This window comes from Watersipora subatra, chromosome 1 (genome assembly GCF_963576615.1).
Source record: "Watersipora subatra chromosome 1, tzWatSuba1.1, whole genome shotgun sequence".
Lineage (NCBI taxonomy): Eukaryota > Metazoa > Bryozoa > Gymnolaemata > Cheilostomatida > Watersiporidae > Watersipora > Watersipora subatra.
In genome coordinates, this window is record NC_088708.1 from 23,890,822 (window position 1) to 23,960,589 (window position 69,768).

The following is a 69,768-nucleotide window of genomic DNA, read 5'->3' on the forward strand; positions in this document are numbered from 1 at the left end:
TACCCTGTATCACCCTGTATCACCTGTAATCACCCTGTATCACCTGTAATCACCCTGTATCACCTTTAATCACCCTGTATCACCCTGTATCACCTGTAATCACCCTGTATCACCTGTAACCACCCTGTATCACCTTTAATCACCCTGTATCACCCTGTATCACCCTGTATCACCTGTAATCACCCTATATCACCTGTAACCACCCTGTATCACCCTGTATCACTCTGTATCACCTGTAATCACTCTGTATCACCTGTAATCACCCTGTACCACCCTGTATCACTCAATATTGAATAAAAAGAAGAAAAACGCTCAACAAGTTAAAGGAGCTTGTAATAAAGTATAATAAGTCAATATTTAAAATTTATCTACTTATACATAATTATATATATAATTATATATATAATTATATATAATTAAATATATAATTATATTTATAACTATATATATAATTATACAATAATTATCATATATAAGCTATAATTATATTATAAATATACTACATACATGTATATTAAAATTATAATATAATTTAATTATAATATAATAAATATGTAATAATTATTATATATATAATAATTATAATAATATATATAATTATATGATATAATTACGTGTATATATATACATGTATATTGATATATATAAATATATATACCAGTATATATTTATATATACTGGTATATACAATTATATATATATGTATATTGGTATAGCGAAGTGAGAGTTGACTAAAAAAGCTTTATTACTATTAGTTTCATATACATAGTAAAATGTACAATCCTCAGATAAAACTCGTTTACTAGTTTTATCTGAGGATTGTACTGATACATACTCGTTTACTTCGCTATATTTTAGCTCTTGCTTTTAGTAATTGAGCTCTATGTTAGAAAAGTTTTGAACTGACATTCTATTCTATGTATATTGGTATATATAAATATATATATATCGGTATATATAAATATATATATCCGGTATATATAAATATATCACATTTCATGGGATTATACATCTTATCACTGTGCCAGTTCTCCCGTAAAATAGCCAAGGGATAATGGGCGTCAACAAAACAGCTTGAAATAAAAGCCAAGTTACATTGAAATAGCCGAAGACAGATACTGCGAAAAGTCTATGAAAACAACATGCCAGCTATATGAGTTGGTGAAAAAGCTATTGACACTGTCAGAGACATGGTTTGTAATTAATCAAGGAAGTGGTCGGGTATAATGAAGTTATATTTCATAAAAGCAAAGCTTTTACTGTTGTTTATAAATGCTGAATAGAATAACTGTTTCCATCAATTAATTGTAAGCAAATTGTTTTGTATTAATGTTTTACATATATGTGTCTTGCTGTTTTGTTTCACATTTTGTATTAATGTTTTACATATATGTGTCTTGCTGTTTTGTTTCACATTTTGTATTAATTGAACAGGTTATAAAATCTTCATAACAACCACGCAGTACACGGACTTAAAGCTCACTCTATTCTAGCACAACTATACTACTCCTTGTGTTAGCAGGCTATGGAGACCCCACGCTCTATCACTTTTCTTCATAGATTTACTTACAAAAGATAGCTTTTGTAATTTTTATTCGAAACTAGTAGGTTATATATTAGTAATGTAAAGTATTCAATAAGTTGAATACGACTAGTCTAGTATAACATAATGAAAATTAAAGTAAGCTTAGACTGTGTACCATGAGTTGTATAACTAAATTGTGGTGCACATCTTACAGGTGACATGATAGTCCGCTACTAGACTTTAATCTATGAGCTTACAATGCTGAAACACCACGCGTAGTTGATCATTACATTGACCAACCATTTCTCCCGCTAGAGCTCTTTCAGTCTCCAAAAAATGAAGCATGAATACAGAATAAATAATTAACCTGAGAGAAGTAGCCTGAGCTGAGGCTGCTACGAAAAAAGTTATTCATCAACTCAAGTGCATTAAATGAGGCCCTAATTTTTCTTGTTGAAGGAGAGAGCAGTTTTGCAACCACCAGTTGCTTTTTGGAAATCTGATGCTGATGTGTAAAGTCAGGCATTCCGGATCACTAGGCTACCTGCCTAAAAGTCTATCCTTGTACAAGAGCTAGTCCTATTGTGTAGTCTTGGCAACCAAATTCGTATAAATGATGTTGATTTGAAATTGTTATATGAAGTATTAATTGTTTCTTATTTACATCTGAGTTTGAGCCTGTTTTAAGAAGTTTACTAGGTTTAGAACTATCTTTAGTGTATCTGTCACATTAAGCGATGTATAGAGTATATCTACTTTACAAAAGCTGATTCCTTGACTTTCACCAAATTTATATCGCTTTAGGTTGATAAACCAATCTCTATAAAATGTGGTTGGTAAGTTTAAATTTAAAAGCAGTGAATGTGCCATATTATGATACATGCAAACATAGCATTGTGACACTGAGCATAACAAAACCTTTGGTTCTCAACAAATTTTTTAATATGACAGAAATGATGGGCTTATGTAGGATATCGCCATAATACATAGGTATATCGTTTTCTGAAGTATAACTGGCTAATTTACACTGCGTAACTCGGTGGGCGATAACATGGCATGGGATGAAGTTATGTACTCTTGGTCTGGTCATGATCCGTATTTTAAAAGCAACATTTTTAGTTAAATATTTATTTTTATTTTATTAAAAAATACTTTTGTTAAAATTAACGTTTTGTCACAAATAAACGCACTATTTTGAAATAGTTATTTGGTGCATTTGTAGTAATATCTTTTATGGCGAAGACAGTTTCCGCTTGCTAGTAAAACTAAAAATAACTTTGTTTGGCTTGGGTATAGTATATGACGTGCTTTAAGGAAGCGACTGGGAAGGTTATTTCGACAACATCTTTATTTGTACATGGGAGGTAAGTATTTTTGCTTGCATTATTTTATAGAAATGCGAAAATATGGCGCTGCTATTTCGTCACGGCTTTCGCTTAGCTCATAAATTTCTCTTAGCTATCATATAACACACGTTGGTGTAGAAGCTAGAATATTGTGCCGCACTTTTAGTAACACGCATACTCTGTTTAACTACAATAATGATATTCATAAAAAAGTATTCGCTGTTGTAAATGATCTGAACGATAAACAATAAACACCGAAACACTAAAACGACGTATTATTGCTTAATAATAATGATTTCACACAATCATTACGATATTTTAGGGACGCCTGTCCAAGAGTATTTGATTGCTGGTGCTTACCTTAATTTCACCGTTTTTCTATTAGCATGCGAATATGGTTAATAAGTGTAATAGTAATAACAGTAGAATCAGCTAACATCCTTAGGAAGGTCTTGTGCATCCCAGCCTAGTAGAGCTAGTTTGATGACAGAAAACGACTCTAGCGTAAACGGTGATAAAACCAATAATAATAATAAAATAATAGTACGTGTGTGAAGTCGCTCTATCTTGTATTTTTAAGCTGAGGCATCATGAGAACACATGAGCAATCGCGAGATTACAAAACCATTTGTCATCAACTATGAATTTATTCTTTTTTATGACGTAGTTGCTTGCTATAGCAAACTAGATTTGCTTTGGAATTGCAAAATATCAGTTCAGTATTTTCAATTTTAGGAGCTCGTACGATTTTGTGTTTTCTTGTTTTAGGATGTCATAGTAATAAAGTATAAAAACTAGCAGCTTGTGATATTCTGAACATGAAATTTAAGGTTTGCATAAAATTCTGAACAAACACATGTCAAACTGAATAAGCGTGTTAGGTAGTTTTGTTAAATTTTGGCATGAAAATGATTTCCTTGAACAGTCATACATGTATGATACAAGGACCAATACTTTAACCAATCATGCAATTGCTCTGTTTGTAAGCATACCAAATATTGGTTGTAATTAAATCCTTAATAGCGACCCATTCAGTAAGTCAATTCTTATGAAGTATATAAGCAACTGGTCTGGATGCTTGCTTTTTAGGCACCCAACTAGCACACAGTGTTAGCCCAATGTGAGCGTCAGCGTGAACGTCAGCGTGAACTCTGTGTGTTGACGGGATTGGCATAAATCACTGTTGTTTTTGGCAATCTTCATAGAGTTCATTGTTACTACGTTGGTACATGATTTTTATGTAAGGAAGACAAGATATTTGTATTTGCCAAGCCAGAATCCGTAATACTTGTAAAGCTCAATTAAAATGTGGCTAACCAATATCGTATAGTCATTGTTAATTTGCTAGGTTGTGTTTTCACCATCTCATAACTCTAGACAATTGGTATACTTCAAACCACTTTTTTTCTATTTGAATGAAACCAAATAGATGTAGACTGTCAGTGAAACTATCATAGCAATAGGAGTAAGTTACAACAACCTTGTAACATAGATTTATGGCAAGGTTGTTACTGGGAGGTCTGCATCCAAATTTCATTAATTACTAAGCATTACACGGCATATTTTTAACATTTCTTTTGGCTTTACACTATCCCTTGTTAATTTACTAGATTCAAGTTATGATTATGTAGGGGGTCACAGTATTTTCTCCTTGATGATATTTTGTTTAGAAGTTAGATTAGATATATATGTTGATTTTGTGATCTATGTAGTAGTTCTGGGATTTACTTACAGCTAAAGGCTATGGCCTCACATGAGGTCTTCAATTTATCGAGCGTTTGCTCGGGGTCAGACATGAATGAAAGTGTGGAGGATTTGGAATTGACACATAATTCGAGTGATGTCACGGACGACACATTGTCACAGGTACTTGCAACACCTGCTCTCTCTCTCTCTCTCTCTCTCTCTCTATGTTAGTAGACATGTTTTGTAGACAAAGCTGACAACATTCGCGGCACATTCTTGTATCTACAACGAGTTACTATTTAATGGAAATCTATTTTAGAACGCTGAAACTGAGAATTCCAGGTCAGAATTAGCTAACAATCAAAATAACAGAAAATCAAAAACTCGAAAAGAGAATCGAAAGTGCACCGTGTGTGGTGATCGAGCTCTTGGATACAATTTTGATGCCATTACCTGCGAGTCATGCAAGGCCTTCTTTCGACGGAATGCCAACAAGCCCAAGGTTAGTGAATACCTTATTCGCATTTGATTAATTTCATACAGTGTGCTAATAACAATGCAATAACATATATTTCACCTGCTGTTAAACATTGGCTATATATAACATTTCATATGTGTAACTGTATGGGTTATGAGGTGATTTGGCATTATTCATCTTGCAGAATCCAAGATGCATGTTCCAGAATAATTGCATGATTGATTCAAACACTCGGAGGTTCTGTTCGGCTTGTCGACTTGCCAAATGTTTTGCAGTTGGCATGAAAAAAGAGATGATTCTAGGTGAGCTACCTTTTTCTTTGTCGTTTCCTCACTTTGTAGCCTTGTGTATGACAAGTTTCCTTTTAATTTATTAATATTACGACAACTGCTATACTTCTAAACATGTACAACACTTTTTGTTTGAGTAAGTTTGCTAGAATGGATACTTGATAACAGTGATCCAGGTTCTACTAAGTTTTTCTTAAAGTTACTCGCATGTCTGCTATAAATAGAAATTAGAGCTCTTTATTCTAATCATGTCTCAAAGTATGGTGTATTTATGGTGACATCAAAATGCAGTCACAATGCTTTGAATGTTTATGTTCTCAAAAAAGATGGTCGCTTTTGTCAGTCACAATATAAAAAATGTATCAAATTGTCTGTATTTTTGCAATGAAAACAGTCTTTACATTTTCATTTACCTACTGACATATAATTAATTGATTATTGATTATCACCAGTCAATTGATTTTTCAGTCAAGTCGGGCAATAGCAATGTTTATAGCCAGGTTAAGTTGTAGCTATATGGTGTGAGGACTATATCTCTGATTGGTTGGTTCCTGTGGTGAGTCACATATAGTGTTTTGCAGAGACTTACTATAGATATTGTTGTTCCATTTATAGATGTAATACTAGCAAATCCAAATATGCTAAATATATTTTAAATATACCAAAATTAACACCACTTAAAAATAGTAGTTTCTATAACCAGTTGGGTTACATGCGAAGAAAATTAAGAATGTTTTATTTTGGTTAGTTAAATACACATCTACCAATTTTTGTGTTTGTATTTTAAACAATCGCATATAAAGATAAAATGAAAAAAATCTATATTCGATTGCTTTTCATCTCTTTTCATGAGAAACCAGTAAACATGCAGTGTAGGATTTATCACATTTTTATATTAAACTATAAAGTTTAGCAGTCATTTGTAATTGTATAGCTGAGGTAGGGTTCCCTTGTTTAATTATTGTACCATTTGTCACACATTACCCATATTAAAGTTTGGCCCACTGATCTGTGGGTAATAGAAAGTATTTTATATAAAAATATGTTCCTGAGCACCGGCCGAAGTATTCATACTGAACTGACTCATGATATTTTCATGGTATATAATAATAGCAATTTTTAGAATTATTATTTCAGTGGCGTCCACTACAACAATTAGTGATGTGTCTGGTGTATTTCAGTGGCGTCCACTACAACAATTAGTGATGTGTCTGATGTATTTCAGTGGCGTCCACTACAACAATTAGTGATGTGTCTGATGTATTTCAGTGGCGTCCACTACAACAATTAGTGATGTGTCTGATGTATTTTTTGCAAAGTTAAAAGCATCTCTAACTTAAAAACTTTTACTTTGCAAAGTTAAAGGCAAAGTTTAACATCTAAAACATAGAACATACAATGTAGTTTCATGATAGGTGATAGTAATTCATATAAACAACCATATGGTTTGCTCTGGGTTTTCTCGACTGCTGCAGTAAGGTAAGCAAAGTGTTCCATAACATTCGAATCTTGGTGGTCTATATTACATTTACACTGGTATTAGTAGACACATGAGTAGTTCGACTTCTGAACTAGTCATGCTAATAGAGTGTGAACACATAGTATGTGTATTGCTGCCTTTTCTGGTCATTTCTACCCGGGAGAGGGGGGTTTAAAAAGTGGTGCTTGTTGCCAACCCCGTTTTCCAAAATTTCTGAACAGCCAGGCGAGTGAATATGAAACACATAAACCAATAGAGTGACCTGAAGTTTCTTGCAGGGGATGATGAGAGACAGAAACGGATAGAGAAGGTTTTAGAGAATCGAGCCAAAAAACAGATTCAGAAGCCAGCCAGTGTAGAGACAAGCGACTTTGGTTCTACATACTCGATACTGGATAGTCCTGCTACTGTAGATAAACTCGGCTCTATTAAGGCAAGTTGGTAACCACCTCTAAATATAGTAGAATATGCTTGGTCCATGCTCAAGCCAGTGCAGATATTAAATGTAACCATTTTAAACCTATAAATTAGCTAAATAAATAAGTTTTCAGAGATTTAAAAAACACTTGTTTGTTCGGTTACATGTATATGGTTAAATGCATCATTCTTATTTTTTTTGCTCAAAAATCTGTTGCTGGTGATTTAATGAGAGATATTTGAGCGTGATCTCTGATAAGTTACACACAGCTCACTCGTGTAGAGATTCAGTTAGCACGAACAGTTGTGATTGGTTTCACATTGCTTATATTTTCAGAAATGGTCCTTTACTAAACTTCGACCACAAATTTTGAGGTCAGATATTTTTAGTTTTGTTTAAATACATTGAACGAATCATTTTTTTGTAGAGTGAGTGCAATGGAGAGCTGTCTCCTGGCTTCTCTCATGACAGAACTGCCTGGCCGCCGATTAATGTAGGTCCTTTCACATTTCTGCGTATGTCCATGTCCTGTTTGTATGCATCACTCACAGACCATTCTCTTTCAACCTTATATACCCTATATCCCGACATAAGCTGATTGTAGAATGCAAAAATTTTTTACAAATTTTAGGGGCAGGCTTATACACGCTTAACTTTAACATTATGCGAACTTAATTTTAACAACTACAACTCGAACCTTTATTAACTCAACTTTACTAATTAAAGTAAAACATAACAATAATAGTTATCACTTTAATTAATTCTTTCGCTACCAAATAAATTTTTATGGAAACAAATATTCGGAAAACTAAATATTTGACATCGGTGCATATAAGTTGTCATAACATTTGACCAAATTAATTAGCATAAAATCGTACATCATCTGATGCCATAAAAAGGCCACAAACGTGTTGCAGAATCAGTTTAGACACTTTTTTGTCCTTTTCATACTCTCGTGGTAGACAAGTTAGGCATGTACCGAGTCAGACGAGTTACCACTATTACTATAGATTATAGCATTCTTACTACTGTTAAAGTGAAATATTCACTGTTACTACTACTATTGCCCAATGAATAATCCTCAGAAGTCCATTGATCTACAATTTGTGAAAGCTACGTAGCTATAGTGCTTCTAATCATCATGTAGAATGAATAACTCTAAAAATGTGCTTTTGAAAAGCGAACTAAGGTCAGCGTGAAATGCAAACATGTTTTCCTTTGGCTCAATGCAAACGGATTATTTCCTTTTGATTAAGCTGCGACACGATACGCTAATTATACAACTACTCACCAATCAGAAGAGTTCTGTACTAAGCTTGCAGGTGCTACTCCGTCGTCGCAACCTTTTGCTCTGATCGATACCTACGGCAGGTTACAATTTATAGGGTCGGCGTATGTGCGATTTCTTATAAATTACTTGATTTCACGGTTATTTGCTAGGGTCGCTTATATGCGTGATAGGTTTCTATGTGGGGGGAATAAACGGTAGGTATTTTTTCCAATGCGTATTATTATCTACTCGATGTATGTATTTCCGTCCTACCAGTTATAAATTGAATGAAATGGATGTGTTGTAGCACCCCCAGTACTCCTTCAATATGGGTGACACACCTGCTGAATCTGCCAATTCTTCACGTAGACTTCTAGGTAAAGGAGAGACGGACCTCATAAGCCTAATTTCAAGTGCTTATTGCTCCAGTTTTGGTAAGATGTGCTGTCTATGTCATGATTTGCATTCTACTATAATTTCTACTACTGTCTACTATAATGTCTGCTACTGTCTACTATAACTTCTACTACTACTGTACTATAATTTCTACTACTGTCTGCTATAATTTCTACTACTGTCTACTATAATTTCTACTACTGTCTACTATAATTTCTACTACTGTCTACTATAATTTCTACTGTCTACTATAATTTCTACTACTGTTCTACTATAATTTCTACTGCTGTCTACTATAATTTCTACTGCTGTCTACTATAATTTCTACTGCTGTCTACTATAATTTCTACTGCTGTCTACTATAATTTCTACTGCTGTCTTCTATAATTTCTACTACTGTCTACTATAATTTCTACTACTGTCTACTATAATTTCTGCTACTGTCTACTATAACTTCTACTACTACTGTCTACTATAATTACTACTACTGTCTACTATAATTTCTACTACTGTCTGCTATAATTTCTACTACTGTCTCCTATAATTTCTACTACTGTCTACTATAATTTCTATTACTGTCTACTATAATTTCTACTACTGTACTATAATTTCTACTACTGTCTACTATAATTTCTACTACTATCTACTATAATTTCTACTACTGTCTACTATAATTTCTACTACTCTTTACTATAATTTCTACTACTGTCCACTATAATTTCTACTACTGTCAACTATAATTTCTACTACTGTCTACTATAATTTCTACTACTGTCTACTATAATTTCTACTGTCTACTATAATTTCTACTACTGTTCTACTATAATTTCTACTGCTGTCTACTATAATTTCTACTGCTGTCTACTATAATTTCTACTGCTGTCTACTATAATTTCTACTGCTGTCTTCTATAATTTCTACTACTGTCTACTATAATTTCTACTACTGTCTACTATAATTTCTACTGCTGTCTACTATAATTTCTACTGCTGTCTACTATAATTTCTACTACTGTTTACTATAATTTCTGGCATGCAAGTTGACGCGGCGTATAAGTCAAGATCTATGTTTGGTTTAAAAATCCTGATTTTGGCATGTAGCTGCCGTATAAGTCACTCCGACTTATACGGCAGCTACATGCCCTTCTCTGGCTCAAATTGCGTGGTTGGAGTATTTCAGTCGAGCAAGGTGTGGCTAAGGAAATGGCATTCAATATCAACTGTGACATTAGCAAAAATGCCAATGTTTATTGTATCGTCGACAATACTACAATTAGCAAAAAAAAATTAGAGAAGATGATTCTGGTGAAGATCGCTGAGCACGAAAGCAACATTTCACCGTCGTGTTGGCTAGCCTCGCCAATAAATTCAACAACCCTATGATAAGATTTGAAAGAAAAGCAGTGCCGCAAGACAGGTTTCCGCCAGGAATCGGGATTCATGTACAAAAGGATGGATGATAGTGGGTGGATGATAGTGGGTGGATGATAGCGGATGGATGATAGTGGATGGATGATAGTGGATGTGTCAAATGAATTATCAAATCGTGGACTCGTCGGCAGATACTATGAAAAAAACATTAAATTCAAAAACATTACATTATTCCAGAATAAAATTATTATGATGACAATTGGAATGATGAAAAATGGGACCTGTATTTGATCCATCTCATGTTGAGTAGGATTACTAGTATTTTACTATTTTATAAATAAATCCCTATATGCCAGGTCATGTAATTTTGATTTGTGATGGTTTTCTTGAATCTGAGTTTATTAAGAATTTGTGTCATGAAAATCGTCGCTGCTGTATCAGTCGAGGATGGAGTTTTAAACTGGGAATTTGGTGTCAAATTCTTGACTTTCACGCCACAATCTACAGTGTATCCTGAGGCTCATTCATGACTTCATTGACATTTTATATGTATTTATGATATTCATTTTCTCTGCCTACAGGATCAACTGAAGACGAGACACCAATGCGAGTCGAGTCGGCGAGTCTGGAAGACATGGCGAATCACATCGGAGTGCTCGTTAAGCTGCTGATAAGGTTTGCCAAGAAGTTGGTTGACTTCATCGCGTTGCCTCAAACTGCACAAGTCTCTCTCCTCAAAGGTTGGCATGTCTTGCCCTGCTTACCTTTCTACCACTCATGCATTCATTATTCACATTCCTTATGTCGCCACGTACTGTCATTATTGGACTTGAAGCAGTATCTTCACCCAAATATGCCAATTTTTTGCATCATTTTTTCATTAAATTTTTGAATGTAATCCAGAAAGATATTTAGGACTATCTGCAAGGGAGTTGATTATCAGTCTGAAAATTTAATATTTGTGTAACTTTGCTCCTTATTGGAATTAAAAGTAAACTTTTGTTTCTAAAAGTAAAATTTTGTTTTTAAAAGTAAACTTTTGTTTTTAAAAGTAAACTTTTGTTTCTAAAAGTAAAATTTTGTTTTTAAAAGTAAACTTTTGTTTTTAAAAGTAAACTTTTGTTTCTAAAAGTAAAATTTTGTTTCTAAAAATAAAATTTCGTTGTTGGTTATACTAAGTGTGACGGCAAAACCTCTGCTTTAAGTAAAGCAAAGATTTTTTATGGATCAGAAAGTCAATGGAAGCAAGATTTTTTCTTGGAGTAGATCTGATTTTCAAAAATTTTTTTTAAATATTTTAAACTAAACAATTTTATCATGCTAGTTTCAGAACCTTTTACCTGCATTTATCAGCATAACTTGTCCATTTCCCTCTTCAATTTTTTGTTTGCTGCATTTCTGGTGGCTATAGATAGATTGAGATGTAGTATTAGTTCTGGTGGCTATAGATAGATTGAGATGTAGTATTAGTTCTGGTGGCTATAGATAGATTGAGATGTAGTATTAGTTCTGGTGGTTATAGATAGTTTGAGATGTAGTATTAGTTCTGGTGGCTATAGATAGATTGAGATGTAGTATTAGTCACTTGGACAACTTTAAATAAAATGTAGCAGTTGAAAGCTTGGAAATTATGCTGTAATTCTACTATCCGAGTGACCTCTTCGGTTGTTTAGCCAATTTTTATATATAGTTTTAGGGGGGCAGAAGTTGATAGTAATTAGTTGAATGCTCGGCTGTTGCAAGATGTGGTACATTTATGATAGTTGGGCTATCTTTTACTTGTCCTCACTCTAGTTTAAAGAAGATAATTCTGCTCAAACTACTCATATGATAAAAAGAGAAGGGGTCTAGAACCTAGAAAAGGTCTAATATGACATGGTCTGTAGGTACTCTTCCTTTGCTCGTAAAGTCTACTGAATTTCTTGTTGCTCTCAGGTGCTCTCCTTGACTGCATTACATGGCGCTCCGCACAGATGTTCGACATTGAGAAGGGCAAGTGGATATTTGATGACGGTACAGAGATATCTGTTCAACTAATGGGTGTGGCATTTGAAGGGGTGGACAACAGTATTCAGGAAGAGCATGTGGCGCTCATTAGCACTATAAAGAAGATTGTAGGCAGTGATTTGACACTTATCTCTATTGTACAGTGCATAGTGCTCCTAACACCAGAATATTCAGTGCCTGGTGCGCGGGCGCTGACCGCAGCAGCTCAGGACAAACATATTACTCTCTTAAAACACTACCTCGAAGCTCGCGATGGCTGGAAGGAGGCATTTGATATCTATGCCCAGTTACTGAGCTGCATCACCGCAACCAAAGTCTATGCTGTCAAACACGGCAAGGCTTTTACTCGCTGCGACATTTCGCGGCTCGATCCACTGCTTATCGAGGTGCTTGATATATCTCGTACTTTCAAGTGAACACACAATTTCATATGCTATTGATACTCTCGGGTTTAACTCTTATCATCAGCTTTTCTATGATTCAAATCAACAGTAACCACTGTTGATCTAGCCTATGTTCTATAATGACAGATAGCTCTATTGTGGGACGTACTCCCATATGCCATAACTATCAAAAATATGTCCTTTTCTACTATGAAAGTATATTTTTACAGCTCTTTGATGCATATTTTGTTTAGTAGTTTTTAAAGCTTCCACTTTCATTCCAAACCTTTCGCAGACGTTTGTACGGTTCTTAGCTACATGTTTTGGATAAGTGTGAACTTTGCTCATCGCGAACTGTTGTGTTGCTTGACACATTATTTTCATACATATGAGTTAGTTATATAACTTTATTGTAAGGCAATCACATCAGATACGTCTTCATACACATGTATGAATAAAAAACACGGGCTCCATTACATAAACACGAACCAAACCACTTCTGCATCGACAGGCGATATACATGCGTGGTAAAATATGTTTAATAAATTATTATATAAATTTTTGGTCGATCTCCGTGATAAATGCTCGATAAATATTTTTATGCATATGATTGTTAGATTCATGGAATCTCGACTATAGAATACTGTCTGCAATTAGTCTGTTCTCTATCTTTCAACTTGAACAAGGGCAGGGAAGGTTCTCATGCGCAGTCTCTCTACTTCAGCTCTGAGAACTGCGACTTCATTCGCCTGCGCCTTGGCTAGATCAACCAGCTTCCTTCTCTGTACAATTTCTTGGTATCTCTTTTCTCGCGCTACCTCCATGTTCTTGTCAGCTGAAATAAGCAACATTTTAGTGTCATACATACTTTGCGGATGCCGTAAACAGATGCTGAATGGTTGTTGCAGTGGCTCACTGACGTATTAGCAATATATTGCTTATTTAATATCACCTTGGATGAAAGTTTTCTATTTCAAGGTGGAAACCATTGTATACACAGGTTTTAGCCATTATGAAACTACAGCATTGTATCAAAAGTTTCATACTAGATCAAACTGGTGAAAGAGGCTTTTGATGAAGTAACAGTTCAAACTCGGAAAGGTACTGCTGAGGCAGCACTACAGGCAGATAACGATGCAAACTTCATAGATTACAAGCAGGATTGTCTGATGCAATCTATTGACTAACCAGGAAACCGACTACTGTTACTACATTGCCAGGCCTCCTAAGGAGTGTAAACAGAAATGGGAGTGTTATATATTTGAGTGACAGGAAACAGGCAATATACATGTACATACACAGACCATAGGATTGGACGAGACAATAATTTTATACTTACGCATGTTATTCACTATGCAATGAAATTAACAGTATTATAATTTTATACCTGTCTTACATCCAACAACAGTTTGATAAACCGCAGACAGGTGTCGGACATTTACAGTGATCATGGCTAAATACTCACATTTACACAACAGTTTTATATAAGACAAACTGCAATATGACTCAAGGCTAGAAGTGAGCAAATTGATATGATGCCATGTTATAAACACCAAATTTCCTTAATATGATATCAATGACAATTGACAGCAAGTCTCTGTCGCCTAGACAAGATAATGAGCCATGGCTATTGATAAGCTATACGTACTGCTGGCCTCGTGTATGTGCTGCCTTTCATTCACTGACACATTAAGCTCTTCGATCTCGTTGAGGAGAATCTTGTTTTCTAGCGACTTATCTTTAGAAGTGTGCTTCAGATCCAACAGAACTTTCTTTTTTGCCTCTACATTGGCCTCGTGGTGCTACAATAGTGAACTTCTATCGAACATGACCACAACTATGACAACTAGAAAATGACTGTCAACAAACTATTTGTTGTGCTGAATTTATGTATTGAGCCTGAAAAGTCTGGAAGAGATTTTGTCTGGTTAAATGCGCTTATAAACTCTACCACCTGACCATCTATAAGACATGTCATTTTTTTAGACATCTAAATTGAGCTAGGGCTTTGTTTTCGATAGTCGGAATAGTTTTGCCAACTTATGACTAAGTCAAATTATTGTTACTCCTTGATTGCACCCAATAAATTTTGACTATGCCCTAGCCTTCTTATCATAAGACATTACGGAGTAAATAACTCGTGCATAAAATCAACTCGCTTACCCGTTTCTGCATAGCAATTGTTTGTTCAAGAATGCTGACTTCTTGGCTAATCTTGGCATCATGGTCTTCCTCACTGAGGTAAGACTGAATCTCCCTCGTAACTTTCATCATGTTGATCACTCTCATCTTGCTCTTCAGGTCTTCTATCTTCATCAGGTTCTTCTTATGCTCCCACTCGAGCTGCACGATTCCTTTCCGGAAGTCTTTGCTCTCCATCATGCTAGCGATCTTGCTCTCCCCGAGTGTCTGGAAGTATTTGTCATGCATTAACTCATGCAAAACACCATCACCCGCTATAACTTTGTTGTAGTGGGTGATGGGTGTTTTAGTTCTTTTTGTAGTGATGGGTTACTACAATTTTGTTGTTGTGACTAAACATGCGCCTTGGCTAATATATAACAACAGCCTAGCGACACACCCCCATATGACACTATGATGATATCATGGAAGCAGCCGCGTCGCTCTCATTCGGTCATCATTCAGTGTCGCTGTTTGGAAACGAAAAACTCATGCAACCTGCCATCTTGGTGTCATAAAAATAGCCTTAGCGGCCAACAGCCTTGTTTCGTATGCAGACATATGCTTTGACATAAGGCATCGCGCAACCATCACTCTACTATATCGCCCTATGGAAGCATAATCTGCTTGTTTACCCAATGTACCTTCTCGGCACTGGTGTACCCAGGTGTCTCAACAATATCGCTATGTGGTAACTTAGTAATTAAAGGAAGGGATGGATTTGTCTTATCTTAGCAGTTTGCTCACTTTGATCTTTCCATTCAAGTCCTCTACAACACCTCTGTGTATGAGTACACTGTCCTTGTAGTTGTGGATGTAGGAGCCTGCATCAAGCTCTACCTGGCCCTGCTTCATCAATAACTGCACTTGTAAGTTTAGATGCTGCCTTTGTTTCAACTCACGCAGTCTATAATAAAATAAATAAATTGTTGCAATAACATAGCGAGCCTCATGTAATGACATATATAATGATGTACATGTATATAAGACAAATTATTAGATGATATAAAATACACAACAAATAGATATAAAATACTAAAGACCCTTATATGAGCATAGTTGCTTACTCATGGTCATCACATGCCTTTAAATGTTGCAACAGTTGTTATCATATGACAAACCAAGCAAACTTTGAACTCTCTTAGCGCAATGTTAAAACTATTTGGTACACCAGTACAATGTGGTTGAAGAGCATTTTAAACAGCAAAGTTCTAGCCGATATATAATTGTTTTGCAAGCTCTCTGTGTAATAAGCCTGGAGAGTTGAGCCTTTCCTGCTGCTCAAATTCTGAATATCATGGTGAATTTTGGATAGCAATAGTGGCCATATATGAGTGGAATAGCCATGCACTAGTGGAGTTATGTGCTAATGATCAAATACTAGCAACCATGTACTAGTGATCGTATACTAGTCGCAATGTACTCGTAACCTTGTAATAACAAACAGAAAACTAATATGTATATATTTAGTTAATCCTAAATGTTGTTTTTGATTAAATTTTCATACTTGATTAATTCTTGACCTAAATCTTCTATTTCTTCGGCAATTTTATAATCTTCGTCTTGTCTCTTCTGTTGGAAGGACATCATCTCAGCCATTATCAAAGCCTTCTGTCTTACCTGATAAACAGACCAGCCACTGAATCACCGTGACTAGGGCAACACAAGGATAGAAAAATTTTGAAAGGCGGGGTTTTCTTAATATATTTTAATCTAAAAATAAAATATAATTAAATGGTTCATTTCTTAAAATCATCCATAAGAATTTAAACTAATATCCCAAGAAGATGTAAAAAGCTGACTGAAGATTTAAATTTAACAGACTTCAGTGTTCTTGTGAAAATTCAGTTCATTCATTTTTCAAAAAGTAAAAAGTTTGAATAGCTACTATACAAAAAAGCCAACTCGTATGACAATCGCTTTCTAACTTATCGATGCCTTGTCTATTGGCTGAAGTAAGTATTTTTTAATGGAGAAGTCACAGATTGTTAAGTTTAAATTCAGATCATACGACTATCTTGAGTTCATATTTTAGAAATCTCTATTATCTCTGTTAGTTTGTGCTGCTCTAAAAGGTTGTTAGGACAGCATATACTAAAAGTTACATACAGCCATACATTTTAAAGAATGGATGCTGCTGGCAGTTCTTTTAGCTCGTATGATAGCAGCAACTCTTTAAACAATACAACACATATGTGCTCATCGGGTTTGATTATAGTCTTTGACATTTGATGCACACAAACAAATTTTTTTTTGAAACTAACAACATATTTTCAAAAAGAATGCAAAAGCTTCCTTTTTTAACCTGCTGTGTTTTATATTGTACATAGACATAGATTTAGCATTACTAATTGAAACCAATATGTAATCCAAACTATATGAAATAAATAGGAGGCACAAATCATTTTAAGTTGGCTGAAAATCTCACCAGCATCTCGCTGTCAATCTTAGATCGTCTGTAGTTGCAAAGTCGCTGCCACGCTGCATGGTCGACCCCTTCGGGAATGTTGATTGGCTTGTCAAGGTCAGTTAACGCAGACTCTAACACGTGTTTCTGCATCATACTCTGTCGGGCTGTGGATGGCCTTTCGGCGAAGGGATTGCCGCTGTTGGCGTCTAATATGGGAGTTTCACCCCTTGTGTGCAGCAACTTTGTAGCTCTGAAATACCGAGAGTAGGTAAGCAAGCACTAGTAATCCATGGGTGTAAATAAGAAAAAAGACTGATTAATTCAAAGCGGTGGACCTGAAGAACAAGACTTCTCAAGTTTTCTATCAAATGACAAATTTGCTATTAACAACGCAAAATTTCACATGTACAAATCAGCAACGATGAAGATATAACGAAACAGAGTTTATTATGAATGTTGCTGTGATGACGGCATACCTAGGACGTTTCCTAAAAAGTTTATATAGAAGCTCATTTTGCAAGGCAGGGAGATCACCGAATTCTCTTTTGAAGCCCTTGTCCATCACTTTATCTTCAGCTACGAGAATGTCGTAACCCTCCTTAAAGTTATCCACATTCTTCCTGGCCACTATGTATGCCTCGGCAGCGAGTTGCTAAAATATTTACACGTTGTTAAGAGGTGATCCTATGACAGGATCACTTGTAATACCAGTAGTTACTACAGGTGATCTGCACCAGTAACCTGAGCAGGACAGTGTAGTAACCAGCTGCACTTGCCCCGAGTTGTTTTACAAATGACCAGCAATTCCAGCCACGTAACTAACTGTAACTTATATATAATGACATTATAACATATAACTGTATTCTACAAAACATTTTTAGCAGAAAACTGGTAAGTTAAAATAAAGCTTTTACATGTACATGGTGTAAAAAAATACTAATCGTGTTAGTCATCCATTGATGCACAAACCGATGCCTACTGACAAATTTTGAAAACAAGGACCTCTTCATCACTAATCAAATGGTTATTAATGAGATTTTAATTTGAGGCTAAATTTGGCATCATCTAAGCCAACGATAATAATACAAATTGGCACTAGAAGAACACCTACACAAACTGGTGTTATAGGCTTACCTTGAGTTGCTTCTTGTGCTCGATTGAGGCGACTAGTTGTCTCTCGGTTGTCTCTAGTGACTCCTCGAACATGAGGCCCCATTGAAGGCGCAGGATCTTCAACTCCTCCTGACAGATGACCATCTCAACTTTGAGTTTCTTTGTGAAGAGGCTTTTAAGGACTTCATTAAATCCTTGCTCAGCATCACTTAAGAACTGCTGCAGCTTCTTCAGCTCAGCTTCCAGTTGCTACGGTTGGCGAAAAAATATAACACAATGCATAGACACGGGGCTTGTATCAGAAATTTAAGGTCAAATATATGATAACCGTCTAGGGACTGTCAAACAGATCAGACACAAACTTTCACTAGGAAGTCCTCAAAATAGACTTAATTTTGCAGGTGATGGTATTGGCCTCTTTCTGTTCAATAATTTTATTAAAATTTGCGGGTTTTTGCTTAAGAGCTTATCTGAACCACAATAACTCAACTAATTGACAAACATCTTTACACCGTCCAGCAAAATGGCTCATAACAAACCAAATTACTGCTACAAAAATTGTTCTCATAACACGGGTGGCTACCACAGGTGCTCGCACTTATATATAAATATTTGAGCACGCAGAGTGATTGGATCACTCCATTTAAGAGCTTGACGTTCAACTAATAAGCATGATGTAGAGTCGCTAGCCAAAAAAAAGAGCGCAACGCCTCACAACCCATTTTATTTTGTCAAACCAGACGCCGGTTAAAACTCATCCATCTGATGGGTGTATTATATTGTTATATTATTATATTGTATTATTTGTTACTAAATACTCCGCCATAATTTATTTACTTCTGTGAAACAAACATACAAAACTGAGTACAAAGATGTGATATCGATTATTGCACTAAAAAGGTTCCAATAGTTCCGGTCAAGGGTTGTCTCACCTTGCGATACTTTTCTCTTTCCTCTTGCAATTCTTTGACCTTTCTCTCATACTCTTTGTGCTGTTTGTTCTCCTCCTCTCCCCAGTCATCCTGCTCTTTACTGATCATAAAGTTGGGTATCGGCACGTCTTTCTTTAACTCGTCTTCCTTCTTTATCTCCAAGACTCCTCCCATCATTTGATCAAGAGCTCGCTCACGGGCGTTGTCACCCTGTTCACGTCGACGTCGTTCTTCCTCCGCCTTCTCAAACTCTTCTTTAGCTTTCTTTTGCTCCGGAGTGAGATACTTTTCCACTGTCACCTAGCAAAGTATTATATTACTCATGTGTAACGCATTGTGTACACTCACTCTTGCATCTTCACTAACAAACCCAGATTGTGCCTGACACTCCACTAGATACAAACCAGTGCGTTACTATTTTATGTTCGAAAAAAAATTGTTGTGACATTAGCAAGTCAGCAGCTAAATTTTTTAATTTCTCCCAAAACATGTAATAAAAACAAGATGACAAATTCTTCTGGAATTCTAAGCCGTAATATTTTCTAAACTCCTTTTAAAAAGCTGGCTGATGCTGTCAGCAAAGGAGAAAATGATCTTAAAATTTATAATTTTTTTATGTATCATATTAAAAATTAGTCTAGTTGAAAATAATATTGCTTTTTTAATGAGACACGCCATGATTGTACTAAAGAAAAGGAATTCTCTGTGATCTGATTAGATCAATATATCAGCAATGTTTAACCAGCATCTCTGTTGATATCCAATCAACAGCAAATATCTTTGGTGAAACCTTTATATTGCATATTGGTTATTGTTGCACGATAGACATAGATATTCAAACTTGAAATAAATATCTGTATGTCAATTTTAGAAATCTAATCTTTAAAAATTACCATTTACCACGAATAGTCTAGCAGTCCTGCAACTGGCCGTATCTATTCATATTTAAACCACTAATCAGAAAGCCGGTTTGTGAGTCAGAGGGGGCGGGTCAGTGTACAGCCTACCTCACTGTCATCAACGGTGAGCAGAAGCTCTGGCTTCTCTTTGGTACTGGTTGGATAGACCTTCACACTTTCCATCATGTTCAAGTCAGCATAGATCTTTGCTATTCTCTTGTTCTTATCCTTAATCTGCGAAAGAAATAATGATTTCAAATGACAAACATTAAATAGATTCTCAGCAGAAATCTTTTAAAAATGATAATAATAACAGCTAAGAATGTTCTGATTGACTAGCTGTAAAATAGCTCAATTACCTTTAAAAGCTTTGTCAGCTTACTAGACCCCCCTCTTAGGTACCAAAGTGTCTTACAAAAGTGTCATAAAACTCATGCTTAAATACACTGATCATACCTGAGAAACAAAACTGATCAGAGAAGCACTACTATTAGAGAAAACTACGAGATGCAACACAAAGAACTGGAGCTAATAAATTCTAGGAACAGCAAAGCTAGATCACGGTACAAAGCTGCCAGGTTGAACATTGTTTTTGTTTTAAACCGACAAGAGTAGCTTCTAGCAGCAGTCTCTTCAAATAAAGAATAGTGGATCACATTTACTGTAATGTCTTGAATTTTTACGAAAAAGGCTTTAGCTACCTTAGAGAGTTCCATTTCCTTCTTCTTGAGCACCTCATCAAACTCCTTGTTGAAAGTTGCCTTGATACGATAGATAGCATCATTCAGCAGAATGATCTGTGTGACCTTCTGCTCCCTGCTGTACAGCTCAAACTGGTTATAGAACAAGTCACTTTTCCCTCCAAAGACTGAGCCCATTGAGCCAGTTACAGACGGCGCTTCTACCTCTCCATCTTCTTCATCCCCGTCATCATCTGCCGCCAGCTATAATGCATGCAATACAACTACACTGTAGAAATTTCAATATAAAAACACCACAAAATAAAGGCTTTTCATTTATTGCCTGCTAACAGGATGGTAATAGGTTGTTTAATTCTTTGAAAGCCCTAGAATAAGCGAGTACGAAGAAGATAAACGTGGAAGGACATACTATAGCCTGAGAGGGTTTGGGAATAGGAATCTCAACCATGTCCGCTCTAGCCTTAGCTTCCGCCATTTCTATTCTCCGTGTAGCCATAGCCCGAGAAAGCTCATCTAGGGTGGCTTGGGTTCTTTTCTGGGTCGGATAGTTCTGTACCTCCAGAGGGATGTCAAACCCCTGAAATACAATTTTCACAGTTCAACTTTAAGATTAACATCGCAGAAAATGTGAACTGGAAAATTTGGTTTTCAGAATCATCAATGTGGTGGAATCATTTCTTTTAGTTAACTTGGAAGAAATTGACTAAAATCATTACCTCGATACTACGACCTTTGACCTCCATTGAGTCCCAACACTCTTGTTTGATAAGGTAAGTAAGGTACTGTTTAGCGAGGTTTTCAAACTCCATAGCATCTCGGATCTACAATCGAACAAAGACAACGCTTATTATTTTCACGCACACTCACATGTTCACAGGTACATGGTCACACAGTCACACGCACGCACACACACACTCACATAATCGAGGTTCTCTACATCAATATGTTTTTCTTTAACAAAATACAAGTGTGAAGCCTACCCATGGACTTTTTTGCTCTTGAACTCTGAGAGCCTGACCTCTTTTAAGGCCGTATTCAGCATATTCAACCATGCATGTACATTGTGTGTCACAATGTTGACAACCGCCGAGTTTTAATAAAGAAAATTGATGCAGTTCTGAGTCACTGCATGAGTTCATATATTGTGTTCTACTAGTCTTGCAACTACTACTAACTGGTACTACTAACTGGTACTACTAGCCGGTGCTACTAAATGGTACTACTAAATGGTACTACTAACAGGTACTACTAACTGGTACTACTAACTGGTACTACTAACTGGCACTACTAACTGGCACTACTAACTGGTACTACTAATTGGTACTACTAAATAACACTACTAACTGGTACTACTAACTGGTGCTACTAAATAATACTACTAACTGGTACTACTAACTGATACTACTAACTGGGACTTACCAATTGGTAACTATTAACTAGTAGCCTCTAATTAGTACTTACTACGGTACTACCTAGTATCTACCAACTAGTATATACTCCTAACTAGCACTCCTGATTAGTACTACTAACAAACACATACTAACTATAGCACTAACTAACTAACTAGTAAATGCCAACTAGCACCTACTAAGGCGTATTACTAACCAGTACCTACTAACTAGTTATAACTAATACGCATGTAACAGATATTTTTGCGTCTATTTTTACAGGTAGATGGCGCTAGTATGCAAAACCTACTCTGTTGACTTCAGCATCTCCAACCGTCTGCAATCTCTGCTGCTCATCGATGTCGAGATCAAAGTCATGATGTTGTAGACGCTCTATCTCTGGAACTGACTTATTTTTTTCCATCAAATCCAGCAGCTGTAGGAAACGATAATTACTTCCTATCATCATGTGTACTTAAAAGTTATAGCGAACTTTACAAACAGTGATAAAATGCTACCATAGTGACAAATGAAGCAAGTATGTGTACTACTGGTACAAAGTCAACTGTAACATTTTAAATAGAGGATGACTACATTAAAAGGCGACTAGAGATTTAGGTCGCTAAAGATCTAGGTCACTAGAGATATAAGTCACTAGAGATATAGGTCATTAGAGATAAAGGTCATTAGAAATAAAGGTCATTAGAGACATAGGTCACTAAAGATATAGGTCACTAGAAGTAGAGGTTACTAGATATATAGGTGACTACAGATATAGTTCACTAGAGATATAGGTCAGCAGATATAAATGTCCTGAGCATAAGTAAACATAAGATATTAGAAAACCTTTTCAATGCGTGTGTAAAAGTAAACTATTATAATGTATGTTTTTAACCCATTTATGGGTAGTTTGCAGTGATTTATTTTCTGAACAGATACACACAGAAGGTGCAATATTAGGGTTCACTTCCTGTGCAATTGTAAAACTAAGACTATATGGTTAGAGGGCTTATGGTTGACAGTTGTTAAATGTTAGACTGAAGTTCAATTACCTTTAACTGATCTTTATAAGTGATAGCCATCGACCAGCTTTTAGGCTGAATAAAGTTTATCTTACCCTAAGCAGTAGTCTGAATAAATTTATTCACTAAAATAAGCCCTCAGAAAAACTCCTGCAGGTAGAATACTTTGAAGTAATACATATTTAATTTGTCCCAGCATTTGAGAAATGTGAATAATCTTACTTTCCTCACACAAAAGGATTGAATTATAGTGTCTAGTGTTTTCTCACAATGAGATTTAATGCATAGTAAGGTATTCATAGTATGGGTACAGCGAGGGCCGAATGAATGCACAGACAATATTTAATTTATAGTGGTTCACATTAATCAGATTTTTTTCTAGTGTTTTCTATTGGTTAAACTGCCTTATAGTTTTTCCCATTGGTCAACTTTCTTTATAGTGGTTCTATTGGTTGAACTTCCTTCAAGTGTCTCTTATTCTTTATGTCTTTATAGAGTTTTCTATCGGCCATAATTTTCTCTTAGTATTTTTATTGGCTGTATATTCATCTTACCTTTCTACGAACGACTCTGATCTCATATCTAAGATCTTTCTTTGTCTCAGCATACTGCTTATCCTCTTCAGTGTGAGCGAGGAGCTCTCGTGCCTCCAACCAAGTTGTGTCAGCTTTAGGCAATGGAGTCGGTGTGCTATATATCTCATCATTATTAATTGCCTTCTCAATACTGGACATCTTTGACTAAAGAATACCCATAATCCAACTAGTTAAAGCTGTATATGTACGAACAAGACTGTTAGTAAAGCTGCTTGCAACTGTAGCTGATAAGAAATTACGCTAAAGGCTAAATCATAGATGAAATTTTTTCATGGTGTGTTCACCTATAGGTGGAAACAGGGGTAAGTGATCTAAAAGTTAGGTAAACTTTTTGGATCGCCTATTTGCCAAAAAATCTAATGAAGACGGTAGAGGTATTCTGTGTAGCTTTATTACCTACAAATCTGAGGCAAGCCCAAATTTGGTGCCATGCTAAACTGAAAGTCTGTGCACCAAAAAGAAAAAAATTGTGACAGTATTGTCTAGCAATTTGAAAAAGAATTAAATGGAAGCGAGTGAGAAGAGATAGCGTCTAAAGACATATACGTAACAAAGTAACCATCAGATGCTATCAGCATGCATAAAATAGATAAAATGTGTGAGAGAAGAAAATTAGGCGTGACAACAGAAAGTGATCAAGATATCTGATTCTTGAAAACCTTCAAATGATGAATAATAGGTCTATAAATAGTGTTGATTATAACTACCTGTTCATCAGGCTCAGGGGAAGGCGACTCCTTAAGCATAAACAAATATTTAGTTGTAGCGTAGCGAGTTGAACAATATGAGAAGTCAAATTGTTCTCATAGGAGAAACTATTTGACTAATTATGAAAAATTGAACTGTAGATTATTGACAATGCATGTTAAGTGAGTACATGTGAGTCTACACCTGCCGGTTATCATCTAAGTTGGTTAAATTTCAACAAGGTTAGTTTAATCACAGCAAAGCCAGCAGTTACAAATACTGTAACACTCTTTGCTAAATGGTAACAGAAAGTTGACTGTACACTACCTAATACGAAGTGGCTTCCAGTAAACTATCCGAGTACCATTGAGCAACAAAGATAGGATAACTCACATGTTTAAGCTCTAAGCTACTTTTGCTAGGCTCAGGTCCCCATTCTGACATAGCCTTGACCGCATCCCTTTCTTGAAGAATAATCTGTCCCAAAGAGCTCTGGTAGTGCTTAGCTACCGCAAGAGCATTTTGTCCCTTGGATTCACCATTGGAAGTGAAGCTGCAAAACAGATTGCATAAAAATATAACACTAATAATATAATAATAATAATATAATAATAATGCAATGAAATGAAAACATTGTGAATGTGCTGATTATAATCTGTCTTGCTGAAAGCATGAACAACTCAAAGCATACAAAACACACATACACGCGCATACACGCGCATACGCATACACGCGCATACACGCGCATACGCATACACGCGCATACGCATACACGCGCATACGCATACACGCGCATGCGCACGCATGGGCACACGAATGCTTGCACACATATACATGGACGCACACATGCATGCATGCACACATGCACACATGCACACACATGAGCCTTTTAATAATATTCAGATATTTTCAAATTTTTTTTATAAATTAGGTATGGTGATGTTAATGCATTAAAATCTATTGAACACTACATTCAGGCTTTTAAAAATAACTAACATAATGCTGCCACAATAACTCATGAAATAGTTTCCAAGTTTTAAAATGCTCTGCACAAACACCGATATGTTTACTTACTTCCATGAGTAACAGGTGAGGATTCCATCATCCCTGCCCGTAGTGAGGATATGCTGCGAACCTGCAGACCAGCAGAGAGTCTTCACTCCTCCGTGTCTGTAGTCATGTGGGTGGGATTCAACAAATTGTCCCTATGAAGGGTAAAACAGACACAGTTTTATCTTGTGACCCAAAAGCATTAAAAAACTGATATATTAATAAATAGAAACTCTGTAAGCCATTAAAATACAACTAAGCATGAACATTTCTTTTTCTAATTTTTTAACTAATAATTGCGATTGATAAAACTATGTTATTAGTCAGGGTCAGGGTTAACTAAACAATACGAAGTATCGTATGCTGACATTTACTCTGACAATACGCTGACATCTCGTAAGTCAGCATCACAGGGATACATCATTTGAAACCTTACAAAGTTGTCTTCTCAATGCTGAACCAAAATTCTTGAAACAAAGTTTGCTAGCGATAAACAAATGATGTAAGCAAACACACAATTATGGTGGTTCTAGGCATAAAATGCTGTAACACCTAGCCAAAGAATAACTCACTCCACGCCTTAGCCTCACGATAACTGTTATATGACATGAAACAAAAATTACGAAGTTGTGAAGTTAAGAAGCAATGTTACGGCACAAGTTGATGGCTTTTACCTGCTCCTGGAACAAAACAAACAAATAATCATTATCAATGTTGCGCCTATCAATAGTATTATAGAAGCACAAGGAATTGTGTCCTCTTGTGAAATTGAGAAAATCTGCTATTTACATTGCATGCATGATGTGTGGCAAACATTTTAAAACTGGAATCATCTGATGATGAGAGGGTGATGCATAAGCCAATATAAACTTAATCAAACTAGCTTGACCGTTCAATTAGTAATAAAAGGAAGTGGCAGCAACTACAAACTTGGCTGCCAGACAACAACAATATTGGATGACAAACGGCTAAAACAAAATACATTTCCTTGTAGTCATGCATTACTATCTCAGCCTATAAAGTGTAATGCTAACTCTCTTACAAATGCCTTATCAAAAATCAGATACGAACAGCTTTCAAATTTGATATACATGTCCAACTAATGTATATTTTAATAGTCATCTATGAACTCATTAAGGATTTTACAAACTGCTTCCAAATACTTTTTGTCTTTTCAATTTTTTAACCAACATTCTGTGCAACTTCACTGAGAGAACCACTTACTTACCCCTACTGCTAGTGTCCTGACTTGGAGTTTACCGTCATTAGCAATAGAAGCCAGCCATTTACCATGAGGTGAAACCAGCAACTTTCCACCTGGCAGCTGATGAGCCTCAGCCTCCATCTCTGGCAGCAGAAAAGAATCCTTGCTGTTTGCCTGCAGCACAACAGCGTATAATAACAGAAAGGCAGACAAAACTTGACACTTAACTAAGTTAAAAACTTGTTGCCACTTAAGCACATCAGTATTTCTTTTAACTTTCACATTTTAATCGAGCAGCCACTTCTCTTAAAAAACAGTACTTTCTTTGTCGTTAACTTTTCAAACAAACGGTGACGCCTTCAACTACTCAAACAAACATTACCTTCTTTGGCTTTTCTTTAGGCACAAGAATCTTTTGAAGTTTCTTGCTGTCTTGTGCGAGAGAGTAGAGAGTGTTTGTGTCAGTGAGGCAAGCTCCGTAGGAAGGCGATGCGTAATTAAATACTATTTTGTTTATAGCCTCATCTTCAATATCAGCTTTAAGGGACGAGTAGTAGGACTCCACAGCTACATCATAGCAAGCAATCAACCAATAAGGCTAATTTATGCATGTAACATATACGTGTTCCAGCTTTAGTAATATATGTACTGATTAATCAACAGAGTTTGGCTCGCAGCAACAAAAAGAAAAAAATATAATTAAAAGATAAAAGCAATAAAAACATGACATTCATTTCGTGTTAAACCTTATTAAGTACAAGAGTTATCTTCTCATGCATTCGTCTTGAGGGATTACATTCTTTTCATTTATAACAGTATGAAAGTTGTCTTCTCTATAAATATATAGAGGGGAGACAAATGCTATATTAGAACTCACAAGAGATGACTTCTGGGGTCAGTTGGAAGGTAGTACATTTGTTAGCACCGTGGGTGACGTCTCCTGTGTTGTTAGATGAGACAACCACATGTATTACCTTTGTCTCCTCTACTTGGTGTGTTGTTATCGTTTCTACAGCTCCTTCAACTTCTACAGATCGTAAGAGACAGGTAAGAAAAATCACATAAAAATTTCTCTTTATTAATAACCTTAAGAAATGATTCACAGGAGTTTTGTCTTACCAAGTTTCAGTCAGCAGTTTAACTTGATCAGTATTGAGATGTCGTACTATGGTTTATTAGCCTTGGAACTGCCTTGAATTAGAGGTTGAGGTATCTTTTGTTTGTTTGTTTTATTTATGTCCAATATTATCCTCTGAGAACGGAAGTAGTAGTTTTACTAGTGCATTTTGACTAGAAGCTACGTATCTGTTAAAAACTTACTAGTGTAACAGAGCATCTTAAATTCCTGGCTTGCATATCCAGACATGATGATGACATCACCGTCAGCAGAACCCATCAGAACGAGAGAGCCATCATAAGTGTAACTGCAAAAGTTGACAATCAACACATGTTAGAGCCCAACCACTGATACATTAGATTCTATGTGCAACTATTAGACATGACAGTGTTTGTATTATACAATATTTAGCAATTTAACTAATAGGCTTTAGTCACTATGAGTAGCTAAGCGATCCAAGATGCTGCACACATACATGTATGTCCAACCGTATTCACTCAAATGTAATACTTGTTCGCAATAGTTTAAACTACCTTTGTCAATTTTACAACCAGCTCTCATATAGGACGTGATATACATGACAACAGAATACACAGAGCAGTTCTCCATATCCAAGAATGAAATAAAAATTATTTGTCATATTCATAACAGACACGCTAAGATGACTTACGCAAGCCTTGTGACCCAAGAGTTGTATGCCCTTGTTTGATGAATTATCCTCCCTTGTTCAGGGTCAGAAAGGTCAATGACTAAGAGGAAGCCTGAAACGGTGCCTGCGATGATGATCGGCGCAACAGGACTGGCTGCCAGCGCGGTTGCTTCGATGCCGAGGCTCATGGATCCGACAAGCTTACCATCTGAGAGTGACCAGATTTGAACCTCTCCGTTTTCTCGCACCGTCTGTAACAGATTGAGTAGTGACCTCTTCAATGACATTGAGCTCAAAATTCAAATAACATCTGACAATATTTAAGTCAATCATCATTATAAACATTAAATACTCTACATTCTGAATAAAACTTCTTGAAATACAACAAAAACAAGAAAGGAATAACTAAATCATTTCAAATTCCAGTACTAGTATATATGCATATTCGGCGGTATATATGCATATTCGGCAGTAATTGAATGCGCCACACAAAAGACAAGGGAAATTAAGCTAATCTATCTGTCTTTGCACGATTCAGAATATAAAAAGTTTCTTCACAATTTTGCAACATTCTTAAGTTCAGTTTTCTTTGTGTTATTTATTTAGCTAGATTTGCAGTTTGAATTGCTGTTTATAACATATTTATGATCAAATACTAAAATAAATATAAAATACACATGGTGAGGACTGGTATTTTGCTGAAGCAAATTTATGGAGAACAGCGTAATTAGATATTACATGTAATAACTGCAACAAGATACTTTAATACTTTGTTATAGATATGTTATAATTACATACAAATAACTGCAGTGACCTTAACAGCGACCTTAGCATTGTCCTTAGTAGTGAATTTTAGGTTCACATCGCAACCAGCTAGCATACCATCCACTTATGGTGCTGTCTATCAAACCCTCTACATGTGATGCGCTAGACAGTACCACCTACACATGATACGCTATACAGTATCATCCACATATCTGAATGGACTATTCTAAAGAAATAAACTCTTCCATGGAGGTCTTTCAAATACCATATACCATACCAGATACCATACACCATACCATACACCATACCAGGTACCATACACCTTACCAGGTACCATACCAGATACCATACCACATACCATACCAGATACCATATCAAATACCATATACCATACACCATACCATACACCATACCAGATACCATACCAGATACCATATACCTTACCAGATACCATACCACATACTATACCAGACACCATATACCACACCAGATACCATACCATATACCATATCATAACAAATTTACTGATCCAATCAGCAGATTAAATATGCAATTATTTAGCGCTCACTCACCACAGCAAGTTCTAGCCCAGGAGCCAGGCTCTGCACACCCACGAAATTGCCGCTATGCTCGTTCATAACAAGATGGGCAGCCCCTGGAGCGTTAATATCATAGGTGTACATGCAGCCTTTATCACTACCGATGTTCAAATGTGACCAGTTTGTAGAGAAATCAAGTGAAGTTATGCTGACTCCAATATCATAGGAGTCGAGTAACTTGATGCTGTCATTGGTAATGTCAACACATCTCAGTTGCCCGTCCTACAGAAATAAAGATATGCAAAGTCACAGTATCTGACATTATAAATTTTGAAGGGCGCAATGTTTACGGATTGTGATATGAAAAACTGTATCTTTGAGCAAATCTTTACTATAATAAGAGCTGTGTCCATCCGTCTGTTCGCAGACATTATAAGAGAGTTATGAAAAAAGATCACCTCACGTGAAAATCGAACTCGGGTATTTGGATTTGAAGCCAAGCAATCTACCACTGCACTGCACTACTTGATCATCTTTCCACATCTATGAATATTTGTGCACATACTTACTACACTTGATAATTTCTCATGGCAGACGGACTGCCAGCGTACTAGCCTTTACTATACTAAGGGCCGTGTTCGTCTGTCTGAAGCCACGCTTGGAGGTTAGAAAAAAATGCATTGCATGGGAATCAAACTCTGATACTCAGTTTTGTAGCCGGGCACACTATCATCTGCACCACTCCCCCCACCTTGCTGCGCTTCGCAATCATTGTGCACCTACTTATTACACGTGATGATCCTCATGGCACATGGACTGCCAGCGTACTAGTGTACACGAAAACCAACATTTGCACTCCCAAAAGCTTATGCAAAAAGTCAACAAGAGATAAACACACTTACGTTTCCTCCTATATATAGGCCATGCTTATGCAAGGCCATGCAGTTGATGGCACCCTGACCTAAAGGAGAAGTTGAATTGGGAGGCATAGCCTCAGCTTCCTCCTCCATAATAGACATTTCTTTGGACAGCAAAGATGTGCCCCTAAGAAGGGTTGCGTCTCTGGCCAGTTGGGTTACATTATGCGTAGTCGGAGCAAATATGAGCTTCAGAAGTCCAGACTCAGCGTCATACTGCAACATGCAATCCCCAAATAGTGTCTCTACCATTTTACTTTACCTCAGATCATTATCATTCAAACAAATACTTGTAAACTTTCAGGTTTTGTCAGTCTTCACTCAATCTCACCCTCAAAAGCTGTCCATGTTCGCAGCCAATAAGCAGGTCTCCTGCTGGAGTCCAGGCTTGAGAAATTGGAGAACACTTCATGCGAGAATCATAATAATCTTCAAACTGCTCAGCCTCAGGCTCCATGAGCCCAGCAATTGCGGAGGGGGTGAGGTCGAGTTCAAGCCTGTGCATGGCCAATGTGTCATGGCGGTTAGAAGCACTATCATCGATGTGCTCCTTTGACTTCTCACCAACAAACATCTTCACATTCCTGCGGGCATATTTTAGGCTAGAAACAAGCTGACCAAAAAGTGATATTTAATACCACAGAGTTCAGATTTTTTACTGTTGCAGACCATAGTTCAGTAGCGCAGCTGATCAGTGGCTAGTAGTACAACTAGTCGGAGTCTAGTAACTCAGTTCATGACAAACCAGTAGTTTAGGTAGTCTAATAGCATAGCTAATCAGAGACTAGCAAGGTAGCTATACTGAAACTGCTAGTATTTCAGCTAGTCAAAGTCCAGTAGAACAGTTGGTTTGATTCTACATAATAAGTAAATCTGCCTACCAGATAGAACTGACTTATCATGAATGACAAGAGCAGTACCTGATCATAAACACTTTGTTGGGTAGTGGCACAGAATTTTAACATTATTCCAATTTACCATTAGAATAATGTTGTCACCAGCAGTCTATATGCCAAACAGTTATTTTAAATTAGCATTTCAATATTGAAACTGGCTTGACTAGCTATTATTATTAATGCATAACCAGCACAATAAAAATCTTTCCCAATCTTTTTTTGTGAATAATCTGACTTTAATATTTTTCTTTTTAAAGATTTCGTATTACGACAACAACAAAAAGTTATATAGGAGCAAGTGTAGCACAAACCTTGACATAGCGTTAAACTTTAGGTCGCTTTGTTCGATAGTACAAAGAGTGATGCTACTCTCTTTAAAAAGACTGATTTGTCTCCAATTGGCTGGATTCACTAACACACTTTTCACAAGCTCTTCTGCCAAAGGCACTGTCAGCAGCGCTTCTCCTTTGATGTAGTTCCTACATATATTGACACATTTAACCATTAGCCACAGAACATCTGTATGAGTATATACGTTACGTAGCCTATAGGAGTGAATTATGACTCACCATAAGGTCAGCTTAAAATCAGGTACTCCTGAAACGGTCACTAGGAAGTCACTTGTTGAGAATGCAATCTGTGTGTATTCAAGTTCTGCTCCATCTAAAATTGTTTAACATAATCTCATTGTGAGTAAAACAAAAATACTGCAAAATACCTGAATTGAAAATTTGTTAGTTTATTATTGTAATTTCAAAGTTAGCTGCAAATTTCAAATTGCACCAAAGCAAACCTAATGCAGAAATCCCTTTCGAGATATAAAAAGATTTCAATATACTGACAAGCACATATCCGAACACACATTAAGTTTCATCCAAATACTGATGAGCCTTTCGTGTATCTTTATTGTAAAGCTTTTTAATGTTTGTATGATTGGTTTGACCGATCTTACCTTTGAGCTCTGATACCAGCTTCATGTCAGGATAATTAAAAACAAACACTTTTGGATTAAGACATAACTCCGCAAATGCAAACATCTTGTTCAAAGGGTGAACATCCAGTCCTGTGATTCCTTCACCCGGGCTTGTAAACACCACAGAGTTTCCATCTTCCTTCATGAAGTTAACATTGTTGCCACATACGTAAGCAATCGTGTTTTTGTCAATATATCTAGCTCTCTTTCCATTGTATCCTTTAACCCACCTTCATAAAACACATATTATTATCCATATTACTTATGCTTACATTCGATACTTATACTGAATGCACGTGCTCTGTATTCATCATCACCTTGCATATTACCGAGTTTGAGATAAAATGGTTTTTAATATCAAAGCAATACACTAAACATGCAGAAGTGTGTGTGTATACCTCAACTCAGGTTTTCCAATCGACTCCATTTTAATTAAGCTGATCGGTGCATAAAACGACCATCTATTCTCAGTATAAAAAGGCAATATATAATAGCAACTTATTAACGCGAGCGCTTGAATGGAGGATGTGTTCTTGTTGTCCTGGAGATCACGCATGGGGCGTGATCAAAATAACTTCGTAACCTAAAAACCTTAATATTTCCAGCATATTTTGGCAGTTGATAACGATAAACCCGACAATGTTAACATTTCAACTCGACAACACTTTTTGTAGAAACTATTCATAGGTCAAGGTCGCAAATTTAGTTGCTCAAACTGCCAATCCGACAGAATTATTACGAATTCAGCTGCTACTACTACCTTAATTGACGCAATAAAAGATTTTAATATTAAAAATACCAGGCTTGTTAAAAAGTTTTTGAATTTTTCACTAGTATTATAAGCTCATATTATACATAAATACACAAAACAAACAAACTTTTGTTCACTTAAAAGATTGAATAACGGTCGTTATCAAGTAGTTTTTATATACTCTTGGTGTCTTTCTAGTTTTTATCTTGCTCATTGATTTGATTAATTATCTATTTGCTGTGTTAGTCAATTGGGTTACATTAATGGCTTGCTCTAGTTTCACACGCTGATTGCTCGAACAAACTAAAATGTTACAAAGTTCTGAATGTAAAGCTCATGCTAATGATACATCGATATACGTGCTTTTATATTGGTTTAACTAGGCAGATTTTTCAGCAGTGTTTGTATCTTGGAATACTGGGCTTTTGACTGGCAAATGAAATTCAATTCATATACAGTTATGCAGATGTTTTCTCTAACATAACCTTATTAAATATCTTCATCTTCTTACAAAAATATCTTCATCTACACTGGCATTCGATTCCTAAATTTAAAGTATGAAAATCAGTATTGTTTTTTAACCAAAACATTATTCGCTTCGCTGGTAAATAAAAAAAGAAAAATTTAAATGAGTGTTTGATTTGTTTTAAAATACCCAAATTTTAAAGAGTCATTGATATAATAAATGCTGATTTTATAAACGGTTTAGCCCTGTTAGCTGTAGAGTAGCTCAACTTAAACTTTTTTTAAAGTTTTAACTTGGCAACTGCCTTATTGGATTTAACAACTATATTCTTTTTAATGCAATTCATGACACAGAAAGTATACTTTTGAGGGTTTAAATATTGTATCAGTAGTATAACAGCTAGCAAAACAATAGAACCCTAACATATTTATTGAAGTCATTGGCTTTAAAATAATTAAATGATAATAATTGCATAAATTCACTGCTATAATTTCAAGCTTGTCACCACTATAGCAGACAGTCAATTGTGACATTGATGGTTTTTATTTTGGTCTAATCCATCATCTCCATCCTGCTCTATTTCTTGCCATCCTTTGTTACTCATTATGGTTCATATCAACTTTCTTTACATTCTTCCTGACGGTGTCTTTAATTTTCAATCTGGGCCTATCCTGATTGTACTTTCCATTTTTTAATTGAGAGCACAACAGTTCTCTAGACAGGTAATCACTACGCCTATTTTCAACATGCCTGAAAAATCTCAAATTATTTTGGGCAAAGATGAAGATGGATGCGAGGGCATTCTTGCTTTTTTTAATATTCGTGTATTATTGATCTTATTCCTCTATATGATGCTTTCATCCAAAATATAAGAACCTATACCCATCTGGTCCTTCGATTTTCATGAGAAACTTACTTTATACCGATCCCCTGCCTTTTGTGTTACCTACTTGGTCGATTGGCTTTTTTATTTCAAAAAATTTACTTGAATAAACATCTACATATTTGTTAGTATTTAGGAAAACATGAAAATTTTATAATGCTAGTAAATAGAAAAATTACTCTTGCCTGTAATTGGTTGTAAAAATTTTCTTTACAAAATTGTTGGTGCCAAATTCAACAGTGACATTGTTTATGTATGGTAAAAAGTAATTAGCTGCTATCTAAATTCATTCGAGATTTATAGCTAAGCGAAAAATCTTTTAGCCTACTATTAATTTGATGCGATAAGCTAAAATACTATTTCTATTGAAAATGGCATTATTTAAAATATTATTATTTAAAAGAGGATTTGCAGAAAGTATCTGATTTTTCAGATTTATTTAAGAAATAACATGCTGATAACAATCCAGATATTGTACTATTACATAATCCAACAATATCGGACATCTCTAATTATTATCTTACTCTACCAGAACAGCATTGTTGTTGCTCAACTGGGATTTCACTCCTATTTTTGTGTGACTTGTAAACTAGTGATAGTTTTATCTGCAGCTGAGTGGAAGGATGACAGAACTGGTGCTGCATGAGTCGTGTGCCATCGGAGATTATGAGTCACTAGAGGAATACCTCAAGACATGCAAGTATGATCCTAACTGCAGGGATGAAGAGTGGGGAGGCAAAGCACCCCTACACTGGGCCTGCATACGGGGTGAATTATACTTTTTACTCTGATGTGCTGATATTATTGCGCAGTCAAACCTTGACTTACAATTGCAGTTGCGCTCAAATCTTACACAAGAATATCAAAAAGTGTTTGATTTAACATCCAAGTAATTTCTAGCATATGACTTCTAAAATTTTACAAATTGTTGCACTTTTCTAAATGAAATTGAAGAGAATAGTGAAAATTAACCAGTAAATATAAAATGTATGATAAATGATTAAGTTGTGCTGTGTTTCCTCATCACCTTCAGTTAACGTGTCTCTCTGGTAAACTAACAAATAAACTTTTTTGGTCCAATATGATTACTTTAATTTAGTTTTCATATATAATGTTTTTTATTTAGTTTTTGACATAAATTTGTTTTAATGCTGTATATAAAATTTATAAAAAGTATTTATTGTTTAGTTTTGTTAAACAAATTGCAGAGTATTTTCCGAAAAATATTTGCAACATATGACAGTTCTGTCATAGGAAGAACTGATTAAAACTGTGTTTGTTGAGGGTTTGACTGCATCATATCTGTCACAAAAAGATTTTTGCCAAAATTATCAACTGACCGTTAGAGTCAAGTGCAATTGTTTCTAGTTTTTTAGAGCCTTTTCATGCATTTATCTTTGGATTAAAACATGACAGGGTCTATCGAATGCACCAGGCTCTTGCTCTCTATTGGTGTGAATGGAGTAGTTAGAATGGACAATGGCTGGACTCCTGCACACTGCGCTGCCGAGTCTGGTCGGATACATATCTTGCGTGTCTTGCACAACGCAAACATCAAGCTAGATGAGAAGGATGACCACGGTGACACACCGATAATGGTGGCGAAGATGTATGGTCATAGAGAGTGCATTGCCTTCCTAGAGGGGTAGGTTCATAGAGTTATCTCCCCTTGAGGGGTAGGTTACTCTAATAAGATGTATGGTCATAAAGAGTGCGTTGCCGTCCTAGAGGGGTAGGTTCATAGAGTTATCTCCCCTAGAGGGGTAGGTTACTCTAATAAGATGTATGGTCATAGAGAGTGCGTTGCCTTCCTAGAGGAGTAGGTTACTCTAATAAGCTGTTCAAACGCTTTATTTTGCATGAAAACAGGTGCCTGACATTTTAGCTACTTGGTGTTGTTCACAAAGTCTAAAAACTTATCCATTTATGTGTGAAATGTGACAGGGTTCTCAATGAAGAGAAAGTGGTTAAGAAGTCTCCAAAAACAACAAAGAAAAGCGCTGGAAAGCATAGTAAACAGAACAAAGCTGAATCTTAATACAGAAAGTGCTGATTCATTTTTATGCATTTATAGCTTATAGGAGGCTTGCAGCTTATAGGCTTGCATGTGATAGAGAATTTAGATTTCTTGATTTCAGTAGCTTTTTTACATCCAAAACGCATCATGTGATTTATTTTCTCATGTAGTTTTGTGCCTATTAACTTTTAGTGATTACAGGAGTTGTCATCTCATGCTCTTGCAATCAACTTGGGGATAGTCAAAACTGATCTAGCTGCATTATTTGAACTACCGCTGTTAACTGGATGGTTTGATATTTAGAGTTTATTTTTCACATTTATTTTTATATTGTTCATAAATATATACATATACATCATACTTGTATATACAAAAAAATTTCTTGAACATCAAATCAGGCTATAATATAATGTTTAACAGTACACTGCACTGAATAACTGGCATGATCTTTTCAAATCATCTTTCGTTGCATTAAATGCTAAGCGTTGATACGTGGCCAGCACCTCTCGGTAATATCATTGGTATAAAGCGCTGAACTCGCTCTAGAGATGGCTGCTTTCCTCAAAGCTATTCTCATCATCATTGGAGGCAGAACGGATGAATGCTGCATTGCTGTGCTGTATGTAGTCTATTGAATTGCACATGACATGTGGCTCCTGGTAGAAAGGCTCCCTTGCGCTGCCTTTCTTAACTTGACTCTGTAAAAAAGATTTATTAATGTTACGAGATCTTAAAAAGACCATAATATGCAGTTTTGCTAACCGAGTCAAGTTTCAGCAAAAAAGTATAAGCTTGTGGTAGTTGTCTGCTCAATGTTTATTCAACTAGAGCGATCCGCTAAAATATCAAACTAAAAGGAATCATTTTGTGGCTGATGGAAACCAATTGTATGATAAAACGGATGTGTCAATATTTGGATTCAAACAAATGAAAGATTAGGAGAGAGAGAAAGCGATCTCATTGTAAATGCAGTATGGCATCCCTCGAGTTTACAACACTAAATGGGGTGGTAATGAGAGGGTTCTGCCTCAACCTGGCTTATGAGAACTAAAAGACAATTACAAGGTGTAAACAGCAAATAGAATTATGAGTAAGTCTTAATCTATTTCCTCTCCAGTTTCCGTGAGGTCATGTCTGGTATGCAAGAGGCCTGGACAAGAGAATGACAAATAATCTTCAATTTTTTCATCCCCGAGCTTGCATAATGAATAAAAATGGTCAATTGTGAATCCTGGAGCATACTAACTAGCGAAACAATGTTCTACTATCTAGGAAACATTTTCTAAATTAGTCAGCAATCCAATATGTCTGGTGAGAGAGTTTACCTGTCTTGGCCTGTCCGCTTGGCGCAGATCTGCTGTGTGATTGGATGAAGTGTGAGGTCTGCGCGGCGCTGTCGTTACAATTCCAGAGTCTGTCGTAGATAGGTTTTGGTGGGAGTCACTAACTTTCATTTCTGGACTTTTCTTACTATCTTTGTTGAGCAGATCTGCAAGTTGGAATTTCATCAAACAATAATAATAATAATAACAACAATAATAAGTTGTTTGTAAACAAGTTATAAATAATAATAATATGTTTCATTAAGCTGATGTAATGGACAAAGACATTTATTGAGAAACCTGGTATTCCTTGACCAGCAAACAGAGAACATACATGTATAAACCTAAGCTGAAACCATCTCTTTGTCGATGCAATGCTAGATTGAAGGATTCTTTTAGAGAATTATGAAAATTGCGCCGACATCCAGATAAATCAAAAGTAGAAATGTGTGACACGGTTGCAACCTTTAAAACAACCGTACATGTCTACCGATGGTTGTATTGCCAGAAAGTGCTGGTATCGGTGTGACTAAATCAAATCATTCAGTTATTAGGATAGATCTGTCATGACGGGACAATTCCTTGGTTTGTGACACAGGAAGTGCCATTCATCTTGTGTTTGATTGATTTATTGGCAAGATGACATTCTGATGACAAGCTGTGTAAGACACGTGATGTCTGACTAGAGTCTAATATACCGGCGTTTATGAGTTTAAGCAATTGTCTGCTCACGCATGATCTCAACATATAGTCTAACATGTAGTTTATGACCAACTGTCCAATCATCAAGCTTATCTTTTTCCTACTCAATGAGTACATTCATGAATGCTATTCATAGCTGTTCATATTGCTTGTTTAGATTTTATATTGCGAGCAGCGACAGCAAGCAAAATTGTTAATGACAAAAAATTATCAGTGAGTCAATAAATTGTTTTGCAAATTAAAGCAATTAAAGATGCTATGAACTTTTTTAACATATGGTATTAGCGAAGAAAACGGCGCATATGGTTGAAGAAATTATGTTTTAAGTTGTTAGTTGGTTTAAGGAAAGCAATATAATTATTTCTCCCAGCTTGGATGCCAATGCTCTTATTCCATATACAAAAGCCTTCACAAATTTGTCGAAATATCGTCACCACAAACTGACAAGTGTATGCAGGTGGCATGATTAACTTCCACACAGATGTATGAGTCAATGTATAGGATATTATTTTATAGTTACCTATCGCTGATGATTGTCGTCTGCCCTTGCTTAGCTGACTGTTGACCCATCTTTCTATAGTTGTGGGCTCATGCTGTCTGCCTTCCTCAATCGATTCAAAGTTTTCCTTTCGACTATACTTCCTGTGATCCTGTAAATCGCAATTCTGTAAGCTACCAGCATATTCCATAAATAAATAATTTGGGCCGTCTTTTGAAAATTACCAGAAGTAAAGTTTTGCCTATAATTGCATCTATAAATGTTCAATAATAGACAGGAACAAAATCACAAGTTTTCTTAGCCTAAAATAAATTGGCAATGGCTCTTGTTTACAGTGTTAGCAGCTTGCGTGGGTACCACCATTTCCTTTTATGCCGGCCTACAGCCGACTGCTGGCAAAGTATTTAGTCAAACAATGAAACAAACCTGCGTGTTTTAATGACAAAACAGGGAAACGCGGTAGTATTTGAATACCAAGTCCTTACCAGGGTCATTGTGTCGATAGCATATGGTTGGTAGGCCTGACGTTTGGATGGATTGATAGTCTGCCCATTGGTCTTGCGTTTGCTCTTGTAGCAACCAGTGGTCATGATTAAACACGTCACAAGGGTGATGAGTACGACAGCTGCACATCCGCTAAACACCAGGATGCTGTTCATCTTGTCTACAAACAATCAGTTCCACTCGAGTGAGGCTACAGACACAAACTTGAGCTGTTGTTGTGTTCAAATCTGAAAGAGTTAGCTTAGCAATGGTGATAAAAGGAAGAATGAGTATATCTTGCAATGCTTTGATTGATGCTGATAATAGACAATGAGCAATGTAAAGCGCTGGTAGATGTGAAAAGGCCAAACTCAAACCGATAAGGTCTTGTTATTAGGGAAACTAAAATTGCAAACAACTCGCAAACTGCAGATAGCGCTATATTTAGAATTATGCGAGTTTTTCCAGACAGCGCAAACAGTACAAGGAGTTGTCTGTTATATTTGTAGTATCGGTAAGGATGACTGAGCGAACAACTTCGACTGTGACGGATAGTAATAACATGCGATATGATATATTCGCCGCCCTCGTCAAATAGCTAAGAACTAGTTGGCGAGTGATCGACGAACATGTAACCAACTTCCTTATGAGAGAGGGAATAAAATGAGCTGTTGAAAAGATACCAAAGAATCGACAATGGCAGTGAGCTGTATACCCACTTCTGTCAGCTACCCCAACCCCCTATAAATCAACCATCTTCTGTTAACTTTGAAAGACGTCAATATTCCAGATTAGCCAAAGTAGGCATACCGATAGCTGACAGATGACAGGCTCTGCCAGTCTCAAACTCTACCGGAGCCACTAGAAGAAATCTTGTTGAAAACTGATGGAATTGAGTTAATAGAATAATTAATAGCAAGGAGATGTGATTATGAAAAGCAGTTGCTGCACTGGACAAAGGGCCATATGGATCAGCGAGTGGTTTCCCAGTCTATATTTCCCATAATTAGCCCGACTGGACTGTTTGGAGAAGTGATCAATCACAGAAATTCTTCAATTACCCCAATAAATGTTCTGTTTTCATCTGCTCTATGTGGAAGCCTTATTGCGTAGACGTCAATTTTCTCAGAGAATATAATCTAATTTGAGCGGCAGCTGAGGGCAGTATATTCAAATCCTGAGTCAGCACATTTCGCTAAACTAATAGATCTGAATGGAGCAGAGCTATTTGTAAACTTTCCAAAGTTGAAAACAGCTCTAGACTCGTGCTGCCGGGGTCTGACCAACCCTGTACTAGTGTGCTGCCAAGAACCCGCCAGGTTTAAGAGTGTATTGTAGGGAGCAAGTAAGGGTGAGTAAAGGGAAAAACCAAGCTGAACTTTCAAACTAACTTTTTATAAACTAATAATTTAAACCTAAAGAAGACAAATCACACTTTAGCAATGGCTCTACAAAACATCAATAGATGTTTATAATATTAGCTTGTAGGAATTTAGACTAATAAAGTGAACGACAATGAATTGTAGCAACCTCTAACAGAAACTTTGCAAAATTGGTCATTCAATGCCACAAAACATTTAAAGTGAGTGAGACAGTGGCCAACTTAATGCATTCTGCGAAAACCATTACAGAATACACAACTATATTTTAACCTTGGAGTAAGTTATAATCTTTTGAAAATACATGTTCAAAAGCATTAGGAAAAGCAAATAAAACCTATGAACTACATGTATGCCACAGTTATGTAGGCTACATCTAATTATGTGCTTGGCCAACTATGGACAATACAATATTATCATATTGTTTTACATGGTCTGAGGCTGTTGTAGAACTTAGTGATAGACTAATAACTGTCATGAAAACAAACAATACCGCAAATATAATAATGAGTCTAGCTTTTGGGTGTATATGTAAAGGAATTGTAGCCTATGGCGGGCGGCTGTCATTTATTATTAGAAATATAAAATCTCTATCGCAATAGTTCATAAATCAGCAAAGTTTTGTATCAATCGAATTTTGTTTTGCATTTATTAAATATGATTCATTATATTAAAAAATACTTTCAAAAAGGACTAATTTATTTTCAACTTTTTGTCATATATGCTAGTATGACGTATTTTATAGTTAGCAATCAATATGCAGATTTGGCAGCATTTCAACTGCATAACGAGCAAAATGAGAGGTGAATCTACAATTCGTTTTGACATTAAGTGAAAAAAATTACTTACGCGTAAATTTTTTTTTTAATTTTCATGGCCTAGCTCTCTTTGCAAGATTGATTGCAGTTATGGCAGCGGTTGGTGTCACGATTGGTGTTATGTAATAAAACTGTGCTGACAGGACCAGCTGCTATTTGTATGCCAACTCAACTTGCAGTTATGCTGTTGTTGAAAATGGGGATTTTAAATCACTGCTGCATGCAGTCTAATGCCTTATCCCTGAGTGTTGTGACAAATATCAGACACACAAAATGTTTGAAATACCGAAGTGGAAAAAGTCATGACGATGTCATATTAGAAATGATTAATGTCCATAGCTCATGGTTGATGACGCGAGCTTAAGTGAGATGGAGCCTAAGTGAGATCGTTTGAGGAAACTGAAAGCTAAAAACCTAGAACGCTCCCCCTTCCATACCTCGTCATCTACCATGTTTCCGTGTTGCCAACCACTACTCTGCAGTGTAGGTATGGTTTGTATGATTTAAAGACACCCACTTGACCATTAAACCAGTGCTTCCCAATTCATTCCATCGCTGAACCCCTTACAACTGGAGAAAGAAATCTCACACCCCCTTGTTTTAAATAAAACAAATGAAATATTCATAATATTCATAAATTATTCATAAATTCAATTAAATCTTTTTTGTTTCAAATAAAACAAAAGGGACTTGAAACAATGAAAAACAAACATTTGACATAATTATATGAAATGATATGTTATTGGAAGGTCATTCTATGGAGAGTCTAACATTTTTACAAGTAACAACATATAAAAACAACTTTACGATCTTTGACTTTTTTTCTTCCTCTTCTCTTCTATTATCTGATTGAAACGCGTTTCCTTGTGGGTAAGTGAAATGCGCAGATCATTTTCAGGATTGATAGCATTACAATATTTATTTTTCATGTACAGAAGAGACGAAAACCTGAATTCACATTGGCAAGTTGTTGCAACAACAAATACACTCTCTCCGCCTTCACAATTGATTTTTGCACCACTGGGACCAACAGCTTTCATCTTTTAGGGGTGCGAACACTCCTACTCGGGATGCCTTGCTTTAAATGTAGAGTTATCTTACTCCATAACTATTAGTATAGAAACTAGCAACAGAGTTGCCACTCGCAAATGCTGTTAAAACAATAATTAATAAAATTTTGAGACGCCAAAAAGTAACGACAAAATAATTGAGTTGAAATAGTGTTTAAAATCAATCGTACCACGACTGTAACGCCTATTAGAAGTGAACACTGCTGTTCATGCCTAGCGTAGAACGCAAAAAATCCCCTATTAGAATTATTTGCAAAAAACTAAGAACTTGTCATTGACTAAACTGCTTGGGTATAAAAAACTAACCATTCCAACAGACAACAAAATTCCAGCCTCAAGTTGCATTAAAACTGTTGTAGCTCAAATTTACAGCTGGGCTGCTGAGGTCAATCATTATATTTCCATGACAGGTTACTCTGCAAGTTAATGTGATCTGCAAGATGGAAATAGCAAACATTTGCGAGTCAAGCAAGTCCTTTCACTCGCAAACTTGTATCGAATGTTTCAAGCTAGCGAATGATGCGCAAGAACATGATTCGCAAGCTATTCCATTTTAAACATTTCTCACATTTCGGTCATTACTATTTTGATTTGAGCCATTTCGAGTGCACCGCTATGACCTTTGACGTAGAATTCCTTATTTTTTTAACAAAGCGCCCGCGTTAATCCGCAGGATTCAAACATCCATTGAAACAATTATCACATGGTAACTCAACATACACACGATTCCAAATACGCATCATCAACACAATGAAAACATAGTGAATAGCGATGAAAGGAGAGTAAACAGTATATGACTGCTGGTCAAGACTTCTCATTCAAAAGAGCTTTTCATATCAACGCAAAGATGAACTGGTTATCAAGACATCTCTCTATGATCAGGTGCCCTCTTATCCCTGCATCTGAGTAGTACTGACTAACGGCCTTACTCTACTCCTTTCTTAGATAAATTAATGACAGGAGCCACCCTACTGCTGACAGCTCTAAGAACGAACCTATCATATAAACATTAGCAGTTCCACTATTTCATGGCACCCTTTATATCTATTCTTTCCCATTTCTGTGAGGAAATGAAGGCCGTTAGAGGAGGGTAAGACAATGAGACATTCCCCGCAGGTACTCTCTAGTAGCAGGTACTCTCTAGTAGCAGGTACTCTCTAGTAGTACTTAAAATGTAGGCAGGAATCACTACATATGGCAGTGTTTTAGGGCTTGGTCAATGGATGTCATGGCAACACTGCCCAAGCAAGCGTGCTCTTGATTCCTCTAAACTGTTATGTATGAACTCAAACTGCAGATTCCATAAGCTACATGTTGGTGGCTGTTTCCTAGCAATATTTTTTAAACTTATTATCCTCATGAAAGGCTTATCATTTAGGAACATATAATTATTGCTAAGACAATAATCTTTACCAAAAAAAAACGGAGTCTGTCCAATTGTTTGAAGCCATACTAGAATCATTAGAAAAAAAGATTACACCACACGGGAGTCAAACTCCAATAACTAGTTTTTGCGGACAAGTGCATTACCATTTGCACCACCAAACCACTTTGCGGCAACATGGAATAATTGTGAACATACTGGTTGAACATGATGCACAGGACTGATGGTACCTTCTTACTAAAAGCCTGGCTCCTAAACTATACGCTGCAAGCACCGGTGGCAGGATTGCAGGGCTATCTGCGGTAAAATGGGAACCTTCGCACTGAGTACCCCCAGTAGTTGCGGGCGTTCAATGCAAGAGTTCAGCGCTGTTCAACTTTTGCAAGGAGCTGCAGGCAAAACATTCCTGATATGCGCTGTACAGGTGAAGGTCAGCACTTTGGAAATGACATTGCGAGCGTCAGTTTTCATGCGATAATCAGCTATGCAGTTTTATGTGTACATAGGCCGCCAAGCCTAGCGCCACAAGGGTTTTTTGCTTCCCGAGATTACCGGCAGGGTCTCGCAGCCGATATGGGAACCAGGCTTAATAAAAAGTGGCTGATGTTATCAGAAATGTGTGTAAGGCAGCGCATCAGTACCCGCTTAAGGGCTAGATATCAATCCGTATAAACTGTCTTTGGTATTGTGGGAAACTTTGTGTCACCAAATTATCACAGTAAAAATTCAGTTTTACCTGCTCTATCATCTTTTGAAACTGTCCATTGATGTTACTGCTAAAGTGTTCATTAGGAATATAGGTCTATCGGCAGCCTGTGCTAGCCTGTGCCAGCCTGTGCTAGCGTCTTTGCATTGAACTACAAGTTGCTCATCTATTTGAAAGGGTTAACCTTATAATCAGAAACCAAAGGTAAAACTTTCATCATACAGTCACAGTAGCAGTCTTTTTAGTAAGATATGCCAAACTGACTATGCTAAGAGAATCACACAGCGATGCTGTCTCAGCATGAACTAGTCGACTAAGGGTGCAGTACTGTTTTCTGGGAAGATTCCTTATAGCAAGATGTATCTACATGTAGGTATAAATACAAGATGTATCTCTGTATGTAAGTAACAGCAAAACTGGTTTGTCGTTATCAACAATTCTTATAAGCCTCACTTATATGAGTAGCTCATGGTCACCCGCTACTATCACAAATATACTGCTACCTTCACAAATATACTGCTACCTTCACAAATATACTGCTACCTTCACAAATATACTGCTACCTTCACAAATATACGCACTGTGCTTAGGAGGAACAGGGAGAGGGTCATGCCAACTGTTTGCAGGTCTCGCATACCTCCTATGATCTAACATAACTCATTCCAGTATTGAATTTTAAGTGAGCTGCGTGCATGGAAAAAGATATTTGTCAAGCCTCAGATTGTTTCATATACATTAACATAGTATCGTTGTTTTCCTATTCTGTTCATTCAACTTTGGATGACAGCTGGCTAGTGGTCAAAAAAACTGTCTTCTAAGCTAAGAGCAACGACACCCACCACTTTTTTCCACACATGAAGTAGCCTACTAGTGGCCTTCCAAAAACGTTCTGGAAAAACATTTCTCTCATCGCGTGCTCAGTAGCTCTAGTCTGGATTGCTAGTCTGTGGATCATGTAGCGACAGGCTCACTCAGCTCAGAATCCAACTTAGAGCTACTGAATGTACCTATGGCGCTGCCTGACGCCCTTTTACTCTATGTGAACGCTTCAACTCCGTGTCGCAAGAGTATTACCAATACTAGTATAAAAGGATAATCCGGCGAGACCTTGCAGGATTACTCTGGAATTAGCGCACCAATGACCTCTACCTAAGCTGATTCTATGACACATCTAGCAAATGTCTAAACAATACAGATTGGCAAACTTACACAAAAGGCATTTTTCAACCTAAAGGCATAATTAAATGGTTTGTACCATCTATAATAGTAAGTGCTTTGGCAGTTATGTTTGTTTTTTACTGTATGTTGTTTCTTTCTATTGTTTATACTTAGTTACCATTTGGTTATCATTTTAGTTATTATTTGGTTATCACTTAGATGGAGTTTTATAAAAATATATTTTTAACATTTAGCCATTGTTCTTGATGTTTTATTTATGAATTAAATGTTGTAAGGCAACCACGATTTCAACTTGACACACATCTAGCAATACATTGTTTTTCTACTGCAAAATCGCGCTTTTGTGATTGTGTATTTCTTGTAAGACAGAGGAAAGATTATCCCCAGTGTAACATTCCATTGAAGTAATTCATATTAATTATTCTGATTTTTTAAATAGCTACTTTTGAAATGGTTTATCCGGTCAACATGGTAAAAATGGTTACAGTAAAACATCTATTTGAACGCCACCTCCAACTATAAAGGAGGTGCCACCACCTCCAACTATAGAAGAGGTGGCGGCACCTCCAACGATAGAGGAGGTGCTACCACCTCCAACTATAGAGGAGGTGCCACCACCTCCAACTATAGAGGAGGTGCCACCACCTCCAACTATAGAGGAGGTGACGGCACCTCCAACGATAGAGGAGGTGCCGCCACCTCCAACTAACACCTCCAATACTTCCAACTCCAACGCCGCCACTATAGAGCAAAGGTTAAAAGATAGAGCGCCATGGCGTTCAATTAGAGGTTTTACGGTATATTGGCTTGTTGGTTGCTGATGAAAGCTAACTGCTTCTATTGGCTGACATAACTTACAGAGATCATCTCTTAGACATCCTACTAACATATGCGGTATGAGAGCAGAATACCTCAATATCTACAGCAACCTGTGACAGGCTTGTTTGTTGCTGAGCCCTCTTACATCATCAGCTACCTATAGTCTGTTAGATAAACAAACATATTCATCCAAGGAGACATGTCATCTTGACAGCAACAATCAGATGCCAACATGAACATCTTTTCTTGGCTCACTGACAATCTATTGTAGCGACTACACGCTTTAAGAGCCGTTAGAAACACGGTATTAACAAGTTGTTAACAAGTTACTAGTCAAGACATTTGACAATATTATCTTAAGTCCTGCTGTATTATTTACTTGAATCACGCGAATGCATACTTTTCAGACAAATAAATAATAGGTCTCTATTTTAAATGAAATAAAACTAATCTATTTTAAACTCGCTGTGCTCTTTAAAACTCAAACATTAAATGTACTCCCAAAGCTTTATAAGCTGAGTGTCTAGGAGTTGTCAGCACAATGCTAACATAATGCATATAGCGGGGGATTCCGGATTGGACAATTCAGCTTAGCATTTTTCCAAAAAAGGTCGGACTTCTAAAAGAGCCATTTTAAAATGTGAAGCAAGAATTTCCAACCTTGCGTTTTGCACAAAAAGATTTTTCGATGGGAGATAACTTGTCAAATTACTTCTTTCCAAGATCACTAGTCATAAATTTATGCAGCCACAGAAATCAATAATTGTTCAATTTATTACAGCTTGAAATCAGATCTTGACTCAAAATTTGATTAGTTAACTTTAGCTAAAGATGCTAACTATGAGGTCATCAGTCTACAATGTCTGTTCAGAACAGAGAAGATCATATAACAAACAACTCAAACACTGGAATTCATAGAGGTTCTAGACATTCTCCTCAGCAAAGCCTGACTCATCTTGCATCTAAATGTATTACAGACAGCGCATAAGGACAACAGCATTAGGGTCTAGAGATTTCTTAGCAACCATAGACAGAATATAAAATGGTCATTTCAATCACATTAGAGAGTTTCATTGATTGCATATCATTTAATAAGACCACAGACACTAAGCAATGCTTATTAGATCGATGCCTGGCATTCATTTAGATGCATGCAATTCATTAGCAAAGCCAGTGCACTCAGCGCTGTCCATGCCAGAGGCTTGCGACTAACCACATCCAGACAGCTGGAGTAGAAAGTGTCAAAAGCTGACAGCAGCAGTCATCAGCCACAAGTCAACTAGACACGAAAGCATAGACTTTCTGCTGGCAACTCTTGAGTCATGTCGGGCAGCTCAAAATAATTGACCTTTGAATTTCGGACTCGTGAATGCTGCCACAACTAGTCAACTAAACAATTCTTTTGTTTTGTGAAAATCTGCGGTAGCTCTTTAATTGCCTGAACTTTTTTTATCTGACCACCTTTGAAGGTAGTTGATGCTCTAGAATCTAGAGTCTAGAATCTAGAGTCTAGAATCTTGAGTCTAGAGTCTAGAATCTAGAGTAATCTTTCCTACCATATGCAATTCCGTATCCTTAAATCTTGTATATTTGTTATTTGGACAGAAATGCTGCCTTGTGTATCGATCAACAAAATCTCCATGCTTTAATAGCAATGCTGACTCATTCAATACACAGGCGAATATTGTTATGCCTAAACAATACCCACCACACATTTGGGAGCAAAGTTTAACTTTTGAGTCAATGATCTTAACTTTGTTTCATATTGTGAAAAATTTTGGCTCTTAGTTTCAGCAAAAAACACTTCATAGAAAATTTAAAAATTAAAATAAATTACCTGCTGCTTGATAAAAAGACAAATAAAACAAAAAATTAATTTAAATTAAGTCAAGTTGATTTAAAAGCAAAAATATTTGCAATTTGCCATTGATAATAAAAACCTTTGTCAGCACGTCTTTGTGTGCAACAAACAGACTCCAAAGTACTCTTAATAAGCTCCTTGAAAGTGTAACTAAAATTACTAAATGACTTTTTGTTTTTAGAAGGCATGTACATGTAGTTGTCAAACTTCAATCTTGTAATGGTATCACATGTAATTTTGCTCTCATATCTGACCCGGAAAATCAACAAATTATGTAAAAAGTCGAAATCCAAGCATCAATTGAGATAGGTATTCCCAGTTCAAACAGAGAACTCCCCTCAACTACCGGTACAACTGAGACCTCCAGTGCCTAAGAACCTTACCTTGCCAAAACTCCGCCTCCTCACTAATGGCTGGCTGCACAGAGAGGGAGGTGATCCCCAGCTGCTCTATTTGTGTTACAGTCAGCATATTTCCATCAAAACAGCCCTTCTGTGATATGGTGATGGTATAGTTGGTAGCTTGATATGCGTCATTGTCCTCAGCACTCCTAAATGACAAATTTTTAAAAAAGTCAATTTTTGATATGTGATGTTTTTAAAGTGTAACCAGCTGTAACCACATAAATTAGGAGTGGCTGCATGCTGCAAAAGTTAAGCCTGGTTCCCATATCGATTGCGAGACCCGGCGGTAATCTTGCGCGGCTAGGCTTGGCGGCTTCTGTTCACATTAAGCCGCATCTCTAACAATTGCATAAAAAATGTTCACTCGCCATACCATTTCGATAATGCAGACCTTCCCTTGTACAGTGAATTTTGGGAAGGTTTTGCCTGCGGCTTTTGCGAAAGTTGAACAGCGCTGAATTCATGCGTTGACCGCCGGCAACTACCGGCGTTACTCAGCGCATAGGTTCACATTTCACTGATAGCCCTGCGGTGCTGTCACCTATGCCTACAGTATATATGGGAACCAGGCTTTAGAGACCTGGTATTACATTGTCAGTTAAATTTGAGTGTTAATATAAAATGTATCACATGAAGATCAACCAATCAGCTTATTGCTGTTTTCATTGAGCAGATGATGTGCATTTGGGATTGTGTTTTGGGATTAACACTGGCGCTTTGATACAAAAGATTAGGATTTTTATGCTAGAGGTCAAAGCAGCGCATTCAGAACTGCTTAAATCGAAATAAGAATGACTGAAATATGACAAATGTTGAAAATGGATTAGCTTGCGCGACATGATCTTGTGCATCATTCGCAAGTACCGTTCCCATTTTTCGCGAGGATGAAACATTCAATAAAAATTTGTGAGTAATAAAACTCATTACACTTGCAGATTATTGCAGTTTCCATCTTGAGAATGATGGAAACAAGGAAACATGTCCGTCATGGCGACATATGTATGAGTAGCACGCTGGAATACCTACAAGTACATTCTCTGGCCTGAGCAGAGGTTTTAAAAGATATCTTTTGTTAGACACTCAATCACTATGTTTCCATGATGCGCAGTGCTTCGGAGTTGCGCTATCTCCGAATCATGGAAACGGCGTCTTCGCACTGAAATCACTGCGCACTGATCAGTACGAAGCCAGTGCAAATTCGCAACAAGGAAACAGCGACTGCGCAGTGGCTGCGCATAGCTCTCATGCCGTGGAGACAGATTTTTCGATGGCCATAAACTAGTACAAAGGTTGTCCTGCTAATCTTGTTTTTTCACTATTCTTCCGATCTTCTTTCACATAAATTTAATTATAGTCTGCATTCACGAGGATGATGAGGTGATTACTTTCCTGGACTTTGTTATCGATGCCAACACTTCGCAAAATAGGTGGCAAGTCCTAAATTAACGTTTAAATAATATATTACTTAAAAATACTTATTAAAAATATATTACTATGTAAAAAGTGTGTTAAGGTTTGTAAAACCTTGTGAATGTGTATTGTAAATAAAAGTATAATGACGACAGAATAATAAAAAAGACTGTTTATGACGTTTGGTATCCGTGATCGATTCTATTTCTCCATCAGGCGATTCGATTTATACAATTTCTCTTCTCTGGCTAATTTGCGGTATTTGCTGAAAACCACTGCGCAGCATGGAAACGTACAATCCCCTCGACTTCGGAGGGGGCTGCTTCGCAATACTGCGCACCATGGAAACATAGTGAATTACTGAGTTATGATTCAGGTACCTTTCAACTAATCCTAACGTATATTGCTAGTCCTCGCCATCCAAACATGATGTATAACAGGGGATAAACACTAGACAGTCTAACCACAAGGTTCAGGAAGTCATATGAGTCACCCAATGAATGACCTATTTACCACCTTTAACCAATGAGACAAGCCAAAGCCTAAAATTACTCCCATGTAGACATCATCTTGTCCTTTGTAGTTGAATGCAGGGTGCTAAATAAAATGCATTTCGTTCTATGGCTGCTACTGAAGGCTAACCTCAGCGATGATAAACATTAGGGAGGCTCATCTATCCACTCTATAATTGTGATGCTAAGAAAGGTCACAAGGCCGAGTGTTGGCCTGCGAGTGATGAGGAAATCAATGGCAACTGAGATTTCAATTCTAATTATCACAGATAATTTCCTACGCAGCGGGCGCTCTGTTATGACTGAGGCATCTAGTGCAATGACACAAATCACTCAGGTGACTAATGCGAGCGAGCGCGAAGAGACCAACATCTCATAGACTTACCAATGCTCCAGTGAGTCAACAGAAATGCATTCCTTTGGTATACTCGCGCTGTTAGAGACCTTGGAAAGCACCTGCGGAGGAAAGAGAAAGTTGATTTATTGTTTGCCACAAAGGAAACAGCTAGAATTAGCTAGAATTAGCATAGCTGCAAAATTCCCTTATTATTACTAATTCACCATCAGATAATTATATATATACTCTCAAAGTGTGCTCATCGTCGTCTAAGGGATGTTTAATGATAAGGCTGTTTCGTCTGCGCTGGTTTTAAGCAATTTGTCACAACTAAATGATCGATAGTGGATTTCATTTTTAATGACTACGTATTTACCATTTATTAAAGTTGCACATATTTTTATTTGCATTATTTAAAAACATGAATATTTCGAGTGATAATCATTCCCGATAATCATTCCCGAATGCCATCGGCTGTTCTGCAAAAGTTTCTATTGGTCAACATCAAAAGTAAACAAGCCTCACATTACAACATGTCAATTTATGATTCAACTTATAAATTCACATAGTATTCGAACCCCTTCATATATGCCTTCGCTGTCTACTACATGCCCTTAATCTGGGATTTGCTCTCTGCTTTCACAGAGAAGCACAGAAGACTGGTAATATATAACTATAAATCTATAGTAATTTTTATACATTGTTTAGTAAATATTGTAGCTGTGTCTGTTTGTTCACAACTGATCTCTCAGTTCATTGTACAACATATATAGCAATAGCTAATATTAACAAATGGAGATAATATATATGGGTTATACTAACTGACCAAAGTTAAATCAGAGACCTCAACACTTTGTACAAATTTATTACCTATTTTGATGCTATTTCAGCTTACTTAATTACCAGATTAAAGCAATAAAAACACCAAAATTAGTTTTTTATAGGAAGATGAGACTACTTCTGATGTAAATTGTGTACAGTGGTAACAGTCCAGGCTTAGCTAGCAATGCCTTGAAAGAATGCATGTTAGCAAGTGTTAATTACCATGCCTACCACTGGCTGAAATGTAACTATCATAGCTGGAACATATTTATCAACATCTGGAACAAATCTATCAACAGCTGGAACACATCTGAAACATTTATGACTATTGGAACATATCTATCAACGGCTGAAACATGTTTATTAACGACTGCAACATATCTATCATATCTATTGGGACATATCTGTCCTATCGACCATTGGAACATATCTATCAAAAATTGAAACATAGCAACCATCAGCTAAAACATTTTTATCAACAGCTGGAACACATCAGAAACGACAACTTAAACACATTTACCAACAATTGGAACATATCTATACATGGCTGAAACATGTCTATCAACAGATGTAACATATCTATCAATGGCTGAAACATGTCTATCAACAGATGTAACATATCTATACATGGCTGAAACATGTCTATCAACAGATGTAACATATCTATCAATGGCTGAAACATGTCTATCAACAGATGTAACATATCTATCAATGGCTGAAACATGTCTATCAACAGATGTAACATATCTATCAATGGCTGCAACATACCAATCAACAACTGTAACATATCTATCAATGGCTGCAACATACCAATCAACAACAGTAACATATCTATCAATGGCTGCAACATACCAATCAACAACTGTAACATATCTATCAATGGCTGCAACATACCAATCAACAACAGTAACATATTTATCAACAGCTGAAACTATACCTACCCCTGAGTAGCATGAACTATGCCCCTCATAACTATGTGAAGGGCTACACAGTAGCATAGGCCCCTTCATTATTCATTATCACAAGATCATGATTTCAACAGATAAGTCAAAAGCAATTACGCGACAGGAAGAGGATCGTCAGAAGTCCATATTTATTGACAACCAGTAGGCGACAAGTGAGTGGTTTTATAGCAAAATCTTGACTCTAATGGGACAGATCTATAAAAACTTGCAACTGAACTGTTTACTGGAAGAGAGAAAGACTCTAAAACAATCTTTTTTTTGATTGAGTTCACAAAATTACGAGTTATTACTGGTTCAACCTAATGTGAAAATCAGATGTATGAGCGATTCATTATTTGTCTATCATCACAATGAGCAACTTTTGTAAGAACGGAAAAAGTTTCTTCAATGGAGTGACAAGAGCTTTTTCTGATGTAAGATCCTAAGCAATTGAGTCTGTCTCAATCAGTAGTGCCTTTTCTTGGTGGCAAACTGCCTACTTGCCTGGTATTTCCTCATTAACAATGAACAGGAGACAGATTGGTTAAAACTTATCTATATGTATATTAATTACAGATTTACTAGAATATACGGTCTGTCTTTGACACTTTTCAAAATATTCAACACTTTCTTTACACTAAAGTTTTCTCAAGGACACTAGCACCATTATAGAACTAGAAGGGTTTTAGCCCTGACCTTTTTGGTGAGAACATCAAGTTTGTTTGATGGAAGGTCGCTAGGAAGTAAATGAATGATGAGCTCTCCAGACAACCTCAGTGATAAATCTTTACCTACAAGCAAAATGATGTTCATAGTACCGCTGTGTAGTGAATAAACACATGAGCTGACTAGAGGAATTTCAACTAGTTGATGGACTAGTAGGGTCCCCGAAATAAGGATTAGTTTGATAATGGAAGAACATCAGCTGATTACTAAACTGGAGTAGTCCCCCTTGGATACTGCGTCATATTTCGAGGCACTGCAGGTCAAGTCCTTCATTTCTAAAGAACATGTAGCCATTCATGGTGGGATGAATCCGTAATCAGTTACCATAATACTGTTTACTGTTAGTAGTCAAAACATACCTGTTAGTTCAACTTAGATTATCTTAAGCCTTCTGGCAGCGTAGCAAAAGCTGCCATACAACAGATAGCCAAAATATTACTAATTTTAAAATCTATGTGTTTTGTGAAAACGACAAGTAGGTATGGACCAGAAACTTTCCTGATTAGTTCAAAATTTCAAGCCTTCAGCTGCCATTGTACTTTCTCACGCTAATATCGTGACTAAATAGCAACAGTACAAATAACTAGCTGTTCATCCAGTAGGCAGACACATTGGCTTTAATCCGAATTAGCGCTATCACCAAATGAAGGCTATGACAAAATTAGGGCTATCACAAAACCAAAACTATCATTGTATTAAGGCTACCGTAGAATTAAGGCTATCACAGAATTAAGGTTAAGGCGAAGAATTTGGATGCAGGAGCGATATTGTTGTCATGCTTAAGGCAACCAGCAACAGACAAGTGTCACTCCTCCCCTAGTCTAATAGTGAATACTTTGTTAACTGCTGCAAAAAGACGCTTTCAACTATCTGTACATGTAATCAACTCTATATATTCCTAACGTGCATCACTATATGTACACAATCAACTCTATATATTCCTAACATGTATGACTATATGTACACATAATCAACTCTATATGTTCCCAACATGTATGACTATATGTACACATAATCAACTCTATATATTCCTAACATGTATGGCTATATGTACGCAATCAACTCTATATATCCCCAACATGTATGACTATATGTACACACAATCAACTCTGTATATTCCTAACATGTATGACTATATGTACACACAATCAACTCTATATATTCCCAACATGTGTGACTATATGTACACATAATCAACTCTATATATTCCTAACATGTATGACTATATGTACACATAATCAACTCTATATATTCCCAACATGTATGACTATATGTACATATAATCAACTCTGTATATTCCTAAGACTCTTGCATTAAGTCCACATGTCAACTTCATTTCAAACAATCCCACTTGTTTGGCTTTTTATCTTAAAGGTTTCCACGGCGATGCAGAGCAGTTATCTCTATAATTTAAATCAATGAGCTGCGACAGACGGATATGATCTGAGGGGTATGAGAAGTCTTTGAAGTCGCAATGCTCTCTAAGCCCAGCTACAGAAACATTGGTAGTTGAAATATTGGCATAACAAATCAATAGACATACTACGAACGTGTGCACCACAAGACCAAGTAATATGGTAACAAAATGTAACATAGAACAAGCATGACAAGTAGGTGGTTGGTGCCAACCGTGTTTACTGTGGTAGACTTCTGTACTTTTCAGTGTTGACTTATGCAATATACATTTCATCAAATGCATGATTAATTTTAATATTTGGCAAAACATAGGAATGTGGATTGCATGATAAATTCATGAAATGTTTGCAGTAGTGTTCACAAACAGCAGGCTAGAAAATTTGCTCAGAGTCATGTTTATGGGGACACTAGAGCTGCCTAGGTAACTCTTGGGCCTAGTTAGATCTCCTGACTAACAGCCAAATATGATGTACTGTTTTTTGCAACCCAGAGACAACACTAGTAAAAAAATAACCAGTGGTTGTTTTCTTTAGCATTTTCCAGCAGTATATTCATAAAATGTGCACTTTCTGCGTATCCACTCTATGCGAGCAATCATCTTCCAAGCCTGAATACTTGCGTACTCGACTGAATGTACGGCATCAACAACCATTGATGTATTTTGTAGAAGTAAAAATGGCATGTGTGAACTCACCTGTAGTGACTTGAAGTAGCAGACAAAATAAGAAGAATATTCCAGAGGGAAGCTTCATGCTATCCATGTTTATGCTGTCTCTTCTCTCTGGCGTACATGCGGTAACTGACAACACACGGTTAGACCGATTAAGAATGAGCCGACAAGTGGGCGGAGCTTAGTCAGCTGATGGGATGCTCACTATCCCTCACTATGATGCAAACTGCTTGAACACGGTGTAGGGATAATTGTATAGCCATTTTGTGTTTTCCAAATGTGGTTTTGTTATTTACCCAACTTCAACTATCTAAACCTATTTACGTCATGGATTGTTTGCAACCTTCAGTTACTAAAAGTAATCTGCCAAACTAAGCTGGAACAGTAGTAATTGCTCGTGTACACTCAAGCGTTTATCCTTTGAAGTTGACTTGCAACAAAATTTACATTACAGTTATTTGGTATCAAAAGATTCACCATGTCTCACTCTGCTGTGTTGTAAGTACAAAATATATGGAAATGTGATTACAAGCTCTTAAAAGCTAAAAAACGAACAGTTAAAAAAACCGAATGGTTAAAAAAAGGTTGGAATCCCTTTATTTTGATGACGTACTCAACTCGACATGGTTATTGTCTTGACACGTGATGTTATCACGTGAAATGAAAGGCCAATAAAAGGCTCAATATAAAACTTTTCGTAGCACTAGTTTACGACAAACACTGCGGGTTCTACTGGCAAGCTCTTATTGAATAGGTATAGATACTCGCTACTTTACATTTTACAATTTCGTTTCAGCTTGGTCTAATCATCTAGTCGTAATCTAATCATGTGACCCATACTTCCAGCCAAATGGGGCGAACAACTTCTGCGGCATTTTTCGACCATCACAGGTGATCAACAGGCTCCTCATGTTTATCGGAGAACAATATACACCCCTTCGAACTAAGGTTAAAAAATTATACTAATTTTATTAGGTTTTTAAGGCTAGATTTTAAGATATCAGTGTTCAAACTGACAGAATTACAATGATAATAAAATAGACGTGTAAGGACAATACACATAGTTTTATTGAATGCGTGACGTTTATTTGGGAAAATATTTCGACGAATGAGGTCGCGTGAAAGTGTAAACAGAAGCACATTGTGTTCAACTATGTCACATTTGAGCCATTTTGAGGAGGGGTTCCACTCTACGGCATTTTCGTGATGGTTATGACTAACTGTTCGTTTTTGAGCTTTTAAGAGCTTGTAAGCACATTTTTACATATTTTGCACCTACAACACAGCAGAGTAAGACATGGTAAACCTTTCGATACCAAATAACTGTAACGTAAATTTGTTTGCAAGTCAACCTTTATGTTATACATAGATTGGTGGAGCACAGGACACTAGCTTTATAGCTTCTGTATAGCAAAAAGCTAAAAAGCTTTTACATCACTTTCGTGAGCAGAAAAAATCTATTATAGCTGTTAAAGTTGTTTGCTCTGCATACAGCTGACAACCTAACAGGAAGCTCTGTCCTCTCACAGTTTCACATTTCTTTTCAACTCTGAGAAAAACATCCTTATAAGCAAATCAGATTGTATTAGTTTATTTGTCGGCCATTTCCTTGCCACATCAAACTGCTTCTTTCCATCTGCCCAGCCATTCCACCAACAACCGCCAAACACATGCACTTTATATAATTCCTTATCCTACTGTGCACTTCCAAGCTAAAATCTATGTGTATTACACAATCTATTAAACAAGACATCTTCAAAGAACAAAACAGGCTGAGTGACGCTTATTAAAATCCTGTGTCACAGACTTAAAAAATCATCTATACCAGACATGTGTTATTCCTTCAAATACAATCATATCTAGTATGTACGCCTACACACATGAAAGGCTAGTGATTGAATTGCAGTCTGATATGCTCGTAAGTACTGGAGAAATTAGATGTTTAACAAAGAGTTGATTGTATGAATGGATTCGAGCAGACTAACTGTGAAGGAAATATTTGACCTGAGATGGCTCCACAGACGTCATGCCTTTGTCCTCATTTTTTATTGCTGCCAGTGGGTGGTCAAGCCAACCCCTGACCTTTGTGGCGTGGCGTGTCCGGTCCCAATTGATTCATAAATATGGCCGGATGTAACACACACCAATAAAATTTAGAGAAAACACCATGTCACAACACTGTACAACCAGATCAGCAGTTTTTGCTCTTTCTTAGTTAGTTTACTGTTTGCCTTCATGCAATCAACACATCAATATTTTGCTTCGATCATATTTCATTACTCTATATTCAGCTTATATTCAACAATGTGCCTGACATTGGAGGCAAAAGGTCAGTCAACTGCATATGCATATTTCTATACTTTCTTGAATATTATTGTTATTATTTGGCTTAAATCATACATTCATTCATATGTTTTATTATTGTGCTAATTATATCATGTAATTGCATTTAATTCTATCAAGGTTAACTTGTAGTTTTATCTTAATATCGTCTATTACAGACTTCACGGCAGATGCTGATGTTAGATACATATAGTAATAAAGTTACACAATTAAAGCATCACCAGTAGAAGCCTTATTCTCTTCTAGTCAGCACAGTTGTTGCCGCTTTTTATAAGTGAAGTTTTAAGAACTTCACAGTGAAGTCTTATCCAAAGAGAAGAGGACAACTTCGTCACCCAACAAAGGACATCTTCGTCACCCACTATAGGACATCTTCGTCACCCACCAAAGGACAACTTCGTCACCCAACAAAGGACATCTTCGTCACCCACCATAGGACATCTTCGTCACCCACCAAAGGACAACTTCGTCACCCAACAAAGGACATCTTCGTCACCCACTATAGGACATCTTCGTCACCCACTATAGGACATCTTCGTCACCCACCATAGGACATCTTCGTCACCCACCAAAGGACAACTTCGTCACCCACCATAGGACATCTTCGTCGCCCACCAAAGGACATATCGTCACCCAAAGCAGGACATTGTCATTTAGCAATTGGACAATCTCTTCATCCACTAAACGAAATTACTCTTACCGTACGGTACACTCTTAGTCAATGAACCGTAACTATCGTTATTTACATGCAAGCAAGCTGGAATCGAGGACCACTGGATTGGAAGCTAAGTAATTGATTATTAGCATTCCTTTACAACAAAACAGTGTGAGTTGTCTAACCTTGCCTCATTACAGCATTTACATAAATACGTGCATGTTGACTTCATTTTGGAATTGGATATCTGCTTTGACCTTTTGTTATATCATTTGCTACTTATGTAAGCTGAGCTGGTTGTACAAATTTGTGACACTCTAGAAAAACGCTCACCTTTAGTCTTCGGTGCGTGCATACATTTTGTCATATTGACGGTCCAGTTTGGGACTGGTTGGCTGCGCCGGTATATGTTAGAAAGGTTCAGTTTGGCCCTTCTGCTGGCAGCAGTTTTTATAGAGACCCAGGGTCATCGCTCATGTACGTATACGTGTAGGTTAACTTTCCATTAAATAGGATAGCTTTTAATCAGACGACAATAGTGCATTAGGCATTGTTCACTGGTCACTCATTAGCCCATCAGTTGGTTAAGATATGAGATATAGCTCTGTTTGACTAAAACAAGCTCACAATAGCGTGTATCATACACATTTGTTTACAACCACCTTTGCAGGAAGTAGACAGTGCTAGTTATTGAGTTATTGAAGTTTGGCTGTAATAGTATAGCATTCTTATCTAATAGCAATTAGGCAGTGCACACAAGTTTAAAACTGTGTTGCTAATCAGCTAAAATGTCTGGTAATGGTCTTGATTCAGATCAACTCAGTGAGCCAAGCCAAAACACTGAGCAAATTGATGACTCTGGTCAAAGTGAAATATTAGTTGCTGACGTGAGTCAAAGCGAATTAGTAGATGAAAATCCAGTAAGCGCTAGCGATGCTGCAGATAGTATAGTAGGCGCTGACCAGCAACGACGCTCGCAGCGCGAAACAAAGCTGTCTTTAAAAGCCAGGGAAAATAGATGTTTAGAATTGTCGCACTCACTCCTTCAAAACATGAGCGAACAACTACACAAAAATGAAGAGTTTTTGAGACATGCTGACAGTCAGCTTTATCAAACTGTTGCAGCCTTTCTCACAGATTTAGATAAAAACACAGCAGTTATTCACTCCCAATTTAATGAACTACAGAAAGCATCAGAAGTTCAACCTGATGTAAATGTAACAGCGCTCTATGAACAGTACAGGGCTGATGTAAACATTATGTTTGAGTACGGTACTAGGAGAAGGGAGGAGGAAATGCATGATAGAGAGGAAGAAAGAAGAGTACAGGAATTAGAACAAGCCGTAGAAGAATCAAGAAGGAAGTTAGAAGAGGATATGAAGGTAATGACAGCCATGATGGAAGCCCGTAGAGCACGCATGCAAACCTTGTTGCAACAGCAGACAACTTCCCCAGTAGACAAGCGGCGCTTTAGCTCACCTAGCATCCACACTTCAACACAATCAACACATGCAGTGACTGCACAAGTACAACAAGCAAGCACAGTGTCCACACGTGCAGCGCCTGCACAAGTACAGCAAGCAAGTACAGTGTTCACACTTGCAGGGCCCCCACATGTACAATCAACACTCGCAGCTCCTACACAAGAACTACAAACAAATACAGTATCCACATCTGCAGCATCTCCACCGGTAGAATTAGCACACGCAGCACTCATGCCCACAGTATCAACACATGTACAGCAAACACATACATGGCCCACACACGTTCAACCAACACAGACAGTGCCTGCATATGCGGCACCTTTACATGCACCACAGGCAGGTGCACCTATAATCTCAACACCGAGTGCTCAGGCATTCATACCCAAAACACCATCACCTGTGACAAAACCATATCCTTATGTTCCCAACGGCTCACCTTATCAAAGTTCAATGACAGAATCACACCCGGCTGAAGTAGCCAAAGCAATAACAGATCACATGCACATATCACTGATTGCCCCACCTGAGCCTGGAGTATTCACAGGTGACCCACTACAATACGCGGACTGGCGTGTAGCCTACAATTATCTAATTGGTGCAAGGGCTGGATCGCCAATAGAGAAGCTCCATAGGCTCAGAAAATACGTCGACGGTGAAGCTAAAGAAACAATAAGTGGATACTTCCGCCTACAGACGGAAGATGCCTACCAAGAAGCCTTGCAAACCTTGGATGAGGAGTTTGGAAGGCCCGATCTTGTAGAAGACGGCTTTCGTGACAAACTAGAAAGCTGGCCTAAAATTGGCAAGTTTGACAAGGATGCTCTGAAAAAGTACTCTATATTTCTAAAGCAGTGTGTAGCAGCACAGTCATCCCTCAACAATCTGAAGGTCTTGAGCGACAAAAGAGAAAACAAAAAGTTTATCAAATGCCTGCCCGAATGGGTTGCTAACCGCTGGCTGACAATCGTAACAGAAGAAGAAGAAAAGCAAGGCTTCCCACCTTTCTCCAGATACGCATCCTTCATAGCTTTTCAAGCCAAAGTAAGTAACAACTCCTTGCGAGAATTTGGAGAATCTGCAAACCACAAAGGAAAGAATGACTCGGCAGACGCCTATCAGCATAAAACGCGACAAGGTCAGAGAAGCTCAGAAGGTGCCTCAAAAGGCAAAAGGCAATTCGGTGAAGCTCCAGCCAAAACAAGCCAAATCAACGCGCATCAAACTAGCACTCAAGCCGCCACAAATTGTTTGTATTGCAAAAAAGGAGGACACAAAACTACCGAGTGCCGATCACTTACCAAACTACCTTACAAGGATAAGTGTAGCTTTGTTACTGAAAATAAACTATGCTTCCGATGTTTAAACTCAGGTCACTACAAGAATGAATGCAAAAGTAATGTGACATGTAACACATGCCACAACACTCATCCAACAGCCTTTCATTTCATTCCCCGAGACGAGTCTACAGCTGAAAATGACACAAAAGGTTCAAGCGCAGACAAGAAAGATGATTCGAATGAGAGAACTGATAGCAAACCAAAGGCACTAAATGCCAATGCAATAAAGCAACAGTCACAGAAGCTCCTCAGTATGATTGTGCCCGTCTTTGTTACACATAACAACAAACAAGAGCTAGTATACGCGCTGTTAGATAGCCAGTCAGATGCCAGTTTCATCAGCAAAGATATAGCCGAGAAAATAACTCCCACTTATACCCAAGAAGATGTGACGATTCGCACACTAAATGGAGAGACTACAAAAAGACTGAAGCGCTATAATTTACTGTTGAAAGGCTTTGGAGCTGCCAACCTTGAACAGCTAAAGATATCAGCTTATGAGCAGGATGATATACCATGCAATAAGGCACAGATTCCAAACAGGAACCATGTACGAAATATGCCACACCTTAGGTCAATAGAAAGAAATCTACCTCCAAAGCTCGACATTCCTGTTGCACTACTTATTGGCACTGATTGCTCACAGGCACTTATGCCGAGAGAAACAATCTCAGGCGCCGATGGCCTACCCTTTGCAATCAAAACATTGTTCGGCTGGACGCTATGTGGTCAAGTCTCCGAGTGCAATCATGTTCAGCATGTGCACACCACAGCTCTCAGCAAAGAAGAACACAATCTGTCCGGGATGTCACAAAATGATATGAAGTTTTTAGAGTTGTTAAATGATGGCCTGACAAAATTGGAAAATGGATCTGTTAGTCTGCCATTGCCCTTTAAGGAAGAACCACAGCTTCCCAACAATAAGACACAAGCTGAAAGACGATTTGAACAGTTGCTAAAACGTTTCAGGAAGGACGAGGCATACAAAGCAGAATACTGCACTTTCATGAAAGAGTTGATCTCCGACAACCATGCTGAGTTAGCACCCAGCAATACCAAAGATAAGGAAACATGGTACATTCCTCATTTCGGAGTGTACCGTCCCAAGAAGAAAAAACTGCGCATCGTTTTCGACGCTGGCGCAAAACATATGGGCAAGTCGCTTAATGAGTTATTGCTGACTGGACCTGATCAGATGAACAACTTAATTGGAATCTTACAAAGGTTTCGCCAGAATACCATAGCACTGTCATGTGACGTGCAGAAAATGTTCCATAACTTCATCGTAGCACCAGAACACCGCAATTTCTTGCAGTTTCTGTGGATAGACGACGCTACAGAACAGATCGTGAAATATAGGATGACATGTCACTTGTTTGGAGCTACCTCTTCACCAGGAGTAGCTACCTTTGCACTCCGAAAAATTGCCTCTGAACACAAAGATGACATGATCAAATTCAAGTTCAACGCTCCCTCTGCTAGTCACACAAGAGGCCTGTGGGAGCGGAGCATCAAAACTGTCAAGGCTGTGCTAAATGGTATGACACAAACCTTCAAAGGAAGATTAGACACCCCCAGCCTTCGAACCGCCTTCTTTGAAGCGATGTATACGGTCAATAGTCGACCACTGGCAACCGACAATTTAACCAACCCATCAGAAACATTTATCACTCCAAATCACCTTTTGACAGCCAAACCTCAAACCTTATCAACCGCGCCAGGAAACTTTGACAACCAAAAAATCTATGGCAGAAAACAATGGCGGAAGGTACAGCAATTCGCAAACATATTTTGGGAACAATGGAAGGTAGACTATCTTTGCACACTAGACACTCGCCAAAAATGGCAAAGCAAGTGCCAGAATCTAGTCGAAGGTGACATTGTTTTGCTGACCGATGACAACGCTCCCAGGAATCAATGGCGGACAGGGGTGATCGAGGAAACTTTCCCAGGGAAAGATAATCTAGTGAGGCGTGTAAAGATTCGTCTCGCGAATAAGATGCTAGATAGGAAGGGGAAACAAATGGAGGCAGCTTTTGTACTGGAAAGGCCAGTTCAAAAACTGGTACTTCTCCTCCCTGCAAAACGTGACTAGTTGTGAGCAGTGGTGCACATGGTAATATAGATAGTCTATTATAGCATATAGTAGTAGTTTAGTAGCTATAATATCTCAACTGTAGCAGTAGTACAATATTCTTACAACTTTTCGATCTGGTTAATTTTGCCAAAATTAAGGTGGGAGTGTGAAGGAAATATTTGACCTGAGATGGCTCCACAGACGTCATGCCTTTGTCCTCATTTTTTATTGCTGCCAGTGGGTGGTCAAGCCAACCCCTGACCTTTGTGGCGTGGCGTGTCCGGTCCCAATTGATTCATAAATATGGCCGGATGTAACACACACCAATAAAATTTAGAGAAAACACCATGTCACAACACTGTACAACCAGATCAGCAGTTTTTGCTCTTTCTTAGTTAGTTTACTGTTTGCCTTCATGCAATCAACACATCAATATTTTGCTTCGATCATATTTCATTACTCTATATTCAGCTTATATTCAACAATGTGCCTGACATTGGAGGCAAAAGGTCAGTCAACTGCATATGCATATTTCTATACTTTCTTGAATATTATTGTTATTATTTGGCTTAAATCATACATTCATTCATATGTTTTATTATTGTGCTAATTATATCATGTAATTGCATTTAATTCTATCAAGGTTAACTTGTAGTTTTATCTTAATATCGTCTATTACAGACTTCACGGCAGATGCTGATGTTAGATACATATAGTAATAAAGTTACACAATTAAAGCATCACCAGTAGAAGCCTTATTCTCTTCTAGTCAGCACAGTTGTTGCCGCTTTTTATAAGTGAAGTTTTAAGAACTTCACACTAACTCCTCAAAAGAATGTGTGGTGAAAACAGAGCCACAGAAATAACCTTGAGCAGTTTAAGCAGCTCATAATTTTTTGATGGCAGCCATTCTTCTGCTGGCCATTCTCTGTAACCCACTTTGAATTGTTATAAATATCAATATGTTATCATTGTATGAAGGATGCAAATCTATTATAGAGTTACCGCGCGATAAGCATTTCAACGGACGTTCAAATCGCCAATGATCATAGCGGTGCACTCCGGTATCGCATAGCAGCACGCTTTCCTGACACATTTGATCCAGCAATACGGTACATTTCTTTTTTTGCATAATTATCCTGACGCTATGTTTTGGAGTTGTCTTTTGAGTTGTAGCTCAAATCTAAATAGAAAATACTGAAGTGTAGAAAATATGTTAAATAAAATAGCTTGCGCAGCATTTTCTGGACTCACAGGTTTTTGTCCCTTTCTATTTGGCGGTGGATGTAAACTTTCATTTTATTCATTTTATTCGAGTGAAACAAACAAACTTTACGACAATGTGATCTGGAGTGACATGGAACAGCTGCAATAAATGCTGCTAACTTTGAGGCAGCAAACCTCAAACCCGAATGATTTGATTAAAAGCAGTTTATTTTGCTTCATTCCCACGAGAACTCTGCTCAGTCATTGGACGATGGAAGGTGACTTTGGCTGCCAATTACAACTCCAGTAAAAACGATGAGAACTAACAATCTTTGCTATACCAGCCCAAATAAACAGCCAAACTGAAACTTGCTGGAATGTTAAGTTAATTTCAAAATATCGTATTTAAGGAGATTTGAAGAGATAAGTTGTGCAAATTCCTAAAGTAGCATACTTTTTGTGTGGGCTGGCTCCGCGCCAATGTTTGCAACAGCTTAAACTTGGAGATGCAAACTCTCTCTCTTGCAGTGAAACACTATTGCTTCAGGGGGTTTGCTGGCAGTAAAAAGATTATATCGTTTAGCGTGCTGCCTAGTTCTCAACGTGTTACACAAACTTACATGTATTGTGTGTGAACAGACCCTCGAAGATCCTGCTTAGCTTACCGCAAACGAGGCTGTGCTTTTTTAAGTGCATTGTTGTACAAACAAAGGCTCTGGGATCCTGACCTCAGGGAAGGGAAGGGAAGGGAACCTCAGTGCCGGGAAGGGGGTGGAGTGCAAGAGAAGGGAACCTCAACAACTGGAAACATGCCCGATTGCAGCGACCAATTTAAGTTTGGATGTTATTCCTGTCACCTGGTCACCTGGTGACCTTTTGTGAGACTTGAACCCCAAACCTGATATTTGCCGATCAGGCGCTCTAGACCACTAGGCTACGGCTGCATAGGCTAACTATAACAATTGGCTAATTGCCTTTGTAACTATCAGCCAGCACCCTTTAACATCTTAAGAGATGAGCTTCCAGAACGGTTTCATCTCCTGGTTTGTTAGAGTTTGACCAGAAATTGTCCCAGCCAACCGGAGAAAGCAGTGATTGATGGAGTGTCATCTAGATATGGGTTCTGTCATTCTGCACATTCTTTGAACATGGAACATGCTCTGAGCGTTATTTCATCTTGCAAAAAATGCTATGAGGCCATATTAAATGTAGAGTGTAGACATTCCTAAATATCCGCACATTAAGTAGAGATGAGCACGTGGCTATCACAATTTTACTAACAAGTAAATAACTAATAAGTACAAAGACTGCTGGGTATAAATTATTAATTTAGAATAAGGCAACGTGACACTGGTAAAAACAACAAATAATGTATTGTATTCTCAATAAACCATTGTCCATGACATAAAGTTGATAGAAAAAAAGCCAAGCATTGGAGATCGATAACAATTTAGCCATGGATCGACGCCGTACCAACAAGGATTGACCGAACCTAGATCAACACAAAGAGGTCGATAAAATTTGAAAGATTGATACTGTCCGAAAAATACCACTCATAAAAAGTCGGCCTTAAAAAGTTGACAAGATTGTGTCAGCAAGTAACAGCAGTAGTCAACAGTTTGCAGACAGACGATGACGAGGCATCTATTTTTGCTACCGAAGCTGACACATCATTTACTTGACAGCTACTGTTATTGCTTAGGAGTGCATGAGCGCAGAAAATGAAACATCATGAATTGTCAACACACAGAACGAGACGCTATGAATTAAATTAAAAAAGGTCGATCGTATGAAGTGCCATAGACTAACTGACAAATATTGCAGTTTTACATTTTACCGATCGTTTAGAAGATAGATCCAGTTTTGGATGATCATTTATAATAGGAACAAAATAAATCAGCTGCAAGAATCAATCGTACTGCACGGCACAAACACCTTAACAGGCTGTTTAGTTTAATCTAAATGAAAAATAATGATTATCGCCTTGAGCAAAAAGCGTCGTTTTGCACAACAACAACAACCTTGCTAAAACCGGTCTTTTAGCAAAGACGTCTACAGCATATAAATCTTCTACTATCTCCTATAACGTGTTTGCTAGAAGAATTCAACACTTACAAATAGCACGAAAGTAGATCTAATGGAGTTTCAGTTTTGTCTTTGAGAACTGTGAGCATATATTCAGCTCTGGTCAAACTCGCTGGAGAAAGTCGAAAACTGCTCAACACCTTTGCACATCCTCGGTTAGACCCGCTATGAGCTGGTAAAGGTAAGGCCACACGTATCGTGTAATTTCAACTAATCTGGGAAATTCCATTCGTACGAAATTTCTGACCTGCCACACGGAGTTTCCCCACCACGGATTCGTACGAAACTAACTTTCAACTAGCCAATCAGAACGCGGTGATAAATTGAAGCCGATTCCGTTTCAATTATTTGCTTCAGCACAAACATGCGCAAAAGAAAACGACCTTCAACATTCAACTAACCTTTTCAACCGACCAATCAAACAACGATTCGTAGGAATTTCTCAAATTTCGTCCAATTCAGGATTCGTTCATCGTGCACAAGCAACGATGGACGAATTCGTCCAAATGTCAATTCGTACGAATCGTTTCGTCCTAATTTTGCCGATTTCGTGAGAATTTTGTCTCGTGTGGCCCTACCTTTAAATATCTAATAGTTCCATTGCTGTTGGAATACTTAAACTATGTTTATTTCGTGTATACTGGAATGTAAATCTATTTTTAGAATGACCCTTTTGAGTAACTCATTATAAATTCAGCCAATTTGTCATGATCCGACAAGCTAGTTTCTCAGCCATATGGGAAGGTCTAGGCTGACCTGTTTGGTTGGAACTCTGAACTTAGTGTTTTGTATATCTTGTGTAACTAACCCTTCTCTCCAACTTCACTGCTTTGTGCCAACATCTCCAGTTTATAAGAATAAAAATGATAACAGTACAACAAAAGATGGTGAAATGGATGAACCCTTGCCCTATAAAAAACCAACAGATGAGTGATGGTGCACATGGAGAAATAAAGAAAATGTACAAGGTTGACTCATTGAAAAAAACTTGCATGACGCAAGCAAAGAATTTAATGTTTTGAAATATGATGGGATGGGTGGCTAGAATGCACAGAAAGTCTCTTGCATTTCAAACTTTATTAGAATGGGAAGGTTTACAGAGTGTTAGACGGATCATCAACTTCAAAGGGATTAGTGTGATTAATTAGTTTGGCCCTATGGAGAACTCTATGGAGACCTCTATGCAGCTCATGACATTCATTTCATGCTATGCGATCTCGTCTTAGATATAAATGTACATAATGAGAAAAACTCATAGATATAGTAAACCCTAGATATGCGAATAATCAAAACAAGTGAGGCCTATAATTAGCATGACGCAACGTCATGGTGATGTGCAAAGCGAATCAGCTGATCTATTAACTCCTATTGACTTAGCACTAAAAACTGCTCAATTTTTCCATAGTTTGTGCATTTGAGACAGCATATTTTATTGAAAATATGTAAAACTTATATGCAGTAATACTTCAACTTACGAGTGCCCTAACGTACGAGAAACTTGAGGTACGAGCCAGCTTTTAAGCAAGTTTTAGCACTAAAATACGAGCCATGTTTGAGATACGAGCACATGAGACAGTTGCCAAGTATGTCGGAGGTGTTTTATGAGAACAGCATCACTCTGTATTTTTCAACTGTTCAGATTATACTTTTGTACCATGTTTTTTGTGCGCGATTTTCAGTGCAGAATTATGTGAATTAAAAGTACCGTGCGTATACCGAAAGTTTGCCAGTAAAAGGATAGATAATGGAAAGAAAAAGCGAATGATAACAGTTGATATTAAATGGAAAATTATTGAAAAATATGCAAAAGATGTATGCGTGATTGAGCTTGCTCAACAATATGACAGAAATACATCCACAATTATCAAACACAAGGATTATATTCAAGACATTTAGTCTGCAAAAGGACTAACCATAGTTTCTAAACGATGCAGCGATCTTCACGACCACTGATGGAGAGACTGCTCAGGTTTTGGATAAAAGACAAACAATTGGCCGGTGACTGCGTAACTGAAACGATGCTACGTAAAATGGCCGGTGCTATCTATCAAGACTATAAAAAATAGACATTCGGACAAGTTGGCTAGCGGTCGTGCATTAACCCTTGGTGACAACACCTGTGTTCGTCCTGATCGCAACACGTTGAAAGGGCGACGAAGGCAAACATCCTTAGATAGGTTTCTCTTAAAACGGCTGGATGGTCGTGAGAGCGAAACAAAAGAAAAATTAGCTAACCAGCGAGAGACTTAAAACTATGAACGCCGAAGAAACTTTAATTGCGTTAAGTTAAAGATTAAAGTTTGCTTTTAGGTT

General features: G+C 37.2%; 4 protein-coding genes across 4 annotated transcripts; 2 read left to right on the plus strand and 2 right to left on the minus strand.

The window, feature by feature from the left end:
• Positions 1-2,794: 2,794 nt before the first annotated feature.
• Positions 2,795-13,281, plus strand: LOC137385530 (vitamin D3 receptor B-like). The gene is made up of 9 exons (XM_068072007.1): positions 2,795-2,889; positions 4,587-4,737; positions 4,877-5,059; positions 5,220-5,337; positions 7,084-7,238; positions 7,651-7,716; positions 8,801-8,927; positions 10,841-10,999; positions 12,195-13,281. Exons 1-9 carry the CDS (start codon positions 2,825-2,827, stop codon positions 12,680-12,682), a joined length of 1,512 nt encoding a protein of 503 aa, XP_067928108.1. The 5' UTR covers positions 2,795-2,824; the 3' UTR covers positions 12,683-13,281.
• Positions 13,282-13,303: 22 nt separating this feature from the next.
• LOC137385529 (cilia- and flagella-associated protein 43-like) lies at positions 13,304-33,181 on the minus strand. The gene is made up of 31 exons (XM_068072006.1): positions 33,087-33,181; positions 32,668-32,918; positions 32,285-32,378; positions 32,027-32,194; positions 31,151-31,403; positions 30,805-31,035; positions 29,936-30,184; positions 28,707-28,849; positions 28,153-28,253; positions 27,710-27,859; positions 27,215-27,399; positions 26,857-27,006; positions 25,653-25,783; positions 24,954-25,131; positions 24,599-24,625; positions 23,850-24,035; positions 22,584-22,709; positions 21,602-21,706; positions 21,301-21,462; positions 20,886-21,089; positions 20,293-20,418; positions 19,286-19,585; positions 18,375-18,602; positions 17,717-17,892; positions 17,259-17,490; positions 16,338-16,450; positions 15,578-15,737; positions 14,813-15,058; positions 14,298-14,451; positions 13,989-14,000; positions 13,304-13,484 (listed from the first exon to the last, which is right to left on the minus strand). The coding sequence occupies exons 1-31, from the start codon at positions 33,113-33,115 to the stop codon at positions 13,315-13,317; spliced, it is 5,040 nt and encodes a 1,679-aa protein (XP_067928107.1). The 5' UTR covers positions 33,116-33,181; the 3' UTR covers positions 13,304-13,314.
• Positions 33,182-35,404: 2,223 nt separating this feature from the next.
• LOC137385532 (ankyrin repeat domain-containing protein 66-like) lies at positions 35,405-36,938 on the plus strand. The gene is made up of 3 exons (XM_068072009.1): positions 35,405-35,556; positions 36,205-36,433; positions 36,733-36,938. Exons 1-3 carry the CDS (start codon positions 35,412-35,414, stop codon positions 36,824-36,826), a joined length of 468 nt encoding a protein of 155 aa, XP_067928110.1. The 5' UTR covers positions 35,405-35,411; the 3' UTR covers positions 36,827-36,938.
• Positions 36,939-37,160: 222 nt separating this feature from the next.
• On the minus strand, positions 37,161-56,386 carry LOC137385531 (uncharacterized). The gene is made up of 8 exons (XM_068072008.1): positions 56,293-56,386; positions 54,153-54,247; positions 51,739-51,809; positions 49,411-49,577; positions 39,814-39,992; positions 39,350-39,479; positions 38,131-38,294; positions 37,161-37,503 (listed from the first exon to the last, which is right to left on the minus strand). Exons 1-8 carry the CDS (start codon positions 56,357-56,359, stop codon positions 37,348-37,350), a joined length of 1,029 nt encoding a protein of 342 aa, XP_067928109.1. The 5' UTR covers positions 56,360-56,386; the 3' UTR covers positions 37,161-37,347.
• Positions 56,387-69,768: the final 13,382 nt, after the last annotated feature.

Excerpts from the sequence above, each read along its gene's own strand:
- LOC137385531 (XM_068072008.1), bottom strand. The coding sequence starts at position 56,359 with ATGGATAGCATGAAGCTTCCCTCTGGAATATTCTTCTTATTTTGTCTG. Across the intron at positions 38,295-39,349 it reads ACGACAATCATCAGCGATAG|ATCTGCTCAACAAAGATAGT; the intron begins GTAACTATAAAA and ends TCCAACTTGCAG. Across the intron at positions 37,504-38,130 it reads AAGCGGACAGGCCAAGACAG|AGTCAAGTTAAGAAAGGCAG; the intron begins GTAAACTCTCTC and ends TCTTTTTTACAG.
- LOC137385529 (XM_068072006.1), bottom strand. The coding sequence starts at position 33,115 with ATGGAGTCGATTGGAAAACCTGAGTTGAG. Across the intron at positions 31,036-31,150 it reads AACATGGACAGCTTTTGAGG|TATGACGCTGAGTCTGGACT; the intron begins GTGAGATTGAGT and ends TGCATGTTGCAG. Across the intron at positions 24,036-24,598 it reads CCCCTGAGCCTGATGAACAG|TCAAAGATGTCCAGTATTGA; the intron begins GTAGTTATAATC and ends GGTATTCTTTAG.
- LOC137385532 (XM_068072009.1), top strand. The coding sequence starts at position 35,412 with ATGACAGAACTGGTGCTGCATGAGTCGTGTGCCATCGGAGATTATGAG. Across the intron at positions 35,557-36,204 it reads ACACTGGGCCTGCATACGGG|GGTCTATCGAATGCACCAGG; the intron begins GTGAATTATACT and ends AAAACATGACAG. Across the intron at positions 36,434-36,732 it reads TGCATTGCCTTCCTAGAGGG|GGTTCTCAATGAAGAGAAAG; the intron begins GTAGGTTCATAG and ends GAAATGTGACAG.
- LOC137385530 (XM_068072007.1), top strand. The coding sequence starts at position 2,825 with ATGACGTGCTTTAAGGAAGCGACTGGGAAGGTTATTTCGACAACATCT. Across the intron at positions 5,060-5,219 it reads GGAATGCCAACAAGCCCAAG|AATCCAAGATGCATGTTCCA; the intron begins GTTAGTGAATAC and ends TTCATCTTGCAG. Across the intron at positions 8,928-10,840 it reads TGCTTATTGCTCCAGTTTTG|GATCAACTGAAGACGAGACA; the intron begins GTAAGATGTGCT and ends CTCTGCCTACAG.